The sequence below is a fragment of the Mirounga angustirostris genome, unplaced genomic scaffold (assembly GCF_029215605.1).
Source record: "Mirounga angustirostris isolate CCGP_5_RB_7025 unplaced genomic scaffold, mMirAng1.0.hap1 SCAF_17, whole genome shotgun sequence".
Taxonomy (NCBI): Eukaryota; Metazoa; Chordata; class Mammalia; order Carnivora; family Phocidae; genus Mirounga; species Mirounga angustirostris.
In genome coordinates, this window is record NW_026991725.1 from 8,839,170 (window position 1) to 8,908,993 (window position 69,824).

Below are 69,824 nucleotides of genomic sequence, written 5' to 3' on the forward strand. Positions count from 1 at the left end.
TTGGCAGGCATCCTGAAACACAGGTCCATCATGGTGGCAGGTCCAGCAGTGGGGGAAGTGGGTGCCAGTTTTAGCCTGGGTCCTTCAGAGACACCCATGCAGGGCACAGGGACCTGACACAGAGCCCCCCCCCCCCCCCCGCTTGCTGTTTGGCTGCCTGGCCAGAGAGTGGGGTTGTTCCACGCACCACCCAGGAGCTGGGGATCTAGGAAACCCCCCATCATTGTCAGTCCTCTGGCTGGAAAGATACTTGGCCCCAAACAAAATGGGAATAGCAGAAAGGAGATGCCGCCACCAGGATGAGTAAGGTTTGGGGCAGAAGAGTTCACATACGCCAGGCCCTTCCTCCAGGCTGGGCTCCCCCTGGGTTTGCTCCTCTGACCTCCTACCCGGGTTCCAGTTGGGCTCCACGAGTAGACCTCACAGGGGAGGTCAGGGCAGTCTGTGGGGCTGGTAGAAAAGGACTGCAGGTAGGTACGAGCCCCCTTTCCAGGTAAATGACACATGGGATTGGAATAGTTGGCTGTGTCTACCTCATTGTCAACCGCTTTCTCCCTGAGTCCTAGAACTGGCATTGCCAAGAGTAACAGGCCCATGGGGCATGGGGGTTGCAGTAATTTGGGCATTTTATGCCCCAGGTGGGCTGTCAGCAGCCCTCTGCTTCCCTAGGGCAAGGAGGATATATTGCCATTTGGAGCAACAGAGGGTAATCCGACCGGCTGCCCGGGCAGGAGGCTCCTGGTCCGTGAAGGGTAGATCCACCGAGGGGGTGCCAGAAAAACCTGGGACTGAAATGACATGGCAGTCCACCCCCCCTTCCTGACCCTGGGCCTCAGTCTCCACCATAAGAGCAAAAATGCATGCTACCCTATAACTTATAACAGTGGTGAGCAATCGTAAGCTTAATGTCTGTCTTCCCCTCTAGAATATAAGTTCCATGAGGACCAGCTAGGTCTACCTTGCTCTCTGTCGTGAGCAGGGCCCGTGGTCCTGTGATGTTGGAGATACTCACCAAAGTGTGGTGAAAGGGTGGGGGGGGGGGGGTGAAAGGGTGGGGGGGGGGCAAACGGAGTGGGTGAGGGGAGGCTTATCTTCCCTTCACCTAAGAGCTGGAGGGGAGGGGGTAGAGAGAAGAACCAGAACACAGGGTTCAGTTTCCAGAGAAGTCCAGGAGAATGGGCTGAAACTGCTGACCCACGTCAGCAGCAAACACCTGTGGAAGACAGCTTGGACCACCTCACTGGGGGCAGTGTGTCCTCAGCTCAGAAAAGCAACTGTGTCCCTCCCCTAGACTTTTTACAGGCCCTGTGCCCCTTCCAGCTGGGGAGGTGGGAAGGAGTGGAAGACCTTCCTGCTTCCTTCCTTCTCTTCCTGGAGCCCCCGCCCCCATCTCTGAAGGTGGCTTCTTTCCCCCTTTCTCCCGAACACGGAGCCTGATTGCTGGCTTGCCTCTCAGTGGGATGGTTAATAAGCCCTTGGGTGACATTAATTGCCATCAGGTATTAGGGGCCTAATGAGAATCATCTTCCTTGATGACTCCAGCACCTTCCATCCCAAGGGCCTCCCAGAGCCAGACCAGCCCTCCCTAGCGGCACCTCAGAGCTCCAGACAGATGTGGGCGTGGGGGAGGAGCACCAGCGGCTCTCCGCAGGCCCCAGTTCTAAGCTGAGGCACAACAGCCAGCAGCCAGGGAGCGGGGAGGCTTCCAGGATCGCTCCAAGCCTATTTTCCAAAAAGAAGATGTCACTTTCCTGGATGAAAAGGAAACTCACAGGGTCAAGAAGTCTGGGGCAGAGTCAGGTACATGGGGGGCAGAGACTGAGCACCCCAGCTGGCCTTGCTCCGACCTACCTCACCCCACACTCTCAGACTGGTTGAGAGCAGAAGTATGAGGGAGTGACTCTCAAGATCCATAGCCACCGCGCCGCCCCCCCCCCCCGCCCCCGCCCATAAGAGCTATGTCCATAGGATTGAAGACCCTGTCCATCCCGAGTTGAGTGGGATTGTGATGCGGCCCCTGGGGGTTGGGGCACGATACCCAAGGATGCTATAAAATCATTGCCATTGATCGAACGCCAGGCTGACTGTTGACGGTTGACTTGTCGGGTCTGATCTGGGTTGCGCTCTAATGGAACCGGCCTGACGGTGGGAAAGACGCCACCCCAGCCTCCCCTCCCCCTCGTCAGCAGGTGCCTGGGTGAGTGTTCAGGAGGGGCAGTTCCCTACCCCCACCCCAGGTCCCTTTAAAGGCTTGCAAAACAACCTGTAGGAAGGCACGTCCCCTCCTCTCCGCCCCCCACCCCCAGCAGCGGACGGGTTTTTCCCCAGCTGCGCCGCGGATCTATCCCAAACGGAGCTGAGCCGGCGAGCTCCCGCGCGGCGGAGGGGCTGGGCGCGGCAGCTCGGTCGGTTCCCACCCAGTGGCCCCGAGAGCCCCGCACAGACTCTGGGGGTGGGAGTAGGGTGCTCCCTCCCCGCGCCTCCGGCAGAACCGCTGTAAAGCACGGCGGGCACCTGACGAGGAGGGTGCTTCCTTTCAAAAGGGACATCGGTGGCTGCGGTGGCGTCTACCCCGGGGGAAATGCAGCCACCGCAGCCGGCGGGCCCCACTCGGGCCCCAGCGCCAGCCTACAGTGGGGAGGAAAAATAAAACATAAAAGAGAGGCGAACGGAATCGCGAGGTCTGCCGCGGCCCGAGTCTCATTAAGGAGCCGCGCGCGCCCCCAGGCTGGGAATGCGGAATGGACACGTGGACCCGGGTAGGGGGGGAGCGGTGTTGGGGGGGTCTCCGAGGCGCGCGAGTCGTGGGCCGCGCGCTCCGGGCCCACGTGACCACGGGGAATCTGGGAGGGGAGGGGAAGGGAGCGAGCGCGCCAGGCTCGGCGCCCGCTCCTGCCGGGGTGGGCGCTGAATGCCGGACGGGGGAGGAGGGCGGGCGGGCGCGAGTGTGTGTGTCTCTCTCGAGTCATTTACGGCGGAGCAGCCGGCGCGAGCGCCGAGGAGGCAGCGGCGGCGGCGGCGGCGCCGGCTTCGTGCAACTGTGGCTCCCCCCCGCCACCTCCTCTCGCTTTTTGCTCCTTGATTCTTCTCCCCCAACACACGTCCATGGGGAGCCGGCCCCCCTGCCGGCACCTCCTCTCCGCTCGGCCCCCTAGGCACCAGCTGCCGTCTCCCTGACCGCGGGCTGCGCGGGCGCCCGGTGCCCCAGCCCCTGGCGTGGCGCCCGGGTCTCGCCGCCCGCAGCCCCCGCTGGCGCGGCGCTCCGCTCGCCCAAACTGACTCCGAGAGAGAGGGAGCCGATGCCCAGCTGCACCAAGACAGTGGGCGAGCGGGCGTCCGGGGGCAGGCCGGGGGCGGCGGGGAGACGGAGACGTCGGAGACTCTGAACCCCGGAAAAGTTCAAGGTTTGTGCAGGTCCCCCCGGGGAAGGCGACGAGCGAGGCGGAGCTGCGCGCCCGTCTGCTGAGACAGCGAGACCTGGGAGGAGAGGGGGACGGCCCGGAGCCGCCGCGGGTTGGCCGAGCCCCTCTCCATCGTACTACGGCTGACGGCCAGGAGGCTGGAGTCGGCGCCCCGGGCAGGGAGGGCGCGGGTCCGGCGCCTTAGCCGGCTGTCCCGCTCCCCCGCTTCTCCAAGCCGGGTCTCCATGGGGCAGCCCGTTCCGGCCGCACCACCCTCGCCCCAGCCGCGGAGCCGCTGCCCGGGCAGGCGGCGCTGAGCCAGCCTGCGTGGAGCCGGGCCCTGGTCGAGACTGGAGAGAGCGCGCTGGAGCCGAGCAGAGAGCTCTGCGAGGGGACGAGCCGCTGGCCGCCAGCCTCGGGCATTTTGTCCTGGCGTCGCCTAGGGTGGTGGCGACCCGCGTTGCCGGTCTCAGCACTGCACGGAAACTTTTCCTGCTACAGATGGATTAAAGTTGCCTGGATTTTCTCTTTCTTTGCGAAAGAAATCATTCATTTGCACCTAACCTGGGATTTTTATGCTGGGGCTGCTGCAGGGCGCTTGGAGGAAGGAAGCCGCGCTATCTATGTGGGGTTACTACCGAAACCGAAGAAACTGGGGCTTGCGTCGGAAATCTGCACCCTCGAGCGAGTTCGGATTCGAGCTGAGCCTCGGGCCTGGGGGATCCAGCACTTGGCTCTAGGCAGTCCCCGAGACGCCGGTGGCCACTGGGCTCCGGGACCGCACGTGCGGCTCCCCCCTCGCCGCACAGATCCTGCAGGGGGCACCAGCCTGGGGAGGTGGAGGCTCCTCCCGCCCGGAGCTGCGCCCCTACCAGCTCCGAGGGTGTAGCCGGCCGCGCCTGGGACGCCCCCTCCCCTCAAAGTGTCCCCGAATTGCACTCCCTGGCCCCCAGAGCTTCAGCAGAGACATTCGGGCGCCGCGGCCACCCTGAGTTGGATGTGACCGAGCCCAGCCTGGGGCCAAGTCGTCGACGACTGTTGCCCCCTCGGCCCCTTCCCGCTCCAGCTTCGGCCATGGCCCCAAGGATGTCGGGCCGCGGCGGCGCCGCCCTGCTCTGCCTCTCGGCGCTGCTCGCCCACGGTAAGTGTCGCGGCGCGGACTCGGGAGTGAAGATGCGGCGGGCGCCGCTGGAGGGGGCACAGAGGAGACTGGAGAAAGGCGAGCCCCCACCCCCCGGACTCGCAGCCGCCGCTCCCAGCCGGGCATCTCGGGCTGCAGCTCGAGTTACCTCCAGCTCCCCCAGCCCTTTGGCGGGAGCGGAGGCTGCGAGCCCCGCCCTGGGAACCGAACCCGGCCCCAGAAAAGGGCGGGGGGGGGGCACTCCACAAGAAGGGTCCAAACCCGAGAGTCTGGGGGCGTGTCCGCCCACGGAAATCTGTGGGGATCCAAGGGATCCGCTAGATCGTGTCCGGGCCGCCCCTCCTTCCACTCGCACCCCCGCAGCCGGCGGGGCTGGGGGCCGGCTGGGTTCGCGGGGATCGTGTCTTCTCCGCCCCTGGTGCGCAGGCCGGTGCGGGGCCGCGCCGCCCGCCGCCTAGCTTCCTGCGGCGGTCCTCGGGAAGGGAAGTGGACTGACGGGGACCCGGGGAGCCGTGGCTGCTCGCCGCTCGCCGCCCACGGTCCTGTGAGCTGCATCTAAATGGCCGGCTTAGCCGAGCCCGGAGGGCGGGGGTCTGGGCCACGGGCACAGGCCGGGGCGGCGGGCGGCGCGCGGAGGGAGCGGGTTCCGCGCTCTCGCGTTCTGCAATCTGTTGCGTCTGCTCCCTAGGCTCGCCCGGGGCTCCGCGGTAAAGGGGGTAGGAGAGGGAGGGGCCGGGGCTGGCGCGCTCTGGCAGTGGGACAGCAGGGGTACGGGTAGGGGACAGAGGGTCTCTGAACAGCCCCCCAGAGTGGAAACTCCGATCCGACGGGAGTAGGCTGCAGCGGGCCTTCTGCAAGCTGGAGGCGCTCCAGGAGGCGAGGGGCGCTGACCGAGTGGGGAGGGAGAGAGCTGGGGCGGAGGAGGAGAATGGAAAAGAGAGGCCCTCTGCCCCCTCCCAACGTGAAGCCAGAAGACCTGGGACACATTTCCCCAACGGGGGTGGGGGGGGGGGCTTTGTTGCCCCCTGCTGAGGGGTGCACCCAGCCTGGACAGGCTGGAGAGGGACTTAGATGGAGAGACCAGTAGGCTCTCCGGTTGATGCAAGACCCTCGGTATGTCGTGCTCAGCTTTTGCCCACATCTGCCCAGTCCTGAAGAGCCTGCCCAAGCTCCCCTTGAGCGCGCGCACGGCCTCTAACCAGCTGCCTCTCATCCTGACCAAGGCGCGTTCTCAAGGTTGGAAGAATAAGGAAAGGAATCGGCTCCGGGAATCTAGGGTCCTGGGGTTAGGAGGGGGTGGGGAACAGGCTGACCTCCCTCGAGGGTGGATTGGTTCTTCCCGGCTGGGGGTGACCCTGGGATGGGAGCTGTTTGGAGTTCAGTTCACCAGACACAGCCAAGCTCAGTTCTTTATCAGAAGAATGGGCAGGGCAGCGGGAGGGGGTGGGGGCAGGGGGAATGCAGCTGGGAACCAGAAATCTCGGCTCCGTGTGCAAGAGTGAGGGAGGGGAAGGGGTGGGGCGGTGGGCTCTGCGGGTCTGCGCACTGGAGCTGTAGGGGCTGCGCTGGGGACTTGGCCCTGGTGAGCAGGGGACCTGGGCGCCTAGCAGGAGGAAACTGAGCTCAGGCCTGGGTCTAGGCGTGGTTCTGCCCCACTCTGCACCTTGTGTCTTGTCGCCTGAGTTCCCTTTCTAAAACCCAGCCGTGGCCCCACCTGGGGGCAGCTCAGATGCTCTTATTAGGTTCCCACTGCCCAGCTTCCCGAGCCCTCAAGCCTGGCATTAAAGACCCTTTCTCTTTCCTCACGTGCCAGAATCCTGCCTGCTTCTTAAGATCCAGCCCCAGTAGGGCCTTGTCCTCCTGGCGCTGCTTCTCTGGAGCGTTAGCAATCTACTTCATTTTCTCCTTAGATGTCCCTGTCTTCCCTGTGCCCTGTTAGTCCTGGAGTGGTGGAGGCAGACCCATGGGCTTATTCTCCACTGTCCCTCTGCACAACCAGTGCTTAGCCCGGTGCGGGTACACACAGGACCCAGGGCTGGCTGGTGAGCTGAAAGAAGCTGTTGACAGAGGTGGGGTGGGAGTCCCCCCCACTGAGCAGGCATTTTTCCCTTCCTGATTATCCCGCTCCCTTTCCGAGCTCCTTCCCTGAGTCCCCATCCCTTGCCTCAATCTCCCCTTCCTTGAGGAAGGGTGCCAGCAGATGCTCAAAGCTTAGGGAAACACCCCCCAAAAATGGATAAGGCCAGAATCACAGAAGATCCACCCCCCCCCAAAAAAACCCATCTTCCCTGGACCTTCTTCCTTTAAGGCTGCCTGATACCTACCCACCCAAACAGTTCCTCTATCAAGAAAAGGGTACATGGACTTCGTCTCACTTCAAGCTTGCTCTTGGTTGGGATCTCTGGGCTCTTCAAAGATGCCGGGGTTCGGGAGGGGGAAGTTGCAGGTTTTGGTGCCTGGCAGGCTACTGAGCCCACAGACTTCTGACCACACAGCCAGACTGGGAGCCAAATAGCCTGGGTTGCTGTCTGACTCTGGCGCCATGGGGCAGGGTGACCTTGGGCTGTCTCCCTCATGTTCCCCATCTTCCACAAGCAGTGTGGCCTCCCGTCCCTCTCCTTTCTCACTTTCTGCCAGGACCGCTGGGCAGATACCATGTGTGAATGGAGTCCCACTATCTTTCAGGGCCCAGCTCAGCCTGTGGGGTGACAGCCCAGACTCCGCTCTTGGTCTCCAGGCTTCTGCCAGAGAACATCTGAGAAGGCCACTTTCCTGCATCTGGCCTTTGGGGAGGCTTTCTGCTCCATTTTTAGTTTGAATGGGAGTTTAGGGGGGTAGGGTGCTGGTGAAGTCTGTGGTAGAGCTGATAATGTCAGCCTCCTACTCAGTAACCTTCACTGCTGCCTATAGGATCAAGGATCCCCTCTTTGGCCCCTGGAATCAAAGGCCCTATATGATCTTGTCTTGAGCCGCATCTTCACCTCAGGGGCAGGCACTGCCTGCCCGGCATTCTCCATGCATCTTAGGAGGTATCACCCTACTCACCTCCCTGTCTCTCTGCTTTTGTGCCCAGCAGCTCCTCCCTCTGGAATACCAGCCTCCAGAAGTCCTTACCCAGACATCAAAACCCAATTCCAACCTCATCTCCTCCAGGGAGGCTGCCTCTCTTCCCCCTTGGCTTCCCACCAGTGGCCCCCACCCTGTAACAGAGGCGAGTGCTCTTTCGAGTGCAGCCTCAGCTCTTCGTGCCGCCTTCCCAGCACTCCTCCGGGGCCACAGTGTATGTGCGTGCATGCGTGCGCACACGTGTGTGTGTGTGAAGGGGGGGCGTGGGCATATCTATGTGTGCACCCATCTTGGTCTCCACATCCTTGCATTTAGAGCAGGTGCTGCTCTAAAATTCTTCATTTTTGCCCCATTTTCCAGTGCTTGACACATAGTAGGTCCTCAGAAGAAATGAATGGGCTGGGAAGACAACTCTGTATGGAGAGTTGTTTCAATTGCCCAGTGACAATTGGAAAGGGAGCTCTGGAGCATGGGGCAGAAGCCGGGACAGGGAGGGGCTAGGCAGAGACACCAGGAAGAGAGCAAAGGAATGGGGCAGAGCCACACCACACCCTCTAGTGGGGGACATACAGGGTACACGTATCTGGAGTGACATGTTATAACATTGCTCCAGAGGTTATGAGTGTAGTGTCCCATGGCATTCTGACTACATGACCTCAAATACATGTGTCTTTACGTGCAACTGGCAACCGCGAGTTTCCCCGGTGGGTTCGGTCCACGCTCTCTCCACCCCACTGATGACCCAAGCTCTGAGCTCCTTTGGAGAGGCAGGAGGGACCACAGAACAGGGTCAGCACTGACCTTTGGGGTGCTCCGTCACTGCTGGGAGTGAGAAGAGATGCTCTCCCCCTCCCCCTGCAAGCACACACACCCATCTTCATCCTGGCCACATGGAGCCCTACACCACAACGCAGCCTTGTTATGTTTAAGACCAGTAGGTGGGGATGTGTTATAAACTTGGTGGCAGAAAATGAGCTTTATTAGAGTCCTGAGGATAACTCAGTGCTTGGCTGGAGGAGGTAAGGCCACGTTGGAACACGCGGGGAGGACGTGGGCATCTCCTAGACCCTTGCCGGGGGCCTGTCTGGAACTGATGGCCCCCAGACCTGAGATTGGCAGTGAGTGCTCGTGAGGCTGCAGAAATCAGAAATCGAGACCCTCAGAGGCACCAACTCCAACCACAAGGGTCTGCCTGCCCACCTGGGGCGGGGGGCGGCAGGGGGGGCTTGCATGGTGGGGGTAGGGGAAGGGTTGGCTTTGCTGCCCTACCCATGGTGATGTCCATCCACAACCTGAAACTGAAAGAACCACACAGAGCCACCACCCCAACCTTCATGCAGATGAGGACTTGGGAGCTCAGAGAGGGAAGGGGCCTGGCCAAGGTCACCCTGCCATGTGTTCTGGAATCAGAACAAACACCAGAGCCTAAAGGGGGTTCCTAGATTGGTAGGCCACTCCGCAGAGATCCTGCCACCTCTGCTATCCCATCTCCCAAGGGCTTTTTGTCCAAAGATACACTTCTGGCCTCAAGCCCACCTGGAGTCCCAACCAGTCAGGATAGCCAATCACAATGGTGGTAATAGGCCTCGGGGAGCACTACAGCGGAGCATGGAGGAGTTCTGGACTTGATCTTCAGCTCTCTTTCATGAGCTCGAAGTCCAGTTGAGGAGACTAGAAAAAGGGCCAGATTCTGAAATTCAAGGCAGTTTGAAATCAGAGTCCCCAGGAGACAGGAAACAGGGGTTCAAAACCTGACTTTGTCATCCACTTGCCATGCAACCACAGTAAAGCCATCTCCCTCTCTGAGTTTTTTCCTCCTGTGCCAAGGAGGGGACAGTGCCCAGCATGCCCACTTCCACGTCTCTTCTTGTGATGGGCAAGCCTGCTGTTTCGTCCCTTATGTTTCTCCGCCCCATGAGGGGCCTCCCTCCACTGATGGCCCCAGCAGATGCTAACTTCTTTCTCCCCATTCCCTCCTCAGGGTCCTCCTTACTTCTTCCTTGCCAGTACTCAGCACAGAATTTTAATAAGAGATTAATGAACCAGTTGTGGTGCGTTGTTTGTTTTTTTAAGAAAATGAATTTCTTTTTCTATTTTCCTTTTCTGTCTTTTGACATGAAAAGTGGGCCTCCTGACCATCAATTCGGCCAGCTCTGCCGTACTCCAGCTGTGCCCAAGGATGGGGCAGTGTATCAGGGAGCACCAGCGCTGGGCTGGCTACTGCTGGACAAACAGCCCGCCCCGGGGAGGGAAACACCAAGCCAGGTGAGGCCAGTGCAGTAACAGAGAGGGGCTAGCCCCTCTGGGGACACAGGCGGGAGAGGCCAGAAGTCATTTTCTCCTTTTTTCTGTCGTGTTTGCCCCTTTCGGCCCCTCCTTCCCCAGCCCCCCCTGCCCACACATCCACCCCTGTGGGCTGGCACACACAGGATGAAGTGGATGATGGAAGCAATTGCCTGGTACTCAAGGCTTGTTGCAGGAGGGAATGAATGCGAGAACGAATAACTCAGTGCAGAAAAAGGTAAAAAAGGTAATTGAATAAAATCCCTTTTGCCTAAATTATCTAGAGGATTATCTGCCTTTGGAAAGTTCTGCTTTTTATCAACCTTGAATCCCTCCTGCATTCCCTTCCTGCATTCTTGCCCACACCTTTTTGGCCTGAAGGATGGACAACTGGTTGCTCTCTTCTCTTGAGGGACTCTTCCTTTTCTGTCCACACTGGATGCAGGCCAGGATACACGCGTGCTGGTGGATTCTGCAGCTTGTCTCCACGTCCTAGGCCTGTACCTCGGGGCCCTCAGAGCTGGGAGAGTGATATGCCCAGGGTCACCTAGATAATCGGGATGACACTCATGATAGTCGAGGTTTTCAGAGGCATCTCCCCCCAAGAATCCAGGTCTGAATGGCGTCGGACCTTACAGGGCAGGCCCTCTGGCAGCCAGGACACCCTGAACCCTGAAGCCCTGCCCAGGGACACGGCCCCGGAGGTGGCCAACCCTCACACAGAATGAGCCACAGCTACACTGAGTGACAGCCTCTCTGTTTTTCTGAGGGAAAGACGGAGAGAAGGGAAAATGGTTTCTGCCCCCCAGGAGTGCCCAGTACGACAAGGGGGACACAGTCTCATGCCAAAGAGGCCCCAGTCTGATGGAGGAAGCACAGCCCCAGCCCTCAGAGGTAGCCTCTGTCCTCTTGCTTGGTGACGGCCTGACGGTGAGAGACAAGAGGGCCACCTCTGCCCAGAAGTGTAGGGCCCCACCTTGCAGGCCTCCTCCTCCGCTCCCCACTGCCCCCGGGGGCTGTTGGAGAGCATGGCTCTGGGCCAGGAGCAAGTATATTTTTGGTGGCTTGGTACGGATGACACAGCAGACTTGTCACGGCAGGAGAACGGTGTCGCTGGGAGCTTGAGGCACAGGCGCCCGCTTGCATGCACGCCCACTCGGTCATGGGCACACCCAGACGCGCTTGAGAGCTCAGACGGCTCCTTGAAGTTCAGATGCACCCTCTCATTGGATCTCCACAGTAGATCCCCATTTTACAGAGAGCAAAACTGAGGCTCCACAGAGTCCTCGCCACACCAGCTCTTGAGGTCACACGTTCTGACCCTGAATACGGAAGTCTTCTTGCCGTACCTCCCCATCTCACACAGGGAAGAAGCACAGACATGGACAGACAGACATATAGACCCATACACCCGAGTGGGTCCCCCTCATCTCGAGCCCCTCTTCCCCCTTGCTCTCTAGGCTTCTTTCAGTCCCTTGAATGAATGGTGCTCCTTTCCGTGTCAGAGCCTCTGTACGTGCTGTGGCCTCTGACCAAAACACCTTCCCATACCTGTCTCCTACTCGGCCTTCAGGTCAGAATGTAACCACACCTCCTCTTGGAAGCCCACCCTGATTCTCAGATGGACAAAGACCCACTGCCTTCTGCAACTCATTGCCGATTTGCCCTGTGTATAACCGTACTGCATGGCCTCCCTGCTGGCCATTGCCTGAGTGGACCTGGACGGTGTGTGGCTTCTTCCCTGCCGCTGTATTCCTGGGGTCTATTGGGATGTCTGGAATAAAATAGGCATTTAATGATTTGTCAGATGAGTCAATGAATGTACCCTTGTGCACATACTTGCACACATAGACATCTTCCCTGTCACTCAGTGAGTATTCAGTTGGTGCTTCCTGTGGGCCAGGCACTGTTCTAGGTACTTGCCACGATCAGGGAGTATAGCACAAATCTCTGTATTCATGGAACCTGTATTCTTGTGGAAGGCGGGGAGAAAGGCAGACAGCAAGTAATACATATGTTAAATAAGTGGACTGTATCATCTGTTAGAAGGCAAAAGGGGCTAAGGAAAGTAAAAAAGGTAGGGTAAGGGCATTGGGGATGCATGTATGTGTTGGGAGAGGTTGTGCGGTACAGAATGAATGCTCGTCTGATAGAGTGGCATTAAGCACACTTGTGGGAGGTGAGGAAGCACACTGAGTATGCGAATATTGCAGATGGCAGCCATCGGGCAGGAGTGGGCTTGACCATTCAGATACAGCGAGGAGGCCCGAGGGGTGGAGGCCAGAGGGTCTGGACACTGCGAGATGAGGAGGATCGGGGGAAATGGGTGGGGGCGAGGGAGGCTCTTGTAAGAACATTGACTTATAGGCTCAGTGACAGGGGGAGCCATAGCAGAGTTTAGAGCAGGGGTGACCTGAGCTGACCCACAGCTGCAGGCTTGCAGAGCTCCAGAAACTGCAGGGTCAGGGACTGCCCCCCCACACACACACACTCAGTGCCACAGGGAGGGGACCTCTGCTACTCCCTTTAGCCCATTGATCCTCACAATCCTGGCTGTGGTCGCCTTCCCTGCTGCCCCACCACCACCCCATGCTAGGGGAGCAGGAGCAGGGTATGCTGGGGGCCGGCTGCAGCAGAGATGTCCAAAGGAACTGTGTGGCTGTCCTGGCCTCTTCCGGCGGGCTTGGACCGCTTGTCTGTAAAATGGGGCTGCAGCACTGGGTGCTTCCTCAGCCTCTTCTTGCTCAAACCCCCACCATCGCCTCCATGGCGGAAGCCAGACCCCAGCGCCTTCATCTCAGCTGAGACATTTGGGATGCTGAGCTAGCCTCGGTTTGTTTCACAGATTCTGATTTTTTAACTAATTGTCTCCTTTTGCAAAAAATTCATTCCAGAGGCAAGGGGGATTATAGGCACTTGTTTGGATGGCGATCTTACACCACTCTGATTTGGGAAGGATGCCAGCCAGGATGTGTGCAGGCTCTGTGGGCAGGGAAAGCAAAACCCCATTTCCCTGGATCCCTGAGCGCCCTACAGGGACTCTGGATTACCTGTTGCTTTGACCTCTCTGCCTGTCCCTGCTTTATGTCTGCAAGTGCTCAGTTGGGGGCCCCTCCTTCCACCACCAGCCCCTGCCCCTGCAGGACCATGGCAGCCCATGCCTCTTAGGCTGGGAGGTGACCTGCCCTGGGGGTGGCGGTGGAGGGGGGGGTGAACCACACCCTCCCCGGCCCTGTCCCTCCTGGGGAGAGCGAGGTGGTATGGGGCCTTTGTCCAATAGGAAGGAACTCTTGGATTGAAAATAGGAAAAATTACCATTTTCTCAGCTGCCAACATAGCAGAGAAATGATCTCAATTTTCTGTGGCTGTTCTCGGCAGGAGAAAAACTGCCAGCCGCCTGCCCCATGCATGAGAGGTCTGAAATGCTGGAGAAGGGAGGCTGGAGCTGGGGGAGGTGGTGGGGTGAGCAGTGGGGGGGACTTGCATCGTGCAGGGGGCTGGGCTCCCCACTCAGGCCTTGCAGCCCTCCTCCAGCCCAGCCCCCACTGACCACAAGCCTGTGTCAGAACACCTATTGAATTATCTGATTACCTCAGTCGTCACTTCTGTTAACTGAGCACTTACTATGTGCCCCACCCTGTGGTGGGCACCAGGCATCTTTCCCATGGGGCCAGGAGTAGACTTTGTTCCATTTTGTTTTAGTCCTGATGCTCATAGCTCTCCTCTTCTACCCTCACTTTTTCCCTGCCCTGGACTCTAAAACCAGCCTGCCTGGCTTTGTCACTTCCTATGTGACTCTGTGCCTCGGTTTATTCATCTGCAAATGATTATGAAAATACCCAGCTTCCGGGGTTGTTACAATTACGTACATGAGTCTTTGTTTCATGTCAGACACTGAGGATAGTGCCCGGCACATACTAAGTGCCCCAAAATGATGGCTGTCAATGTTGTTGTTATTAACATGGCTAGTGCATGCTAGGCACTGTGTTAAATGTAAAAATGAAGAAAATATGATGCCTGTCCCAGGAGGGGCTTCTAAGGGGGTGCCCCGGGCAGATGAACTGTGTCTGCATAGACTGTGATACAAGGCAGTCATAGGTGTGTCGGGAGGGATAAAGAGGGTCATGGAGGGGGAAATCTCATAACTAGTCCAGAGATCACGGGAGGCTTCCCAGAGGAGGTACCACTTCAGGAGGCCTTAACAAGGTTTGAGAGTTCTGCCTCTGAAGACTAATCAGTCAGCATCTACTGTGTGTCTGATACCCTGGGGAGGACAGAAACACAGGACAAAAAATGGCTCTTGGCCTACAAATTCAGTCCAATGAGGGAGAACTACGGCTGCCTAGGAAGGAGTAGCAGGACAGGGGGCTAAATGCAGGGTATATGGTTGGTAATTCTTTACCTGGATGCTCTTTTGAGACCCCTCATAACTTTGACCCTATGTTCTGTGGAGTGCTGGGGAGCTACTGAGTGTTCTGGAGTGAGGGAGTGACGTGATCAAAGCAGGGTTCTCCGTAATGACTTGGTTGGGGACAATTTGCAGATTGGAGCAATGCTGAAGGACGCTGTTGAGTGAGGACTCTGGGGATGGGAAGTGACCACTAGCTGTCATAAGAGGTACCACCATATGGCAAAGAGCCCACCCTTAGAACCAGAGAGACAGACCTGAGTGCTGACTCAGCCACTTGCCCATGGCCTGACTTCTTTCTACTTCTTGGTTCCTGCCTCTGTTGAGATCTGATGGCAGATGTGAGGTCCAGAGCCTGCAGCCTAAGGCTCATTGTTTGGAGCTGTCCTGATTATCCCAGCAGCTAAGGCCCAGAGAGCCAAAGGGACTCGCCTAAGGCCCACAGCCATTTCTGACCCCCTGGGGGTCCACGAGTGTCAGGAGTCCTGGGGAACGTGGCCTGGTAGGAGAAGTGAGAGAGACGAGAGCACCCTCAGCATTTTCAACAAATGCCCAGCCTCTCTCCCCGTTCCCCAGCCCAACTGGCAGCCAGAGGTCAAGGGGTCAGCTCCCCAGGGGTCACAGCCAGCGCTTGGACCCCAGGAAAGCCTCAGAAGAAGCCATGTCAGCTCAGAGAATGGTGTAGGTTTTTCGAGTCACACAAATGTAGGTTTGAATCTCAGCCCCGCTGCAGTGTAGCTGGGTGACCCAGAAGCATTTGCCTGCCTGTCTCCCTGAGCCTCGGCTTCCCCATCAGCAGAATGGGAGTAATGGCGTCACCTCTCTGGGGCAAGGCTGCTGCAAGGGTGCAAGGATGGAAGTGCCCAGAACAAAAGCCGTGGGCCTGCTGGAGGGCTCAGTAAACATGGTAGGCTTGGTTTGTGTCTTTCTTTTCTTGCCTGGAGCCAGGCCTCGCTGCTGGGAAGCACAGTTAAGACGGTGCCAAAGACTTCCCGGAGATCGCTTTTCTGGTGGTTGGGTTTTTCTGTTTTGTTTTGTTTGGCGTCTTATTTTTCTTACCCTTGATGCCTCCTAGCAACATGCTGCCTGCTTTAAACACAGCAGCGGCCAGCAGCCAGACCCTCTCCCTCCCTCCATTTCTCTTCCTGTCCCCGGGCGGGAGAGGCATTCTGGGGTCCCACATCTGGCCCCACCGCAATGCCTGGGTCATACTGGGCTGGTGAGGCCATGGCTTGTGGATATTTGCATTGCTTGCACGGTAGTTCTGCGCCGTTGCCAAAAATAGGTCTGGGGTTATAGATGCAGAGTCCGGGGCGCTCCTGAAACACTTGGTCTGATGCATCCTGCAGCCCAAAGCACATGCAGATCCTGGTCGCAGGGCTGCCTCGTCTTCCTCTTGGGTCTCAGATTCTTCATCTGCAGACAGGAGGGAAAAAAGCAAACCCGTCCTGTAGGGCACTTAGGGGCAGGGTAACTGGGGTCATTCACCCTGCTGGCGAGTCAGAATTTGGTACAGGTCACTGTAACCATTTCTTATTCATCATGAGCCCCTAGGAGTCACCTCAAATGATCTGACCCACCCACAGGGCCCCTGTCTCCCCAACCTCCCACTGTGTCCTTCCTCTGCCTCTGGGCTCTCTCCACCAGCCACCTGCCTCAGATAGAGCCTTCCTCCCGCTGGAGGTGGGTCTCTGGGTCTCTGAAATCCAATGGAGATAGACCCGGAGCCACCTCTGTAAGTTACATTTTCCTAGTTATCACAGAGAAGAAGTAAAAAGAAACAGGTGAAATGAATTTTAATATATTTTAACCAATATATACAAAAGGTTATCATTTCAACATGTAGTCAGCATAAAAATTAGTAAGGAGGTATTTTACATTGTTTCTTTTTAATTCTGTATTAAATCTTCGAAGTCTCTTGTGGTTAACTCCTACAGAAGCACATGGCAATTCCAGCTAGCCCCATTTCAGTTGCTCAGTAGCAAAGCCAAGAGAGTAGCTGCCGTCCTGGACAGGGCAGGGCCAGGTGCTCCCCAAGGACGCTACCAAATTGTCCCCTGGGAGCTTCCTTCAGGGGCCCTGGGATTGGTGGGCTGGGCCACTGGCCTTTCAAATGCAGTCCTTGGATATTCCCTGCCCACGAGAGCCTACCCAGCTCCTTCCCAGCCCTGGCGTGACTCATGCTGGCCACGGTGACCTATCCATGCAGGGGCTCCCAGTCACCTCCCGGAGGCCACCTTTCTTCCGTCTCTGCCCTGAGATCCTGTAAACCATGCGTCAGATCAAGTCACTCTCCTGCTCAGAACCCTCTACCTCACTAAGAGGGAAAGCCAAGTGACAAGGCTGGCATGATCTGTCCCTTTTCCTGGCCGGATCTTCCTTCTCGGCTGCTTGGCGCCCCCAGCCCTGTCCTCCGCTGTCCTCACACACGCCAGGCACCGAGCCTTAGTGACTTGTCTCTTGTTGCCCCTCACCTGGCCTCCTCCCCCCAGTAAGCGTGACTCATGCCCCCACCCTCTTCAGGCCTCCCCTCAAATGCATGTCCCAGAGTAGCCCTCCCTGGCCATCCCCTATCCATGCTAGCCCTGCCCACACCTCACTCTGCCCCCCACTGTCTCCCTTCACCTGACATGGTGTGTAGTTATATGTTTCCTGGATCAGGGACTGACACCCCCCTTGGGATGGAAGCTCCTGAGAGCTGAGACCCCGGCTGTCTTGTTCACTGCTATATTCATTCCCAGCGCCTGGATCCATGCCTGGCACACACGAGATGCTCAGTACACACGTGTGGAATGAAAGAATAAAAACGTTGCTCCTTCCCCTCCTCTCACTTTTCTCCCCAGAGAGCCACTGGGACAAGAGATCTGGGTGTTAAATGGGTGACAGAGACCAGAGAGAACTAATTTCTTCCTTCCTTCCTTCCTTCCTCCCTTCCTTCCTTCCTTCCCACACTCATCTGCCATATCCTAACTTTGTGGTCTTGGGAAAATTATGTCACTGCTCTGTGGCTCAGTTTCCACATCTATAAAATGGGAGAACAAGAGTACCTGTCTCATAGGGTTGTTGTAATGCATCAATAAATGCACATAATGTGCTTGGAGCAGTGCCTGGCTGGTAGTTAAATGCTCAGGAAATGGTAACGATACTTTTGTTCAGCACATGGTTTTGAAAACCTACCCCGCGCCAAGTGCTGTGACAAACAGTGGTCATGCAGCAGTGACAATGCGGTCACCAGCGGATGTGGGACAAGGATGCAAACACTTGTCGTGCAGTAGGATCCGTGCCAGGGTCCAGAGGGGCAGGCGACTGGCCTCCCCTGGACTCTGGAAAGGGGCGGCTGCGGTGTCCTGTCATTTTGCAACGATCAGTGCCCAAGTCTCTGTGAACTGGTGAGCTGAGCCGCAGTGGCAGCAGGGGTGGCCATTCTGTCCCCAGCCGCGCCCAACCGGCTCCTGCCGAGTGCTGGAGAGAGTCCAGCTCGCGGCGAGGGAACCTCCTTGCAAACAGCACCTATACCTGAGGTCACGGGGGTTCCAGGAGCTGGTGCATGTGACAGCCCCGGCTCTGTCTGGATGCTGGGCAGACAAGACATACTAGATAGATTATTACCCTCGCTACTGAAGTTCTGGCCGGAGGGAAGGCGGACAGCGGGGATCCCCGTGCATAGCGCCCTCCCTGCGGCTGGCGCGCCATCCATGCTTGATGAGCGTACTGAAAGCTGGTGCCCTCTAAAATCCTTTCTGCACCGTGGCACACAGGGGCCGCTCAGTGCAGCAAGATACTTAAAGTCAGAGCGCCTTGGGTCAGGGGAGCTAGATGGGAGCTTCAGGCCCCCCTCTCATTCTTGAGCCATCCCTATTTTGAAAGATAAGAACACAAAGGTCCAGAAAGGGACAGATTACGCAGCGATGGGGCACGGCAAAGCCACACCTAAGACCCGGGGTCCTGATGCCCGGCGCAGTGAGCTTGTCATGTGTCTTCAGAGGTCTTGCATGAGGGTGTTGGAGGTGGGTGAGGGTCCAGCAAGGCCAACAGTCGCCGGAGGAAGCCAGTTGGTCACAGATCTGGGTACCCCTGCCACGTCCAGCTTCCACAGCGGCTGTATCTGGGGGATCTGTCTCAGCAGGCACGAGGTTCACACGGAGTAACCAGATTCCATCTCCGATAATCACATCACATCACAAACAGCGTGAAATGTGAACTGTGGGGAAGGCTTTGCTAAATGTGTGACCCATTTTCTCATTTTCCCCCCACCCGCCCTCCCTGCTTCTCTTACTGCCGCGTCACACACCCACACATGGATACACACGCAAGTGACCTGCATTCCCCGGGCATCGGGTCCAGGCCTTTGGTCCCAGCCCAGCGCAGGTCACTTAGGTCCCTGTTCAGCCCTCGAAGAGCAATTTCTCCTGTCTGGAGGGTGGGCAGGAGGAGGGGGTATTCAAAGGTCAGGCTCTCACCCCTGATGTTTGCCACCATTCCCCGCCAAGACCAAGGAGCATGGTGCCCTGGGCAGCTCAAAAATGGCTAGCACACACTCTATCACCTTATCACAGGTAAGCCCAGCCTGTGAAATGGGCCATCCTGATCCCCATTACACGGATGAGGAGGGGATCCGAAGGGAGAAGTGACGGGCCCAGGTCACAGATGGGGAAGTCTGCCTCTTCTCTGGACACTGTGCCTTCCACTCCTGCTGGGCCCTAGCTCCTGAGTCTGCAGCTCCAGGTCCAAGGGCCCCCTGTGATATTGCCCCAATATCATAGAGGAAGTGTCATCCCTGTTCAGCTTGGTCCCAGGGCCGTCAACTCACCCATGCAGATGCCCCAGTTACCAAAGGGGAAACCAAAGCACAAAGTGACTGGTTCATCCACTGGTGCTGGCTTCCATCCTCATGTGTCTCAGCCCTCTGCCCAACATATGCTCCACACCCATCCCTTTCCTCGGTCCCGGGCTGCTGCCTTGGGACCCCAGCGGGAGATTTGTCAGAGCAGAAACCCTGCAGGCCCCCTCCCCTTCTCCACACCCCTCAGAATCCAGATTCTCCTTGGCAGCCCTGCAAAGCTGATCTGCATAAAACCATCCCCGGGCCCTGCCTTTAAAAGTCTTCATCTTTTCTCTTCTCCCTAAATGGCCCCTAAATGATTTCTTTAAATTGCTCTAAGTAGCTCAAAAAAAAAAAAAAAGAAAAGAAAGAAAAGAAATAATAATAACTCAGCGAGTGGCTGCCTGACCAGAATGTGGATGGCTCTCCTCCTGCCTGGTCCCCGCTCCCAGCTCCTTCCTGCCCGGCACCCAGACACAGAGCCCTCTCTCTGCCCCTTAACCCAGGAAGAGGTACCACAGCCTCATAGACCAGGCTTTGCCTCCTCCCTCAGGCAGGAGGCCGCCCAAGTCAGGTGCATCCCCCATCAGACAGGGAGCTCCCCAGGACAGGGACATTCTTCCTTCCCCCATCAGGCTGGGGACTCTCCCAGGGTGAAGTTGTGCCTCCCTCATCAGTCTGGGGCTCCTCCAGAGAAGACAGTGCCTCTCTCATCAGATGAGAGGCTTTCCCAGGAGAGATTGTGCCTGCCCCATCAAGCAGGGGCTTCTCTCTGGGCAGGGCTAACTTCCTTTGTTCTGCAACCACTTCTTTGTAGAGCCTCACTTCCTTCACCCCACATTAGGAGCTTAGGCCCTGATTCCTAGACTGGGCTCCATTTCCATGACTCAGTCAAGCATTCATTCATTCATTCATTGTATAAAGCTTTCCTAAATATCTCCTGTGCACCAGACACTGGCGAGGTAGGTGTCTTTCCACATATTTGGCCCCTTTGATGTCCTCCTGTGACCAGGGCCCCCAGGCACAAGCCTGGTTCTCCTGGGGGTAGGGTATCCAGCCAGAGGGGATGAGCTAGCACCCCCTGGGGACATGAGCCCAGCCTCAGCCCCTGGTCACCATCATGACCTCCTGGCCTCTTTGCAGTGTGGACCACAGAGAGGGCCCTCTTGGGGAGCAGAGGTCAGAGGCAGGAGGGAGGTGCTTCCACGAGACCCTGGCCTGGCCATCCTTCACTCCACAACCTCTCCACAAGTCCCCCCTCCCCCCTCCCCCCTCCCCCCACTGCCCTGACCATCTCTTGGCCACAGGGAACTGAGATCAGGACCAGAAGACCTTGATCCTAACAAACTAGGCCCTAAAATGGTGGCACGGACTTGAACAAGTCTCTTCCCCCTTCTGGGCCTCAGTTTCCCTTTCTAAGATGTGACAGAATTGGACTCAATCAGTAATTTTCTTTTCTGGCCAGGGAAATACATAATATATAATATATATTACATAAATTACATATAATACAGTTAATAGATGATGTAGGTCAAAGAGCTATGGGTTAAATGGAGAGTAGAGGTGTCTCCCTGAGGGCTCATCTGCCCCACCTTCCCCTGTCACCCTGGGGTGGCCCTGGAGACACCCTAGTGAGCCCAGCTGGCAAGCCCAGGGTCTCCTTAATCCATCTCTGAGGCCCCATCCACTCTGCCTGGATAGTGCTGCTCAACTGGGGGCAGTCGCTCCACCTCCCTGCCCCTGATCCCCTGGGTCCACATTCAGCCCCCCTGGTGAGGGTGAAGCCCATGAGAAGACTTGGCTCCTGCCTGGGCACCCAGCCCCCCCAGGACTCTTGAATGAGTCCAGCTTCTGATGAGAAATGCAGGCATGAGAGCTGCTCAGGAGGCGGCAGGTGGGGCCCCAGGACAGCCCTGGCTGCCCCTGACAGGATGCGGATTGTTCCAGATGGAATAAAGCCCGTTTGTCACCCTCCCTGCACTTTCTTTGATGTACAGAAGGAGAAAGGAGGAGAATAAACACAGACACAGCCCCGCGCTTCCTCTCCAATTTAATTGGAACCCAATTAAGTGAGTAATTGTTACAAATGTGAAATCACCTTCCACCAATTTGGGTTTGTGAGCCTGCACTCGTCATGAGCTTATGGGACCCAGGCTGGGGACCCCGGCCCTGGCCCAGCAGTGCAGGGTTTCCGGGGCTGAGGAAGTGGTAACCCACAGGACCCTGGACCCCCCAGCTGGGAGAGATGCAGGGCAATCCTGTCCAGGCCTAAACACGGCCTTTGGCCTCCAGCCTCCGGGATCCCATTCAGCCAAACTTGATTGCCCCAAGATGTGGACTCCTCATCCCAGGTCCCGCAGACACTTGCTTGGTCTGACTCCGGGTGTATGGAATTAAGTGTCACCATCAAGGCAGGGACGTGGGTCCCCAGAAGACACGGGAGTGAGAAGGGGGAGGGGGCAGGTGTGAGTTATGGTGTCTGGGGGTTCAGGTGTAGGGAAAGGGGAGACAAAGAGAAATAGAACAACTCCGACAGCACTTCTGAATCTTGGCCACACATTCAGGAGTTTTTTAAAAAACTGCTTGTGCCTTGGGTCCCAGCCCTAGTGATTCTGAAGCCACTGGTCTGGGGTATGGCATGGGCTCCCAGGTGATCCTTGAGACGCACTACTAGAACAAGACAGGAGGGCTGGTAGTAGGCAGGTGTCCCCTTCTAGGACCCGCCCAGACCTGCTGACCTGTGTGGCTGGGGAGGGGCCTGGGAACCTGCATCTTATAAAGCTTCTAGAACCGGGATGAGCCCAGGGGGGCTGCCGCCATGCTGGGGTCCTGTGCAGAGGGGACTTGGAGGCCCTGGGGTCCAGAGGCTGGAGGCCCTCGGAAGGAGGAAGGGGATAGAGAAGGTGATAGGAAGGACAGGCCTGTCCTATTTTTAAGTGATTTTTAAGAGAGACTTGGTTTTGTTTTTTGTCTTCTCATTCTCTCACATAGTCCTCTGTTTCAGGGCACAGAACTCAAGGGGACACTGTTAGAACCGCTGTTCAGTTTCATGAGACACCTAGTAGGTGCCCAATAAATATCTTTTGGACACATTATAGGCAACCTCCGTTTGGTGGGCTAGCCTGGGAACAGAACTGCTGTTGGTAACACTGGCTCTGTGGAGGAAGGCGTTGGAATGCACTTCCAGGTCCTAATACCCAATTTCCGGGGAACTTTGATAAGCAGCCCGTCTATCAGTTGGAGTGTGTGTGTGTGTGTGTGTGTGTGTGTGAGAGAGAGAGAGAGAGAGAGAGAGAGAGAGAGAGGGAGGGAGGGAGAGGGAGAGAATGTTCCACTCCCAGTGAGCAAAACATGGGCCCCACCCTTGGGGCCTGTGCTGAGTTGGGACCTGAATACCCAGATTGAACTCCGTGGGGCATCTGTGGAGATGGCAGAGAGGAGTCAGAGGGAGGGGGGCTGAGTGGCAGTTGAGGAGAGAAGCCAGAGAAGGGCTGAGGTGTCCGGGGCAGGCAGAGGGCCAGGGGTTAGAGTGGCCAGCAGAGCTGGGGCCCGGGACGCAGCTGTGAAGGACACAGACGTCAGGGTCCTTTGCACACACGGCCTCCACAGGGCATGCAAGGACAGCTCTGGCAGATCAGAGATTCCAAGCAGAAAAAAAGGTGCAGCTGGAGATGGGGAGCTGGGAGAGGGAGGCCATGAGGTCACGGGACCCCCCCTGACCTGGAGGTCCAGCCCAGGCCCAGCTCACAGTGGGTGTCTAACAGTGTTTGCTGTGGGAAGAGAGAGGGGACGGTCCCCACCAGGGAGCAGGCAGAAACCTGACGGGGGCTGGGGTGGGGAGGAGTGTCCTTACTGCCTTCTCAGGACACAGGATTTGGGCAGTAACAGCTGACCAGAGTCCTGGGAAGGGTGTCACCAGACACCAAGGAGGGCTCTGGCTCAACCTTCTGGAGGTTTGCAGGAGACCCCGACTTGACCATCATCCCAGAGTCATTAAGGAATGCGGGGGACAACTGACAGAGAAGAGGCTGGTTCAGAGGTCTGGCCAGCGCCCTCCCTCCGCTGAGCCTCTAGAGTGCAGGAGTGGGGCAGCATCTCAGGGGAGGGATGATGGTCCGTCTGTGGGCCAGTCAGCCGCAAAGGGCAGCCACAGAACTCAGACTGAGGGCCTTGAGAGGGCCCCCCAGCTCCTGAGGCGGCCCAATCCCAGACCAGGGTGTCTCTCCTGAGTGCCGGGCTCAGCTCTGCAGGGTGTTCCGACCTCTGGCCGAAAGCTGTCTTTGTCCCCAAAGTCCCAGCCCTACTTCCTGCTGCCAGAGGACTTCAGAGAGGCGGCCATTCAGAGAGGAGGTGACCCTGATGGCCTTGGGGGAGGGGGCCCATCCCTGACCACACAGGGTGACAGTGATTAAATGTACCAGCAGCTGGGCCATCAAGGCCCTCCCTGCTGCTAATTTGGGTCAATTAAGCCAATTTGTCTTTGTCGACTTGAAGTCCCTTCTCTGTAATGGCTGTGGTCCCTCTGGGGCTTCCAAGGAAGGAAGCAGTGCGGAGGGAAGGAGGACGCAGTGCCCTGGCCTCTTTCTCCCACCCCCATCCCAAAGCCCCAGGCTCAGGGACAGTCCTGAACCTTGTGACCCCTCCCAGTGCGCTTCCTGAGGGCCTCCACAGCTGTCACCCCTGCAGTTGCCCCGTAAGGTAGGTCAGGCAGGGTTAATCCCTGCTCCAGAGATGAGCAATTAGGGGTCCTCCAGGGAGGAGATGGCTCCAAGTTAGCGGAATAGAAGGATCTGCGCCTGGCATTCGGAGCCTGGGTCCCGCGCCCCTCTCCCCACACCATTTGGACCCTACAGCTTCCCAAAGGCGCTCAGTCTGTGCCGCCAAGAGGTGCCAAGGAACACGGTTTGGAAACCACTTCCCCACTCTATCAGGCTCCACCGTCCACCAGAAAAGGGAGGTGGGGACAAAAATCCATGTCTCCAGAGAAAAGCCAGCTGCGTCTGCTTGGCCGCCCAGCCACGGAGAGAACAGCCATCTTCTGGAAGGGACAACAGTGCTGCTCGGAAGCTGGGCCCTGTGAGTACCTGGGCCTGGCCTCACCCACAAGAGGAGTGGGGGTAGCAGCACTTGAGGCGAGGGTCCCCAGACCAACACGTAGCTCCATCTACCCTGAGTTGTGGGAGCTGAGACAGGCCCCTTCACTCCTCTGGGCCTCAGTTTACCCAACTCCGGACCTGGAGAGGAAGTTGGGCTAGGGCCCTACAGCTCTCACATTTGACAAGTCATCCTAGAAGGGGTGGGGGGTGGAGGGGAAGGAGCCCTTCTCTCTTCCATGCCTTCACACGTCTCCTGAAAGCCACTATGGCTCAGATTTCCTCCCCATGGACTCAATCTGGGCTTAACACTCAGGGCAGGGAGGGCATCGCCCAGGGCACTGGTTTCTGGGGGAGGTGGGCAGGAGAAGAGAATCTGGAAGCAGGCCACACACAGGGTCAGCGTCCACCATGGAATGAGTTGAGCTTCCCTTGGAGACCCTACCACATGGCTTTCTTCACCCGCCTCGTGAACAGACTCACTTACGCCAAGGGCAGAAGATGGGGAAGCAGGTCCAAGTGGGCTGAAGAAAGTGAACCGTCTGCAGAGAGAAGAGAGTCACCTCTCAGGAGACGCCCCAGAAGTGCTGGTGCAGAACACCAGAGGCAGCTGTGCAGGGCCACGTGGGGACATGGCCTCCCGAGGAGCTCTTCCTGTGAGACCTGTCCCCTAGCCTAGGCCTGGCTTACCAGGGATGGAGGTAGACCAGCTGGCCTGTGTGGGGCCCAGAGGTAGTTTCTTGGTGCTAAGCTCTTCTGGGAAGTGCTCTTTGGGGCTGCATCTTGGCTGACAGGAAGTAGGGTGGGTGAGGGTCAGGGTGCAGGACAGTGACGAATGCAGGAGACCCTCACCTCCCAGGTGTCCTCTCCTGGGACACTCCCTTCGAGGATAAGCCAGGGTGGCCTCTCGGATGTGAGGGACCTCAGATTGCCCAGTCTGTGGGTGTCGGGGGCCCCCAGGGCAGGAGGCTGGAGTGACAGACCCACAGACCACCTGTGGCCTTGGGGCAGAGGTTGTCAGGGCTGGAAGGGGCCCGGGGAGGGGCCACTTAGCTCCTTGCTATCGTTCCTGGGAGAGAGACCGAGGCCCAGAGAGGTCACAAGGGAGGATACAGCTCAGCGGCCAGCACACGTGCAGATGTGCTCCACGGAAGCCAGCTGAGGACTCCCAGGCTTAGCCAAGTGGTGCCTTCCTGGTCATATTAACTAAACCGCCACACCGTGGGAGGTGCCGTGGACAGGGAGGGTGTGTGCCGTGCCTGCTCCTACATAGGCATCCGTTGGACGGGGGACACAGGGCGACGTGGGTGGTGATGCTGAGTGGACTTTGGCCCCGACCTTGGAGGGAGCCCGCAGGGGCCATTCCTTCCCTGGGTGTGATCTGTGGTGCTGTCCTCTTCTGGCCAGCTCTCTCCCCTGGGCGTCCCCATGCACCGCCCCCCCACCCCAACCCCGCCTTCTCAGCCTCCTTGCAGCTCCTCTCCTTCCCCGCCCCCCCTCCCCCCCCTCTCAGCCATGTGCCCTGGGGGCAGTCCTCCCCCTCGGCCGTCTCAGCCACGCTCAGAGCCCTGGGCGCCAGACCCAGCCACCCAGCCACGTCTGCTCGGGATATGGCACGGCTTCCTCACTTCTGTCACCCACCGGGCCCGGTCACCCCGCTGAGCCTTGCCTCCCTCAGTGGAGCTGCCCTCCTTCCACCCGGAGGCCAAAGTGGGCAAAGTGCCCACCATCTAGACCTCTCCCTCTCCCACCTCCTTCCTCCCTCACCTGGCCTGGGTCTGGTTGGCAATGCTGCTATAAAGTGACAGAGAGAGACAGAGCACCTGCTGGTGCTTACTCATGACCTGGCATTTTTTCTAAGGGGTTTGCACATATTAACTCATTGAATCCTCCCAACAACCCTGGTGGGTACCAGTACTGTCTCCACTTTGCAGACAAGGAAGCAGGTCCAGAGAGGGTGGTAATTTGCCCGAGGCCGCACAGCAGCTGGGCTGTGGAGCTGGGACCAGGCTCAGACAGATGGGCCCTTGAGTCTGGGCTTCACAGTGGCTTCTCAGGAAGGGTCCTCTGCTTCCTCACCGTCACCACCCCACTTGGGCCCCGCGTCTCTCCCCCGGACCACCGCAACTGCGTCCTGTGTCCAGGGGGTCTGTTTTCAACATGAAAATCTGACCATGTCACCACTGCGCTCCTGCCTTTACTAGCCTCCCTCTCCCACTGCCCAGGTATAGGATGGAATCCTCCAAGCTCCTCACGGTGGCATCCAGAGCCCTGATCTGGCCTTGCCCATTCTCCTGTGCCTTCACCCACCTCTCTGCCCTCTCCCGCTAAACACATGCTCTCGGGGTGCTCCCCCCACCCAGATGGCCATTGGTGCCTGAACTCACCACATCCCAAATGTCCCATGTCACCGTGCTCACCCACCCAGCCCTGGCTCTTCCTGGCAAAATCCTACTCACGTGCCCCAGTGGAGGGGCCTGCTGAGCCTCCCAGGCGGACCCCATGATTCCCTGCCCTATACACCCTTAGCAGCCAAGTTAGCTACCTGTGGGTCTGTCCCCCTCAGAGTCCAATGGTGACCTCTCTCTCCCCTACCTGGCACGCAGAAAGCCTTTGAAGGACTGAATAAAGGAACAAATGCATTTTCAGGAAGATAAAGTCCTAAGTCTAATGAGAGTGATTTATTATTAATAGCAATTGCTAGCATTTATTACTGAGCACGTATCTGCCAGGCGCCATGTGCAGAGCCTGCATCATACCCTCCTATCTTCACGGCAGGCCCGTGAAGCATCCATTACTGTTGTCAGCCCTTTAACGGACAGGTGGCTGAGGCTCAGCAAGGTTGAGCAGCTTGCTCAAGGTCACACAGCTGAAGAAAAGCGGGGCTGGGATTCAAAGCCAGGTTTCTTCCAAACTTGAGCTGCAGACCCCCACTGCTGGCAACCCCGTTGCCCAGAACTGCCCAGAAAAGTGGGGCAAGCCTGGAGGGGTCATGCGTGTGTGGGCAGCGCTGAGAGGGATGTGCCTGTCCTCGCTGCCTGACGAGCTGCTTGCACTTCCGTATGTAATCGGCCATGAAGTCCTAAGTGAGCAGACTCAGGTCCCTTGTTCCTGACTGTCACACGGGCAATTGGGGCCCTCTGAGCATGAACCATATGATGAGTGAGGTTCAGCCCAGTGCCGGAACTATGTGGCTCTTCACCACTGGGCCCTGCGAAGGTATTTCTTTTTAGAATAAGGGGGTCAGGTGAGCTCGGCACCCCCATCTTAATGGCTACCTGGGACAGGAAGGGTTGCCCCTTCCAGGCAAGCTCCTATGGAGGCCCTTCCCTTGTCATCCAGAGCCAGCCTGGATGAGGCGCCAGCCTCCCCCAAATACACCCCTAGCCTCAGGGCAGCCTGACCCTGTCCTGCTGTCCCACCTAGGCTGCAGACAGACGGGAGACTGCCCTGTGCCTCCAGTAAGCTGTGGGCTTGTCAACTGGCAGAAGAAGGGCTGAGACAACCTTTCAAAGCCCCTTGTCAGCATCAGGATTCCATACAGCTAGGAACAATTAGCAGTCAGCTCCTGCCACGATCAGGCCACATAACAGACTACTCCCCTCTATATCGAGGGGTGCCTCTTTCTCGTGAGTTTGGTATCTGGGGTTTGGCTATTCTGCACTGGGCTTGGCCGGTGGGACTCCCAAGCTGCTGTTCGGGCGCTGGTCCCTCCATGTTTCTCGCATCCTCTTTGGACCAGGTGCTACTTAAGGCATATTCTTCTCATGGTGAAAAGACCCAATGGTGCAAGCATGTTTCAAGTCTCTGTGTGTGTTTCATTTGCTGGAATCTCATTAGCTAAAGCAAGTGCCATGGCCAAACTCCAAATCAGGAGGTGGGGAAGTCGACCCCACCTACACAAGGCTATGGCTGGGTACAGGGCAGTGAAGAACCGAGACCAACCATTCCGTCTGCCACCCAGGGAGAAAGTGAGCCAGGCTCAGAGCTGGAAAGGGCCCCAGAGATCACAGGCATAGAAACTGAGGCCCAGGGATGAGACAGGATGTGCCCAGGGAGACATGGGACCCAGGCTCATACCCTGCATTTGTGCTTGTGTTCCCTGGAGAGAGGGAGGGACTGGACTACCTGGGGTTGGGGGCAGTGTGCCATCCCAATCCCATGACCTCCCCTAAAGAGCAGAGACATGACTGCTTGAATTTCTCCAGCTGCCCTCCCTGGCTACACCTGCCCTGCCCAAAGGACCCCTCCCCATTCTGCCTCTCCCATTCAGCCCTTCCCTCTCTCCTCCTTTCCCTTACTCCTTCCTCTCTTCCTCCAGCTTTACACAGTAGACGCAGTTCCTAAGAACGGTAGCCTCACAAAATCTCATGGTTGGGAGGTCCTCCAGGCCAACCCTCTGCCTGCGCAGAGGCCCCTGTGGGAGATCGTCAGCCTCAGGTGGCTGGGTTCCTTCCAGGGATGGGGAGCTCACTACCCCCACAAGGCCGTCCCTTCTGTTGCTAGGCAGCTCGGACCCCAAGAAATTACCAACTCATTTTTAGTTCTAAGTCTGCCTGCCCCAAAATTCCACTCATTAATCTTAGTCCAATATTTAGGAAAACGTACATGTCTGCTGGGGCCTGGGGATACAGAGATGAGATGAGAGTCTGTCCTCATGCCCAAGGGACCGCAGACCACAGGGGAGGCAGACAAGGGTACGAGGTGACAGGTTTTCGGGTCAGGGAATCATGGTTGTCCTTGGGAGGTGTCCTAACCTTCCCGCCTCCTGGGGTAACAGACAGATCTCTTCCCCAGGACATCTTGAGATGCTCTGGTGCTAGTCAGACCTGGGTTTGAATTCCGGACTCATCATCTATTAGCCATGACCTTGGGCATGGCTAGGCCTAGTGTCCTCCTGTATAACCCTGGGATAATGGACACGTGCCCCCGTGGGAGGATGGAAGGAAGGGTGCCTAAAGCTCTTGGCACACAGAAGGGCTCCGCGAATGGCACTGTTGCCATCATCGTTGTTTATCCCGCGCCCCGAGATGGAGTCAGCGGTTAGCACATCTGCACTCAGCAAGTTCAAACTTTGACCTTCAGAGCGGGACTTCACAGTCGCCCCCAAGTTGGAGTGAGCAAAGGACTTTTGAGAATGGGAGTCTGTTGTCTGCCTTCTTGTCGCTTCCTCTCAGAAAGGAGGACCAGAGTCACTGCGCCCGGAGAACCACTGGCGGCATTAGGACCCCAGACGCCTTAGGGCGCATCTCTTCCACAGACATCGGGGAGCAGGTGGTCTTCGCATGGAAAAGATATCATCTGCTCTTGTGTGGCCTCTTCTGGAATCTGAAGGCTGTAAGGAAGCTCAAAATGTCTCGTTGAATACCCCATCTCAGTGCTTGGAGTCAGGAGGGTCAGGACACTAAAGACAGATGCAGGGGCCACTGTGTCCCCATCCAGCCCTCACAGCAGACATAGTTCAGCATTTACGGCTCTCTTCTTCCACTGAGTGTGGACTCAGTCTCAGTCACCCTCAACTCGGGCTCCTCCACATGAGCAATTGGAGTTCCTCAACCAGTCTTGCTTTACAGCAGCCCACGCAGGCTTCCTGAAGGAGTTGAGGGGAGAGCACATTCCAGGTGTGGATGGGGAAGGCCCTGTGCTCAGTCCTCCTGCCCTCCCATCAGGGGCACAAGAGACAGAGCAGGCGGGGCTGGTGTCGAGTAGACTGGGGACAGGGACCGGGCGGGAGAGGAGGAAGAAAAAGGCCGTTAGGAGCAGAGGGGGCTGTTGGGTGAGCTGGGGGCCAGGGCAGGTGCCTGCCAGGGGTCTGGCCCCTTCGCCTGAGGATGCCTGGAGCTCAGGCTCACTTGACATGTTGTTGCAGTAACATAAGCTCGGGAAATTCTTTACATTGTAGCGCTTGCTTCTCATGCCATGTATCAGCCCCTCAGAGCCGCAGCTTCATCCAGGTCCCCTGCTTTTGCCCTGCTGTCCTGAGCCTATGTTGGGGGCAGGGTGTATGGGAGGGGGCTGGGAAATAAGGCCAGGCACCACCTCATGGCATTACTGCCCTGCTCCAGAACCCTAGTGGCTCCCCATTACCCTCGGCATGATGGGTGAACTTTTAAAAGCTATTACGCATGTGAAAGCCTCTGTGAAAATCCCTGACTACAAAAGCTGCTGAGGACCCCTATAGCACCCCCCTCCTTGGGCCACCCTGGGCCTTGTAGGGCCTCAGACCATCTGCAGTGCCCCAGGGCTCCAGGGAATACAGCTAGAAAACCCCTGGGATAAAATCCCCAGATTCCTCCATCTGGCGCCCAAGGCCCTTCCCCCCACCCACCCACCCCCACCCCCCGCCACTGTCACCGTGCCATCCTCCCCAGCTCCCTGTTTCATGCCACCCAGCCCAGAGCTACCTTGATCCCTGGCCCCATTTGCCACCCTGCTCGCTCTGCCTGGAAGCCCCCCGACCCCGCTGGATCCCATCACACTCCTTAGTTGATCCATTTCTCCCATTCTTCTAGGAAGCCCTGCCACTCTGTCCCTCCTCATCCCCCCAGGGCATCTGGCTCCCCCTGAGCCTCGCAGCACTTCCTACCTTTTAGCATGGTTATTTATATACCTGTCTGGCCTCCCTGTTAGCTGGTAAATTCCTTACAGGCAGAAACTGTCTTCTTTATCTCTGTCTCCCTGGCAGTTCCCAGCAGGGTCTTGAGCAGAATAGGGGCTGAGTAAATATTTACTTGTTGAATATCTTTATTGAGTGCTTTATTGAGTATTGGGCAGTCAGGCTTCAAGGTGAAAGGCACTGCCCTCAGCAAGGCTTCGGTCTGAGAGAAAGCAAAACCTGGAAAAGTCGCCATACAGAGAAAAACGCAGAATGTGGGAGGCAAGCAGCTCAGAAGTGCCTAACCCAGCCTTGGGGGTGGTCAAGGAGGGCATCATAGAGGAGGTGACACTCGGGAGAAGTCAAAGGACAAGCGACACCTACCAAGCAGAGTGCATGGGGAACAGCATCGCAGGCAGGGGGAACAGAATTGCAAAGGCACAGAGGCAGAGAGCACGGCTCTCATGCCCAGACTGGCTTGGAATGTGCTCTGCCGCTCGGTGGCCCAGACCCAAGTGTATGAGGTGGGGAGTGGGAGATGACTCAAGAGCAGGTAGGGATGCACAATGCAGGGCACTGTAGGAATGAAACACTCCTGAGGATGTTGGCCCGGGGAGCAGGATAGAAAGCATCCCATAAGGAGGAGGAATGGGCTGCTATGAGGCTGCGTGGTCCATGGGGGAGGCGGGAGCTCTGAGACCTGGGCAGGGTTTTTGTCTTCTCTGAACCTCAGTCTTCTCACCTGTAAAGTGAGTGGTTCCAATCAGAGAATCTTGAAGACCCCTGACCTGCTCTGGATTAGAAATGCCCATGGAGCCTCAACTAGACGACTGCCCATCAGTCAGTGTAGCACCAAGAGAAACCAGGTACAAGAGGGCCTAGGCTTTGAGGGGCAGTTAGGGTGGGGCAGAGCTGATCAGGAGGGTTCCATGGGGGTGATGGGGGGCACCCCAGAGCTGGGGTCCGTGAGAACATTCAGTATGGATTCCCATGTCTACTCTTCACCACACCCATATATAGGTGGGTTTTGTTGGCCCCATTTTGTGGGTGAGGGATTTGAGGCCCAAAGATTAAGTGGCTTGATCTCCCCCCAACTGGCAGGCAGATACCATCACCCAAGGCTCCCACCCTCCACCCCACCCACCCGTGGGAAACTGGCCCAGGCCCTGCAGTCGCCCTGCACACTTTGTCGTTCTTCTGTCTCGGCCCTGTCACTACCCTATGGGGCAGAGCAGGAAGGGATGGTTAGATGTTTAGAAGGTTAGAGGGTTAGAAGGAGTTCTTAAGGTGACCAGCTCTGTCAGTTTGCCCAGGACTGAGGGGCTGTTGGTATGAAACCCATGACACCAAGCAAACCAAGACAGATGGGTCAGACTACTCATCTGCAAGTGGTAAACTGAGGCCCAAGTCACTCCTTGCAGGGAGTGCAAGGTGTGCAGGTGGCAAATGCCCTGGTCCCCAAATTTGCCCCACCTCCAGTACACACATATATTCCAGCCCAGGGGCTAGCTCAAGAAGGGGCCTCCCTCCCCAACCTCCCAGTTCCCAAGGCCCCAAGCTGGGGGCCACCAAAGACTCCCTAGGGAAGGCCCTAGATAGTTTGTAACTGAGTCAGGGAAACCCAGCCAAGGCTCAGCCTTAGGACCATCTTGGGCTCCTCCTCCAGGTCCGGATGCCCAGACTGGCTTGGAATGTGCTCTGCCCCTCGGTGGGTGGCTCTCTCCTCCCCAACTAGAAACTCTGGACTTTGGCTCCCTGGGCCCAGCCATGCTGCCCCAGCAGACGCCCCACCCTGGAGTCTGACTTCCGAACCCTGTTCTGCCATGAAATCTCTGGGACTGTGAACAGATTACCTTCCTGTCACTAGGCCTCCCTGAAAACGGGATCGGAGGAAAATCCACTTCTCGGGACTGTTGTCAGAACATCAGAGATGGTTCGCGTACACATGCACTGCGGATGAGCCTCAAGTCCTGAGTTCATAATAGTACCCTCCACCGGAGCGGCTCTGGAAACACAGCTCAGTCAGTCCATACACCGGGTCCTCAACTTCCAGGTCCCAGTACTCCCAGGAAGTGAGGCCGGGGCCAGGGAAATCAGGAGGCCTGATGGGGGCCTGGGGCAAGCCTCTTAGCCTCTCTGAGCTGTGGTTCCTTCATTGGCAGAAAGAGAGATGTTATTTCCTGGATTTATTGTGGGGACAGGAGTGACACACTTAGCCCAGTGCTTGCACTCCATAAGCAGCCTCTAAGGATGAGCCGGGCCCCCCAGGAGCTTGCCCTGCCCTTCGTGGCCCTTCTGTGCTCTGCAGCCCTGACCCCCAGACTGGGATGGAGTGGGCTGCAGGGGTGATGGAGTTCCCTGCTGTCCCCAAGCCTGCCCCCTCCCAAGGCCCAGCTCCAAACCCACCCCCACCCAGGGCAGGGAGACACATCCTGGAGACACACACACACGCACACGCACACATACACACGCACATGCGCATACACTCTTTCTTTTTCTGTTGTTTGCGGCTAATTGTTTATTAGGAGATGCAGGCGGCTGCGCCAGTGGGAAGGCTCAGCTTGCTCCGCTATAATTAGGATAATGCACATTAGTCATTTAGTGTAACTCGGAGAGCAGCCCCTCCCCCGCAGCTCCTGCTGCAGCTCCCAGGCTGGGTGGCCCGTGTACCCCACCGCTGCCCTCTGCCCACCTCCCTGCCCCATCCTTCCATTCCCCCCCACCTGGCACCTGCCAGGCTGAGGTGTTCCTCCCTCCCCCCCTTCTCCCTCTCCTGGTTTCTTTCTCTACCTCCCCTCTTCTCTCCTGACTCTAGCTCTCTCTCTCCTTTTCCCAACCATCGCCTCCCGCCGCCCCCCCCCCCCCGCCGGGCTTCCTCACCCTTGCCTCATTTCCACTGTGCCCCCTCCCCAGCCCTCCTGGGAGCCAGAAGCAGAGGTCTGGGCAGATCGGCCAGCCGAGGAGGTCAAGCCTGGGTTTCCAGGCCCTGGGCAGGGGCAGTTCTAGTGTAGGGTGTGACCTCGTGGGGGCCCGCCTCCCTCAGGCCTGCTTCCGTGGAGGGCGCCCTGCTTCTAGCTGCCCTCCCCTCCCTCCTCCCTGCTCAAGGCCTGAGGACCCGACTGGCAGAGCAGGGGTCTGTCTGCAAAAGCCCCCTACCATGAGCACAGCAGTGGGACTCCTTTGCCCTATTCCCCCATGCACCTGTGGTCTTCCTGAAATCCCAGAAACAGTGGTGTTTGGAGCGAGTTGGGGTTCTGGGGGGTGTAGGTGGGGAGTTCCTCCATCTCACACGGCCGGAGGTGGACAGGGCAGCCGAGTACCAGGGGCTACTCCAGTAGTTTCCTTTTGTTCTGAGCCCCACGGCCGCTAGGAGTCTCCAGACCTGACCACATATGATCCCCCCACCCCTCTTCCTCCACCCCGGAGCCCCCCTCCCAGCCCTTTCTACCACAAAGGGGACCTCTCATCAGGCCCATTACAGCTGGTCAGACTGAGGTTTGCCCTCGCCCTGAGAGTTGTGGCAGGGGGCAGAGGTGAGGATGGGGTCCCCTCTGGATTTTCAGAAATCAGTAAAAGAGCTGTTCCCCAGGGGTGAGGGATGCTTGCCTGGAAATACAAAGCCTCCTTGTCTTTACCAGCCTGTTTGAGCCTCTGGTCCCCATCCTGAGTTCACAGATGCAGACAGACTGACAGACACACACTCACAGCTCCGAAGGGCAGGCCCCCAGAGCAGGCACTCGGACGGGGGCCAGGGCCACTGCGCATTCTGGAAGGGACAGAGCTTCTGTCCCTGAAGCTGATAACCCCTCCTCTCCTGGACTTGCGCAGCCCAGGAACCCTGCCTCTGTGCTCAGGTTCCTCCAGCCCAGGGTCACCATCCTGACTCCCCCAGGAGGTCTGTCTCACCCCCTCCTGGGCTTTCCTTTCTCCCCCTCCCTCTCTTCATGGGCCCACAGACTCTGTACCCTCTGGCCTCACTGGTGTAGCTTACAGCATCCCACAGAGAGAGAGCAGAGGCTGAAGGGGGAGGGAGGGAGTGGGCCCAGCCAGGCTCTCAGGACCAGGAAACCATTCCTGGAGTCGCTTCCCTCTGGCTCCGAGGCTCCGGGGCTGGCAGGAAGGTGGCCCTGGGGCCAGCAGGGAGCCAGGACACAAGAGCCCTGGCTCCAGTGGGTCTCCGATCTGCTGTGCTGCGTACTGAGCAGCTCTTTCCTTCCTGGTTTCAGGTGCCCTGGAGAAGGACCAGGTGGTCAGGGCCAGCAAGCAGGGCCCTCCCAGTGGCAGCACCTTGGGGGTTGTGGCTGCCTGAACCCCTGGGGCCCTGGCCCTCCTTTGGGCCCTTGGGAAGCCTCCGACTTAGCTCCTAGCCCCTGACTTAGCTGAGCTTGGTTCTTTCTCTCCTTCACCAGTGGGTCCTCCTCCCCTCCATTCTTCCACCTGCGTCTCTCTGATTTCCTTCCTGATTCTTGAAGATGATGGGTCACAGCTGGTGGAGGGAAGGATTTGAGGCTGAGGGAGCAAAAGGAGTGGCCCAGTTGGGTTAGCTGTCCCAGGACAGGGGTAGGGCAGGGTGCCTGCAAGGGGAAGATGCGTACAGATCCTGTGTATGTGTGCGTGTGTGTGTGTGCGCGCACGCACACGTGCATCAGCAGACACGACCTCCCAGGGCCCCCTGGTACAGACCCAGTGTGTGTGCATGTGTGCATGCGTGTGCAGCAGCAGGCACGACCTCTCAGGACCCCCGGTCATTCATTTGTTCATGGCTCTGTGCTGGGGGCCAGGGATAAAGGAAGCAACCTCGCAGCAGGCTGGTCACCCCCAGTCAAAGCAGCAGAAGGCTCAGGCACAGCGAGGAGGGGAGCCGGTCGCTGGGTTTCGGGGATCCCTGGGCCATGACTCAGGAGGCTGTATGGGTTCCGTTCCGTGACGAGGACAGTAACTCCCAAACAAAAGCTGACATTTAAAAAGGCTGACTGTGTGCCAGGCCTGGCTGAAGGGCTTATGGGTCATCTTACAACACGTGCATTTCCTTTTCACCCCCTGGGACAGTTTAGGAAACTGAGGAAGAGGCATGCTCAGTTGCTGCTCGCCCAAGCTCACACAGCTGATGAGTGGCAGAGCCCATCTGAGGGGAGCCTTCCTGACCCTCCGTTTTGGGGTAGGGACCCTGCCGTCCCTGCAGCTAAGAGGGAGTTCCCCGGTAGACGCAGAAGGTGACCTGGTGGCCCATCACTGGTGCTCCTGCGGTGAGCAGGCCTCAGGGAATTGAGGCAGAGTGGGGGACGGGTGCCCCTCCCACTGGCCCCTCCCCAAGCTTGTTCCAGCCAGGTGTCGCAGGGGGTGTGACAGTACAGGGAAGCCACCTCCCCAGGATTTACAGCCTCCAAGGAGGAGAGCAAGAGCCACCTGGGGGCTATGGGCTTCTGGAAGCTTCGATTGCTTCCAGCCCGCCCTCCACGACCCACGACGGGAGTGATTAGTTCTCATCCACACTGGCTGCTCCCAGACCAGCCAAGGCTCCAGGCACACGGGGCCTCAGTGTGAGGGTTGAGAGGGGGACAGCCCCACCCTGACAGAGCTGCCTTGGGAAGGGGTATAGCAAAGTGGGGGAGGGAGGGACAGTGGGGCTCAGGGGGAGGGTGGACAGCCCAGACCCCAGACCTCAGGGAGGCCCCCATTCCTATGCTGGGCTCCTCCTCAAAGAGGTGGTTTAGGGCAGCCCCAGCCTTGGGTGGGGACATACCTCTATGGACCAGCCTATATGGCATCTTTGTCAACTCAGAGAAAGACAAGCATTTCTGCACTAGGCGCTGGGCTTGATGAACAGAGCCTGGGGCTGGGTTTAATCCCCTGCTGGCTCCCTGGGCCCAGCATCTTTGTGCAAGACCCAAACTATTTCCCAGGATGTGGAAGCCCTGTCCTAGCAGATAGGGGAGGGCAGTGTTCGGGGCCCACTGGGCCCAGCTGTCACCTCCCCTTTATCCCGCTGACCCCGGCTTGGTCCAGAACCCACCAGACTCCTGCACACATGGCATCTGTCCACGCCTAGGTCACCCATGCAGCAGGCAGGGCAGGGACTATCCGCTTCTCCTCGATGAGGCCCAGAGAAGGGAGGACACTGCCTGACGTCACACAGCAGATTTGCCGGAGGTATATTTCAGGGCCCCCCCAAAACTAGTACTCCTTCCAGCCTTGTGCCACTTTTGAGCTCCCTGGGACGCTCTGCTCCACACACCTATCATCTCTGTACTTGTCCTTTTTAACTTAAGAGACACTGACAGATGACCTGCTGTGAGCTAAACAATGCATCAAGTGCTAGAGAAAAGCAGGTCAGCACTTCTCTCCTCAGAATGAAATAACCAATAAGTATTGAATGAATAAACAAATGAACACTGAGCACTGACTCTGTACCAGCAATTTGCTTATTTAATCATGACAACGTTATGAAATACGTTCTAGGATCCTCATTTTACAGGTGTGGAAATTGAGGCCCAGAGAGGTTAAGTAACTTACCTAAGTTCACACAGCGAGGAAGTGTCAAAGCTGGGATCTGAGCGGGGGTTTGTGTGGCCCCCCAACCACACAGGTTCTTTCTTTCTTTTCTTTCTTTTTTTCCCCAATTTCCTTTAAAAAAAATCTTGGAATAGCTTCAAACACTTTCCTTCATTTTTAATGACATTTATTGTTTCCTTTCTAATTTTACAAGCAATACATGTTCATTGCAGACAACTGGAAAATACATCAAAGCCTAAAGTAAAAAATAACAATCACCCATAATCCCCACCCCCCAGATATAACCACCATTAGCATTTTGATGTCTTTCCTCCCAATGTCTACATCTTTTTATGTAAAATTGGTATCACACCGTATAGCCAGTTTTACACCCTTCTTTGTTTAGTTCAAACTATTTTGTGAGTATGTTCCCATTGGAGTCAGTATTTTTTTTGAAAACTAGATCTGTAATGGCTGCGCACATCCATTCTTAAGCATTTGCTTTTATTTAACCATACCCTGCTTTTGGCCATTTAGGTGTTTCTAATTTTTTACTAATAAATGTAACATCACAGTGAATATCTTTTTACATAAATCTTTGAGCTGATGTCTACGTACGGGATTCCCAAAGGGGAGTCCCTGGGACAAGGAGCATGAACAGTGTCAAGGCCTTTAAAGCATATTTTGAAAGTGCTGTCTAGAAAATTGTCTAGTGTACCCTCTGACAGTAAGTAGGGTGTGCAGATGTCCCATTCCTTAAAACCCTTGCTAATACTGATATCACTAATTTAAAACACAAAAACAAAAAACTTCACTCAACCTCACTTTGGCACCCGGCTCCATGGTACCTGGTATATTGGTTGATGATTCCCCGTTTTGCTGATGGGGAAATGGGGCCTCAGAAATGGCATGCTTCCCTGGTGAGATCTAACCCATTAGCCAAGGAAGAAGAGCAGGACTGGAACCCAGGCACCCCTCCTCCCGGCCAGAGCCCTCTTCCAGGCACCCTCAGAGGGAAGCTTCCTTCCCCGAAGCTCTCCTGGGCCAGAGATGTTTTCCCCGAAGTCCCACCCCTGCTGTGGGCCTAGAGGTTTGAGCTGGGGGGTGGGGGGGCTGTCACTGCACAAAGGCCATCCCTGTCAAGAGTGACAGTGGACACATGGACCCTAGGATCCTTGCCACCTGCAGCAACCGTATCTCTTGCGGCCTCTCATTCATTCCTTCATCCGTTCATAGATTTGGCACTTGTATATGCCAGACACTGTTCTAGACTCTGGGTCCTTCATCATCCACTGTCAGCAACACCAAATTATGTCATACAAGTCACAACCTTCAGTGTCTCCCAACCCTTCCTGCTTAGCACTGTTGTTTTCCAAAGCCTGTGATAACAAGGCCTGGGATGCTTGATAAAGATGCAGACGGTCAGGTCTCTCCCCTGGCGATTCGGATTGTGTTAAGCCTGGGTCCAGCCCTAGAGTCGGTTTGCTCTTGTTTTGTTTGCTCCTGCTGAATCTTACATTCAGGCAAGTTCAGCCGAAGGATCCCCCGACACTGACATCTGGTGTGGCCCTTGCAGGCGCACACGCGCGCGCGCACACACACACACACGTGAGTAACCAAGCCCCCTCCCAGCACAGCCCAGCGCCCTCAGGCCCTACTAGCACACCCTGCCGTGTCCCTCAGCCTCAAACTCACCAAAGCTAATGACAATCTTTTTTTTTCTGATTTGCCAGCGATTAGTTTTAATTTTGGGACAATTAGAGGTAGAAGCAGGAGGTATCTGATCTTGATTAGAAGCAGGGAGATGGCCAGAGGCACCCCCATTCCCAGGCTGCCTGGCTCTAGCCTCCATGTAGATTATATTTTCAATCGGTTTGGGGGGCGGGGACGGGGGCTAGCCTGTGTGCCTGGAGAGAAATTGGGAAGGTTTTGTGGGGGTGGCCAGAGGCCCCTGCTGTGCTCCTAGACACCAACAGCCAGCCTGAGATGAGAAAGGAGGGCCTCTGGCCTGCGCAGGTGCCCCAGGCCTTATAAGAGGGTAGAAGGGAGATTCGTGAACCCAGTGTCTGCCCATATCCCAGTCCAGCTGGAGAAGCAAAAGCATAAATAAGTAGGTGCCTTCTGGTGTTGGGGTTGGCCTGAGAGGTCTCTGCACAGGTGAAGGAGCACGTGGGCCGGCATCCTGCCTGCAGGGGGCATTCACAGAAGTGACGGAGGAAACAGTTCGATGGTCATTTGCAGCTCACACTCACACCAGGGCCACGCTCCAGGTCAGTCGGGGCTGAACAGAGCCAAGGAGTAGCAAAGTACCATCCAGGTGGCTGTGGGGAGAGGCAGTGCCAGGACCAGGCATGGAAGGATGAGGGGACCCCACACCCCATCTCCTGTCTTCTTCTCTTGGGTGCTAGTGGGTCCAGTCCAATGCCCTTGTACACAGGGCCAGTGAAGCCTCTATTCACACCATCATCTCTTTCTGGAACAAGAAAGAATGAAGGCTGCTGCCTCTCAGCTGAGCATAACCCCGAAGCAGCCCTGGGTTGGTGCTCCCCAAGGGGCTGGGCAGATTCAGGCCCAGGGAGGTTGTGGGGGAGGATTCCAGGAGGATGGGAGTGCGGGCTGTGGCATCCACAGGCACCCCATTCTTAGTTACCACGCTGTAAAGAGCTGGGTGTGCCTTCCGGGGTTGTGGGAAGGAACTTGCTCGGATCAGCTGGGAAGGGTCACATGCGAGGTATGGTGTCAGGAAGGGGCTGGGAGTGCCTCGGCCACCATCATTATCCCTGTGTGCAAGGCCCGTGCGACCCCAGCCCATCTTTTTCCCCTGATACGGTGTCTCCTCTCATTGGGGAAACTGAGGCTATGAGGGGAACACATAGCCAACTCCCTGTGTGAGTCTGCTTGGGCGGCCCTCCCAAAGCGCCACAGGCTGGAGGGCTAAAACAACAGACACTTGCTTCTCAGTGCTGGAGGCTAGAAGTCCGAGGTGAGAGGGTCAGCGGGGCGGGTTGCTCTGGGGCCTCTCTCCTTGCCCTGCAGATGGCCACCTTCTCCCTGCGTCTTCCCGTGGCCTTCCCTCTGCGCGTCTGTGTCTTGATCCCCTCTGCTTGTAAGGATACCAGTCATATTGGGCCCCACCCTAGGGACCTCGTTTTACTCTAATCCCCTCTTTGCAGGCCCTGTCTCCAAACACAGCCGCACTCTGAGGTCCTGCGGGTCAGGCCTTGCATGAATGAGTCGGCGTGGGGGTCACAATTCAACTCATAACACCCCTCATGCGCCCGAGAGGATGCGGAGAAGCCATTTCTAGAAGGAGAGGATCCCAGGGCTGGGCTCAAACGCCTCAGGAGGCCCAAGGCTGTGTACACAGAGGGGAGCCCGGCTGCTCCTCTGTGGGGAGCCGCTCCAGGGGGGGAGCCGAGGCCCGGCAAGCCTGGCGTGCAGGGCGAGCGGGGCCCAGGACACGAGAGTGGGAGGTGGGGGCCTGGAGGGCAAGTGCGCTGGGGAACAAGTGGAGCGGGGTGAGGGGCCAAGCGTGGCCGGGGTTTAGAGCCAAGCCTGAAGACCCGCTGTGTGTGGGCTGCCTGGTGTGGGGCCTGAGGGGCAAGTGTGCAGCCCGGGTTAGCAGCTCTCCCTCTGTTGGGGATCCGGGCCGCCAAGTCCCCCCGTCACACCCCTACAGCACCTCAGAGCCGTGTAGATCTTCCCCTCCCCCATCTGTGGCCCTTCCTTCCCCGGCCGGGCCCTGCTCCGTGCTGAGATGCAGGCCAGCGTGCACACACCTTCCCACAGAGCGTCCCTGAAAACCTGACCTGTCTGCCGACAGCTCCGCAGGTCTCACCTTCCTCCCTTCTAGCCCCTGCCACCCTAGAACTCTTCCAGGGCCTCTCCCACGTCCCTGGGGAAACCGAGGCCCAGAGAGGTCCAGCAACTCCTTACTCAGGCTCCAGAGTAAGTGAACACAGGAGAACAGGGGTTAGTGCTGCAATCTCAGAAACACTCGCCTCCCCCACAGCGGAGGCCTCAGGGCCCGGGAGGAGAGAATGACTCATGGTGGTGACTGGAGGGGGTGTCGTGTGTCACGACAACGTAAATACAAAAGCCATAGCACCCTAAGACTGTCTCTTCCGGCTCCCCTTTCTGAAAGCAAGCTGTTTTCTTAACACAAGTCACTCCCCCTTTCAGAAACTCAGATTCCTTATCTGCGAGGCTACCGGCCCTGCGCCAGGACCCCTCCCCCTGAGCGGCCACCCAGTCGCCTCTGCTGCAGGAGGAGGCACTCTTACCCCACACGGCACCCCCGTCAGTGGTGGGCAGCTCATTCCGAGAGCCCCACTCATTCCACAAAACTCTACCGAGGGCAGAGGGGTGGTGTCCAGTCCCTTCCTCCATGCCCCCATCTGCTGCCCACCTGGTGGTTCCTGCCCCCACTAGGCCTCCCAGGGGTCCAGATGGCCCACCGTGGGGTTGGGACAGTGAGAGAGTCCGAGGGAACTAAGCGCCACTCAGCAGCCTCTGGGATGTCCTGGGGACGGTAGGCAAGGCAGGGCCGGTGGTTATGATTTCGGCAGCCCCATCCTATGCACCCCGGCTTGGGGGCAGTGAGTGCTTCCAGCTGCAGCAGCTGCCCTTCTCCAAGCCCAGTGGGACAAGCACGGTGGCCCTCCCCGTCTCAGCCCTGGCCATCCTGCCACACAGAGCAGTGCCCCCCCTCCTCCCCCTTGGCCTCTTAGGCAACATCCCTGTGAAGGAGCCAATGTCACTCAGTTTCTGATGTGGGAACCAAGGCCCAACGTGGGAAGTAACTTGCCAGCGAGTGTCACAGGGAAAACCTTGAACTTGAGTCTTGAAATCTTTGCCTGCTTCCTGCTGCTTCCAAAGCAGTTGGCTGGTTCCTTGTGCCCTGGCTCAGATTGTTACCCTGGACCCCAACATGTGTGACTTGGGCCAGCCTCCCCCCGACCCCGATGGCAGGGGTACCTCGGAGACTCCTGGGGTAACTGTGGGGTGGGGATTCCAGCCAGGAAGGCTCTCCCCATCTCTCCAGACATCTTCCTGTCCTCCTCTTGAACTTGGCTGCCCTCCTGTACCCCACCACTGGCAGCCGGTGTACCTTGCAGGGTGCAGAGCATCCAGGGGGGAAAGTGGCCCAGGAACAGAGTTCTCCTGGGAATGGAAGAAGCAGTCTGGTGGTCAGAGCGTGGGCTGCACCCCCATGGGTGGTCTCCCCAGCTGGTCCTAAGGGCCACTCAGAGAGAGCCCTAAGTAGGTACATGAGAGCAGGTGCCACTCCTCTTAGATCACCTGACCCAAAGGGCCAATGCCCTGCACCAAGCCAAATACCTTTTTTTTTGAATGAGGAAATTAAACCACAGATTTAAAAAAATAAATAAAAAGGACATAGACCCAGAGCCACAAGAGTCTCCAGAGCTGGGAATTTTTAGTTCATTGCCTTTATGAGGAATTGGCTATGAAGGTTTGTAGAACTGTCAAGGTTTCATTGATGGTGATAAAATGATAAATGTTCATCAACTGCAAGTAACCACTATAGCGTTGATTAGGAGTCTCCTCCTTGGGACACAGGTCCACACAAATCACTCAGCATAAATCAGCCATGATTTGCTGAAGGCTTCCTCAGTGAACGGCCTCACAGATAACTAGCTTCCATACAAGACAGAATGAGAGGTTCCCTCTGAGAAGGAAAATCCCAGGAATTGAGGTCATATCCTGGAGGGCTTCATGGAGGAGGTGGCATTGGAGCTGGCCCGCGGAGGAAGATTCCTACCTGGACGTGTACAGTTAGGAAAGAAGAGGATTTGAGTCAGAGGGCACAGCATGAGCAAAGGAGGGGAGATAAGGTGGCATCAGCGAGTGCTAACGCCAGAAGTTGTCCAGTTATGCTGGCAGCGGGGACTTGGAGGGAGCAGTCCTGGGGAAAGGGGAGCCTGAAACCCCATTGTAGAGGACCCTGAGGGCCACACTCAGGCTCAAGGTGAATTTGGATTTTGTTTTGTAAGCAGAAGGGAGAGATTCTTTCATAATACTTACAGATGTGGGCATTGTGTTGCACAATTGAGAGTTTTCTTACTTGATTCTCGAAAACAGAACAATGACAGCACCACATCCTTCAAGATCAGCATTATTATTATTACCCTGATTTTTAAAGGTGAGGAAAGTGACTCGGGGGTCCATGGAAAGATCCAGAACTGCTTCTCAAACCTCAAACCCCCACATCTTGTTCCTTCCTATTCCTTGACAGTGTCCAACAGGAGTTGAGCCGGCAGCGAGGGGCCAGCCAGGTCCCATTTGTGTCCAGGGCAAACACATCACTCTGCTGCTGTGGAGGGGAGGATATGCCAGGGAGGCGGTTAGGGGGAGAAGGGAGACCCAGTCATGCCATGTTACGTTGTCATAGCAACAGGATCCAGGCCAGAACTGGGGCAGGGTTCTGGGGATGGAGGACAGGGGTAGCTCGGGACACACTACAGAGTCAACAGGTGGAATTGCTAGAATTTGGCAGGGTCCTGCATGGATGTGGGGAGGGGACCAGAGACATCAGATCCAAGGCCCATGTTGGGTTTGGGAGACTGGGGTCAAATTCCCTGCATGTATAGTGACATGGGGGCAGGGAGTAGGGGGAAATAAGGGATATCTGAGGGCCCTGCCCCATCTGAGGCAGCTGGAACAGGAACGGGCTTGGCTTTGAGAGTCAGGTGGCCCTGGGTTCGAATCTTCGTTCTGGCCCCTGTCCCTCACGTGACTTGGGTAAGTTACTTAAGCACTCTTCACCTTGACTTGTAAGATATAAGAATAGGCTCTCAAAAAAGAGAAATTATTGATAGAAAATGGATTGAATCCAGGGAGATGGTAGAATACCTAGCTGGGAGGATCCATCTGAGGATCAAGCAAACTAATGCCTGCAGAGCGCTGAGCAGGTTGTAACGGCAAGAGTCCGAACTTTCCCGACGCCACACTCGGCCCTCAGCCCTTTCTACACACTACTTGGTAAATCTTCACGAGGCAGAAACCCATTTTATCCTCATTTTTCAGATGAGGATGCCCAGGAATAAAACCTCTCTAAAGCCTCACAGTGCTTTGCGGTGGTATTAGGTCCACCCCCACACTGGGGCAAAAGAGGCAATGGCGAGGGGACAGTTGTCATGCCAGCACAGGGCGGGCTCAGAGCTGATGCCCCCTGTGGGGTGGGAGGCTGGGGTGCCCTGCGGTCCCAGCACAGCCTCTGCTGACCCCTCCGGGCTCTTGCCTCTGTCTGTCCCCAGCCTCCGGCCGCTCCCACCCGGCCAGCCCCAGCCCCCCAGGGCCGCAGGCCAGCCCAGTGCTGCCGGTCAGCTACCACCTGTCGCGGACGCGACTGGCCTTCTTCCTGCGGGACGCGCGGCCCCCGCCGCCTGCGGTCGCCAACGGCTCCCTGCAGCGCTCCGAGCCCTTCGTCGTGTTCCAGACCAAGGAGCTGCCCGTCCTCAACGTCTCCCTAGGGCCCTTCAGCACCAGCCAGGTGGTGGCCCGGGAGCTGCTGCAGCCGTCCAGCACCCTGGACATCCCCGAGCGCCTGACCGTCAACTGGAAGGTGCGGGCCTTCATCGTCCGCGCCCACGTGCCCGCCTCGCAGCCCGTGGCCCAGGTGCTGTTCTACGTGGCCGGCCGCGACTGGGACGACTTCGGCGTCACCGAGCGGCTGCCCTGTGTCCGCCTGCACGCCTTCCGGGACGCCCGGGAGGTCAAGAGCTCCTGCCGCCTCAGCGGGGGCCTGGCCACCTGCCTAGTGCGGGCCGAGCTGCCCTTGGCCTGGTTCGGGCCCCCCGCCCCCGCCGCGCCGCCCGCCGCCCGCCGCAAGTCTCCGGACGGGCTGGACCCCGAGGCCGCGGGGGAGAGTCAGCAGGCCGAGCTCTATTACACCCTCCACCCCCCGGACGCGTCGGGGGGCTGCGGGGGCGCCCGTCGGGGGGCGGGGCCGAGGCCGGTTGCCCGCGCCGAGAGCCCCACCCAGCACCCCCTGCTGCGCATCGGGAGCATCAGCCTGTTCCGCCCGCCCCCCAGGAGGACCCTGCAGGAGCACCGGCTGGACAGCAACCTGATGATCCGCCTGCCGGATCGGCCCCTCAAGCCTGGGGAGGTGCTCAGCATCCTCCTCTACCTGGCCCCCAACTCCTCCTCTCCCTCCAGCGCCAGTGTGGAGCATTTCACACTCAGGTAGGGGGCTTGTGGGTAGAGGGGTCTGCCTTCCCTTCCGAGGTCAAATGCATAGCTCGCTCCCTTTAGGGGTGTGCCCACACCTGCCTGGCCAGCACCCTCATCCTACCTCTTCCGTTTATCGCTTGAGAAACCTCAGGAAGACATCTTATTTACTTAAGCCTGTGTTCTCATCGGCTTGATGGCAACAAAAATTTCTGCCCGACCTCTGTAGCTCACAGAAATGTCAGTTCCCACAAGCATAGGTGTCAAAATGATAGAACGGAGTTGGAAGGGCCCGGAGATGTTAGCTGGCGCAACTCTCCCATTTTACAGATGAGGAGACGAAGGCCAAAGAGAAGAAATGGAGATCAGAGAGCAGCCCATTGGCTGGGAGCCAAAGATGAGCAGGAGTCTCGTCCATGTGTCAGGACATTTGCCCAATCCTGGAGATGGGAGAAAACATTTCAGGAGTCCCAGCCTTTTCTACACCCTGAACGGGATACAGTTTACAAATTCAGAAATACCTTAAGTCGTATCAAGGCCCCACCAAAATATTCCCCCCACCCCAGACATTATGCATAGGACTCAAAACATCACCATTAACCTCCGACTTCTTTGAGTTAAGTATTGCCCTCTTTCCTGAGTGTACCACCTTAAAGTTCAGATATTCCTGGAAGGGATAGACCTGATCCAATGATTAATACCTGAATGTGAATATGACTTAAATCACTCATCACAGATTTGGGGCTGCATTAATAGGAGTAGAACATGTAGAATTAAGGAGGTCACAGTTCTGCTTTAGTCAGTATTAATCAGTATTTAGTAGAGGCCACAACGCCTGTGTGTTCAGTGTCCAGAGGAGGATTGCAAGGGTTGAACCCTAGTTGCAAAGATTGACTTGAAACTATGGCAGAAAGTAATAATTAGAGGAACTAGAGATTTTAGGCCTGGAGAAAAGAAGACTCAGGGAACACGTGCTTCCCTCCTGCTGTCCAAGGAACTGATACAATTGAGGCGAAGGAGAGTTGTTCTCTCTTGCCCCAGCAGAACCCATGACTGTTAGACTTCAGCTAAATATAGGAAAGGCATTTCTAGTCTTTAGGGGCTTTCTGAGAATGGAATTGGATGTGTGCGGTAGTGAGTCCCCTGTCACTGAGGTATGCAAGTAGAGATTTGATAAGAACTTGGCAGAGAGATATGGTAGAAGCAATTGTAGCCTCCACGGAGGGTCGGAGGTTTCAGCTACATGATACCAGATTCCCCAGGTTCATCTCCAGCGTTGAGTCCAAGATAATTTACTGAGGTCATTTACTCACCTACTCCCCCTACTCCCAGCCCCAGCCTAGGGGGGAGTGGCCAGCTGGGCAGCCACTGGGACCTAGGCTGACCGTCTCCCTCTCTTTCTTCCCACTTTGTCCCAGGGTGAAGGCCAAGAAGGGTGTGACCCTTCTGGGCACCAAGTCACGGAGTGGTCAGTGGCACGTGACCTCGGAGCTGCTGACGGGGGCAAAGCACTCAACAGCCACCGTGGATGTGGCCTGGGCCCAGGGCACCCCGCTGCCCCCCTGGTAAGCACCTCTGTCCTCTCTGAGGACAGCACCTGAAGGGGTGGGGGCATTCTTGATGGAGGAAGCCAGGCTGGCAGAAGGACAGGCGCTCAGGTGGTGGGGACTCTGAGGTCCAGGCTGGGGCACCTCAGGTGGCTCAGAAGGCCCCAGCAGGCAGGCTGGGGGTCCCACCAGGGATTTCAGAGCTCCTGGCTGCTCCCAGCCCTTCCTCCTGGGCTCTGCTTCCTGCCCCAACCCTGCAGGGAAGGCCAGGGGCCCCTGGAGATCCTGCAGCTGGACTTTGAGATGGAGAACTTCACCAGCCAGTCGGTCAAGCGGAGGATCATGTGGCACATCGACTACCGCAGCCCCAGCGCCCAGCCTGACCTGGAGCGGGCGGTCACTGAGTTGACAGTCATCCAGCGGGATGTCCAAGCAATCCTGCCCCTAGCCATGGTGAGCGGGGCGGTGACTGGCCAGTGGATGCGTGCGTCTGTCGCGGGTGTGTGCGCATGACCGGCATGTGCCCCGCTGAGCGTGCATATGGATTGATGTGTGTGTACATGTGGGCCCGCGCCCGAGAGTGTGAGTGCCTCCTGCACCCAGGTGTGCCTGTGAGTGTAGGGGTGTGTGTGTGTGTGTATGTGCACGCGCACTCACTGGAGGTGGGTGGTGCTCTGTGCCTCGTGCTGGAGTAGGACAGCAGATGCTCAGGGGGACAGAGGTGGAAGAAGTCACCGATGGAGAAGCCACTCAGGGGAGGCTTCCTGGAGGAGGTGGCTGTGCAGTTGAGCTTTGAAGGACATGTGGAAGGAAGGGCTCATACAACCAGAGACGGTGAGGAGGGTGCTCTAGACAGGGGATCACACGGACAAAGGTGTGGTGATGGGAATGTGAGTAGTTTGTTCTAAGGCGCGGTGGATGGGGGAAGGGTGCCATGGGTGGTAAGGCTGGAGGGATCGTCGGCAAACAGCCCAAGGGTGCCTGGAATGGCCGGGCAGATGTGTTGGATGCAACTCCGTGAGTGCGGAGGAGCATGTAAGGTGTCAAAAGAAGATGATGGGGCACTGGGGACTGTTTCCTGGCGGTGGGCTGAGGTAGACCAGAAGGCTACTGCAGGAGGCCAAGTGAGCAGAGTGTCTGAGAAGACTCTTGAGACTGAGCGGCTGCACCTCTCCGCACATGTGTGCAGATGTCCCCAGGGGAAGGCTGAGCATCTGAGGAGTAGGGCAGCCAGGTGCCTGGGCCTTGGCTGGCGTGTCCTGGGAGAGCAGAGGACCACAAGTGTCCCCACTCAGCAGAGCCCCACCCTTCCTGCAGGACACTGAGATCATCAACACGGCTATTCTGACTGGCAGGACAGTGGCCATCCCGGTCAAGGTCATCGCCATCGAGGTGACTGGCCTCGTCCTAGATGTCTCTGCCTTGGTGGAATGCGAATCTGACAATGAGGACATCATCAAGGTGGGCTTCCTGGAGGTGGGAACCCTGGGAAGAAGGCCTCAGACCTTCAGGGGGAGTGGAACTCCAAGCCAGAGGGGAATTGGCATCCCAGGCAGCTTCCTGTTGCAGGCAAAAGGAGGAGAAACGTGGTGGGTGGGGAGGTACCAGTGGGAATAGCTTCAGGCATCCGTGGCTGGTGGGGGTGAGGAAAAGCCCCGGGTACTACTGGTCCTGGAGGGCTTCCTGCAGGAATATGAAAGACACCATTTGGCAGGCAGAGGGGAGAAGGCAGTGTTGATAGCCTGAGCTCAATCCAGTGCAGCAAGTGATGATTGAGCCCCTGCCTGGACAGACACTGGGCAAGGCAACTGGGTGGGGGGGGGGGACTCAAGGACACACCCTGACGCCCTGAACCCAGGTGCTGGTGCCCAAATGGAGGAGATTCAGCTCAGAGCGGAAGCCCCAGAAGCATGGAGTGAAGGTTGTGTAAGAAGTTAGGCCAGGAGTGAAGGTTGTGTAAGGAAGGACCCACTCAAGGCACACACACCCCAAATCCTCCAACTCCTGTGGGCCCCTCCCACAGCTCCCTCGCCAGAGACCCACTCTGGGCCCCAGGTCCTCACAGCCCAACAAACAGGACAGCCATCTGACTCAAATGACCCAGTTTGCCACCTCCCCAGGAGGGCCTTCAGATTTGCCCCTTCGGACAGCCGTCTCAGGCAGTGGGACAGACAGTGACGCAGGGGAGTGGCAATCCTGGTGTCAGTGTGGTGGGTGAGCTGTTCATCAGGCCAGCTTCTAGCCGGTGCCCAAATCAGATGATCAGACAAGGGAGTCTGTTCCCTGAGCCTGTAAATAGCTCAGCCTGAAGGAGAGCAGGAGGAGTGGGCCGTGGGTGTCCTTCTCCCTCAGGCTAACTGGGGCTAGCCTGGGGTGTGTGCACTCTCTCTCTCCACACTCTGCCCCAGATCCCTCAGGTCTGGGGAGCTGGAGCCTCACCTCATCCCCCCCCCCAGGAAGAATGCCCCCCAGGTGAGCCAGAGCAGATGGCTTGGTGCCACACCCCCATCCCCTGCAGAGTAGAAGCCTTGCCCAGGCCTGTGGGGCTTTCCAGGGCTGGCAGGCTGGGACAGGAAAAAAAAATGGACCTGCTTTCAAAGGCCCTCATCCAGCATCTGCCTCTGCCCCCCAGACTCCCCCACTCCCCGCCTCCAGCCTCAAAGTGGACCAGAACAAAGTCTTGACTGCTTAGATACCAAAGGGAATTCACAAAGATTCTAAATGGAATTTGTTTCCACTCTCAATGAAATACGCTCAGGTTCTTTATGGAGTTTGCAAACACTCCGAATGGAATTTACCAGCCTTCAGATGGAATTCTCTGCCTTCTGAAGTGGGAAATGAGCATTTCTGGCGGGGCTGCTCTCCCACGTCCTACCACCCCCATCCGAGATGGTTAAGGGAGCTAGCAGGAGTTTAGGAATAGCCAGGGGCTCATCAGAAATGAGCCACCGTGCTGGCACCCTCCCTGCCCCCCACCAGAGCCTTCGGAATGTCGAGCCCACCAGCCGCATGATTAGACCCTCCCCAAATGCGAGGGTGTGCACCCATGGGGGTGTACTAGCAGGAACACCTCAATGCATTGCACATGAGATTCACTCCAGAGTGTGCCAGGTACATACTGGTCACACTTGACGTATGCACACCCACCTACATCTGTCCTGAGTACTGCCACAGGTGTTCCCCGAGATGTGTTCGGCAGGTGCGTGGTCATCCAAGGAACCTCTAGGAATATGAGTTGGGGTCCTGGTGGGCATGCATTTGTAAAAGCTGCACCCACTGGTAGCAGCCATCCACCTGTCTGTCCTAATTTTTCCTCTCCCCATCCCCACCTCCACCCCTGGCTAGAACCATCCCCGCACCTGAAATGAGCCAGCTGTTTATTTTCCTGCGGCCGCAGGGCCAGATGGGCCGTGGAGGAATCATGGGTTCAGACATGCCCCTCTGTACTGTGGAGGCTGCCACCAAAGACACCTTTGCCAGAGCACCAGCCCAGGGGCCCCTCAGCCTGAAGGCTCCTCTGAGGTGTGGTCTGCCTCATCAGAAACAGTCTCCTGTAGTCAGGTGCATGGTGGCTCCTTGCCAGGGAGCAAACACCTCCCATAGAAGCGCTGAGAGATGATCTGTGAAGAAATAATGGGAACAGGGACACCCAAAGCTGACACCTCCCAAGGGAAATAAATCTGGTGCCTCCCGCCCACCCCCGCTCCTCTCTTTCAGCCCACAGGAGGCCCTGTAGGGCAAGCCATGCCAACCAACCTCCTTCCCCCTCCCCAGGTATCCAGCAGCTGCGACTACGTGTTTGTGAGCGGAAAGGAGTCGCGCGGGTCCATGAATGCCAGGGTCACCTTCCGCTATGACATCCTCAGTGCCCCCCTGGAAATGACAGTCTGGGTCCCCAAGCTGCCCCTGCACATCGAACTCTCGGACGCACGCCTCAGCCAAGTGAAGGGCTGGAGGGTACCCATCCTCCCTGACCGGAGGTACAGCCTTCCACACACAGTGGATACTCGGCATACTCACAGGTGGACACAGCCCTGGCCCATGGTCTGATCCACATATGTGTGTAAGACCCTAGGTGTACACAGGCTGCAGGTCGGTTGGGCAATCAACAAACTTTTATTGAGCAGCTACTGTGTGCCAGACACTGATGGGTGCTTGAGACATGGGGTGAGTGTGGCCAGTGCCTGACCCAGCCAAGCTCTGGGTCTATCAGGGAGACCGTCCTGTACGTGCCACAGGACACAGTAGACACAGGAAGCCCTCTGTGCGGGGAATCAGGTGACGCAAAGGAGAGAACCGCCTCTTCCTTTAGGACAAGTCAAGGCAGGCTTCCTGGAATAGGTGACTCTTGGCTAAGTCTTAAAGAATGAGTAGAAAGGAGTTGGCTGGGAAGACAGGATGAGAGAGTAGCCAGGCCACAGACAAAATGGAGCAGACACACAACACAGAAGCACATACACCTATATACGTGTACCTCAGCCTGTGCACACCAGGGGCACACTCGTGAGTGCATCAGCCCAGGCATACAGTGACTCACACCAGGCTCCCTTGCTGAGGGGGACCTCACGCACCTGAGTGTGCATCTCTGGGGCATGCACTCCACTCGCCCCTCACTCTGCTGCTGGAGAGGGGAGCCGGCAGGGCAGAGGGAGGAAGAGGGGCGGGCAACTAACAGGGGAGGGGCTGGGCTGGGGGAGAAGCCGGTGGCCAAGGGATAGCTGGGCTCGGTTCAATTCTACAGAGATGAGGAAAAGCCAGACCGTGTGGATCAGAGCCTCTCAAATTTGAAGGTGCACATGAGCTCCCGAGGAGCCTATTAAAGTGCACATTCTGATCCCGTGGGTCTGGGAGGGGGCCTGTGATTCTGCCCTGGGCCCAGCTCCTGGGCCAGCTTTGAGTCACAAGGGTGTAGTGAACTCTGAAGGGAGACAGGCTGGGTTTAAATCCTGACTGCTGTTTACTAGCTGGGCAACCTTGGACTACTTACACAATGTCTCTGTGCGCCCCGTTTCTTCATCTGCAAATGGGCACGTTGACACCTCAGCGTGGTTGTGAGGATGGGTTAACCCAGGTAAAAGAGCCCCCTGTAAATGGATATTGTAGTTGTTTGATCCATCCACAGCAGTAGCAAAGCACGAGCTGTGTCCTTGGCTCGCTCTTTCCAGAGCATGCTCTCCTGACCGCGGATCTCCTGGTTTTAGCATCTTCGGCAACCTGGATAGGCTGAATTTCCCGAATCATCCAGTCCTGGCTCCCTTTTGCTTATTGGTGCTTCCCTCAGTTTACCTCTCTCCTCTTGGGTTTTCCTATAAGCAGCAAGAGGAACCAGGCCACACATTCCACGCGGTGCCTGGAAATCTCCTCAGCCAAATATCCAAGTGCATCACTTCCAAGTTCTGCTCGCCCCCAGCTGCAAGGGCACCCCCCAGCCAAGCGGTCTGGCCCTCTGAACAAGGAATGCCTTCACTCCAGTTTAGAGTGGAGAACAGGGCCAGGCGCCGGCTTAGCGCTGAAAAAGAGACCGCGCTTGTCAGGATCGGACCCCAGCTATTGTCAGGCATCGGTGAAGCCCCACAGAGGCCGAGAGGGCCAAGGGGTGCGGGTGGGGGGGCAAGAAGGCCCCTTTCTAGGAGCGAAAAGGCTGGGGACTCCTGGCTCTAAGCTGGTCGGAGACAGAAGGAATGGGGCTGGGGGGGAGGCTGCCGTGTGCCCAGTGCCCACCCATAGGAGGCGGGGAGGAGCCTGCAGCCCACACGGGTGAGGGAGGTGACTTGTGCAGGTCAGGGGCAAGCGGGGAGCCCTGAGCCCCGGCCTCCCCACCCCAGGTCGGCCCGGGAGAGCGAGGACGAGGACGAGGACGAGGAGGAGCGGCGGCAGAGCGCCAGTCGAGGCTGCACCCTGCAGTACCAGCACGCCACCCTGCAGGTCTTCACCCAGTTCCACACGACGTCGTCCGAGGGCGCTGACCAGGTGGTCCCCATGCTGGGCCCGGACTGGCTGGTGGAGGTCACCGACCTGGTCAGCGACTTCATGCGGGTGGGGGACCCCCGAGTGGCACGCATGGTGGACAGCAGCACGCTGGCGGGCCTGGAGCCGGGCACTACCCCCTTCAAGGTAGGCACAGGGGCACTGCGTGGGCAGAGAACACAGACGTCCCTGGGACAGGGTTTCTAGGGCCTCGGCCTCTGGGATCAACCCCAGCAGTCCCCCAAAACACACTTTCTGCCCCTCAGCCCGCCCCCACCCCCCCGCCTGAAACCCCACCATCAGAGGTAAGCTCCTTTCACTTCCGCTTGGCAAAGGATCTCCCTGCAAGCCCGGTCGACTTTTACCAACCCTGTATGGCTCGGTGTGGTCCCAGAGAGCAGGTGTGGGTGAGAGGAGGGGGCTCAGGAAAGGGAATTCAGGGACCTAGGAACTCAAAGCTGACCCTCCTCCTCTACATCTGGGTGCCTGGGTAGAAATCATCCCTCTAAGAGATGGTGAATAGTGTGACCCATTGGCTAGAATCTGTCTGCAGATGTATTTATCTGTAAAGCAACTGATCCAACATTGAAACAATTGGCAGCTCTCTCATTTTTAAAAATCTAGACTTCTGGTTTTACAAAATATGAATCTGGCAACCCTGGGCCTACATTCCTACCTGGCAGTAACTGGCTAGAGTCAATACTGGTGCCCCGCCCCCCCCATGAGCACAAGTTCTCCTATTTGTCACAGTCCCCACCACTCCCTTTTGTCTCTCATTGAGGCCAAACATCAATTGCTATTCATCACTGTGTGGGGCTATTGTTTACCTTAAATTCTGCCCACCTCTTCTCATCTGTGTTCCTGCTTGGCTCCTGTGAGCCCCTGGACCCTGATTTCCAGCTGCAGCCCTAAGGCAGAGCCTAAGAGTCCAGCCTCCCAGCCTGCCACCCCCCACCCCCACCCCTCCACCCGGCCCTGCACTCCGGGCCTCTCTTCCAGCAGCACTGGGACTCCTCCGTGGCTGGGAATCCTGGGGGGTGCTGCTTTCCTGGCCTTCGCTCACCCCTGCCCCACTCTGCCTCAGGTGGTGTCCCCACTGACGGAGTCTGTGCTTGGGGAGACGCTGCTAACAGTGACGGAGGAGAAGGTCAGCATCACACAACTACAGGCCCAGGTGGTGGCCAGCCTTGCCCTCTCCCTGCGGCCCAGCCCAGGGAGCAGCCACACCATCCTGGCCACCACAGCCGCCCAGCAGACCCTCAGCTTCCTCAAGCAGGTAACCGGATGCCCAGCCTACCAAACTGGGGGCTTGGGGGTGTGGAAGGAAGAAGGAAACTCCAGTCTGTCCTTGTGCCATCAGTCCCCCAAATTCAGGCTTTAATGGAAGCTCTGCCTACCCTTGGTGCCCAATACACCTGGCTCACCCCATTCTCCTGCCATCTGCACAGGGAGTCTGGCCGCCTCCACCCCTAGGAATTACCCCCCCATCTCTGGAGCCCCAGCTGCAGCCCCACACGCCGGGGCACAAGACAGAGGTGGAAAGGTGACAGGCAGGAGCACAGGGAGCAAGAAGGCAGGTGTTGAGCACTGAGCCAGGAGTCCCCCTGCCCCTAACTTGCTCCATGACCACAGGCCAATCCCTTCTCTTAGGGCCCTGCTTCCTCATCTGTAGGGAAGGCAATTCTCAGAATGTTTTAACAGAGGAGAAGGCTGGGGTGGGGTATGTGTTCTCAATCTCCACATGTCTAATGGGGATGATCCCAAGTCAGGCATGGAGATACGGGGTTCCTCCTGCAGCAAAAGGGACTCGAGGTAGACCCAAGGCAGAACATACGTTCAGCTCATCAAGGGGAGAAGGATGAGTGGACAAGGAAATTCTTAGGGCAATATGAGGCCATAACATACCCCTTACCTGCCCACAACCTCCAGAGGAGGACTTCCTGCTCCCACAATTGTTCCTAAGCACCTGCCACTTGCCAGGCATGGTTGCAGTGCCGGGAATACATCCGGGAGCCAGAGTACCGCAGTCCCTGTCCTCATAGAGCTTGGCATCTGCTCAGCACCTAGCGGTGAAGCCAGCCAGGACTAGCTCTCTGACTCCTGTCCCCTTCTCCTCCTCCTCCTCCTCTTCCTCCAGGAAGCCCTTCTGAGCCTCTGGCTCTCCTACAGTGATGGCACCACCGCCCCCCTCTCCCTCTACAGCACCCGGGACTACGGGCTGCTGGTGAGCAGCCTGGACGAGCGGGTGGCCACAGTGACCCAGGACCGGGCCTTCCCGCTGGTGGTGGCGGAGGCTGAGGGGGCAGGGGAACTGCTGCGTGCCGAGCTCACCATCGCCGAGAGCTGCCAGAAAACCAAGCGCAAGAGTGTGCTGGCCACGACCCCTGTGGGTCTGCGGGTACACTTTGGGCGGGATGAGGAGGACCCCACTTATGACTACCCAGGGCCCAGCCAGCCGGGCCCCGGTGGGGGCGAGGACGAGGCCCGGGGAGCCGGCCCACCGGGCACGGCAGTGCCGGCAGCCGAGGCCCCGGGCCCGGGCACCGCCAGCCCCACCGTGCCGCCCACGGAAGACTTCCTGCCGCTGCCCACCGGCTTCCTGCAGATGCCGCGTGGGCTGACGGACCTGGAGATCGGCATGTATGCGCTGCTGGGCGTCTTCTGCCTCGCCATCCTCGTCTTCCTCATCAACTGCATCGTCTTCGTGCTGCGCTACCAACACAAGCGCATCCCGCCCGAGGGCCAGACCAGCATGGACCACTCTCACCACTGGGTGTTCCTGGGCAACGGGCAGCCGCTGCGGGTGCAGGGGGAGCTGTCCCCGCCCGCAGGCAACCCGCTGGAGACCGTGCCCGCCTGCTGCCACGGTGACCACCCCAGCAGCGGCAGCTCGCAGACCAGCGTGCAGAGCCAGGTGCACGGGCGGGGCGACGGCTCCTCGGGGGGCTCGGCCCGGGACCAGGCTGAGGACGCTGCCAGCTCGCCCACCTCCAAGCGCAAGCGGGTCAAGTTTACCACCTTCACCACGCTGCCCACGGAGGAGCTTGGCTATGACTCGGTGCCCGCTGGCGAGGAGGAGGAGGACGAAGAAGACCTGGGTTGGGGCTGCCCGGACGTGGCGGGCACCACGCGGCCCACTGCGCCCCCAGACCTGCACAATTACATGCGCAGAATCAAAGAGATGGCATAGAGGCGCAGTCCGCCCAGGGGTTGGGCTCTGTGTGGGCCACGGCTGGGAGCCATGCTCACACCGATGCAGGGCGGCTGAAGTGGATTTTGTACTCCCTGCCCCTGCAGCTTTGCTCTGTGCTGGGCAGCCGCCTACCCCACATGGTCCTTCCCGCCACTTCACCCCGTACCCGATTCTGCCACCGAAGGTGGAGGGCTCCTTCCTCAGGAGCTTGCTAGGAGGAAAGCAATCCCAGCCCTTGTTCTACACTTTCCAGACCTCCTCCCATCTTAGACAACCCCCTGCCCCAAAAGTGAGGCATGGAGGCCAAGCTTGGGGTGAGGCGGGCCCACACTGTGCCCCTGCCCCCCATGTCCCCTGTCTTCCCCCTGTGTGGGGGGGCTTTGGGGGGTCTTGTGTCACAAGCTGCACAAAGACTTTTCTCAAACCACTATTCAGGGATTTCTGTCCTGCTGGGGGGGAGGCGGCGGCTGCCTGCCCTGCCAAGGATCTTGCTGTGGACAAAATATCGGGAGGATGGGGGGACACTTGTAGCATCTGCTGGCTTCCAGGTGCTCCCCAGCCCCTTCCCAGGACCTGGGAGCTGACCCTACAGAGGAGTCTTGGGCCAAGCCGGGCACCTTCCTGAGATCTCAGGACTCCCTCCTCTGTCCCCACCAGCTATGGGCAGGGGCCTAAATGGGGAGGAGCCCTGGGCCCGCCCCTAGTAAGCCACACCCCAGCACTGTGGTCTGGGCGGCCCAGGGAGGCCGGGTCTCCCTGCTGAGCCCAGAGCGAGGTCAACACTGCGCCTTAGCCCTGCCCCTCCTGCTCTGCTGACCACTCCTTCCTCTTTGCAGGGGCAGCCACCCATCCCCCCAGGAAGTGGAATCTGGTGGGAGGGGGAGAGGGTACGAGGGGATGCTGTGGAGGACCTTGGGACGGGCAAAGGCAGCAGGGAGCCGGGCGTCTCCCCTACCCCTCTCAGCCCACCGCCACTTCTCTCTTGGGTTCTACCCACCACTGTGTCGGATTTTCTTAAATAAATGGGGGTGACCAGACTGGACCGGAGCAACGGCTCCTGGAGAACAGAAAGTGCATAGTGCCCGGCTCTGTGTCTCGTCCTTGTGCATGCGTGCACACGCACATGCACCCGCACACGGTGGACACGCTAAATGACATGAGATTCAAAACGCGGCTGAACCGGGCCACAGTCCTTCTGCTCCTCCAACATCCACATCCCTTCAGACCCTCTAGGGCTGAGGGGCTGCCCTCCTCAGGAGATGAAGGATTCGCTGACCCAGAAAGTGCCCTTACAAAGAGGCATCTCCTCTAGGAGTTGCCCTGATTGACTTGGGAGGGTGGGGCAAACCTCAGGGACTCCAGAGAAAAGGCTGGGGGGGGCGGTGGGGCGGGGCACAGAAGAGTAAGGAGATGGGTGGGAAAGGATTGGTGTGCACACCTGAGCTCACTCTGGACTCTTTCTCCACCTTCAGCCCATCCCCCAGAGCAGGTCCCTCCCGCTCACTGTCACTGTCACCGCTCAGGGAGGCTGCCCGTCTCCATGGAGGAAAGCCTGGGGGTCTCTATGGTAGAGAGCCAGGCAGGAGAAAGCAAAGGCTGTTGGGTAGGCCTCTCCCTCTCAGCAGGCCAAGGGCTAGCCCACAGCCTGTCAGGGTACATCTGGCCTGTGTGTATGCACAGGGCCTCCCATGGCCCTGGGTCACCACTCCCCAGAACGGGCAGTAGCCCGAGGAACGGAGGTGAGACGGGGGGGCCTGGCCAGAGGCAAGAGCCCAGCCAAGGCTGCCTGGCCAGCCTCCAGGGCCCCAGCCAGGGAGCTACAGCCATCAACATCTGTCCCACAAGGGACCAGGGACAGGCCTAGGGCTGCACTGGCACCCACCCCAACATGCTGTTGCCCACCACGGAAGGAAGCCTGCCTTCCATAGTCATCTGCTCAACGGATCATGGCAGCCCTCGGGGTGCTGTGAGGACCAAAGCTCCTAGCACAGACCCTGCTCAGAGAGGCTCTCAGCAAATGAAGTTTCTCAGGCCTTAACGTTCAGGATCCATTGGTTTACTCAGCACACTAAGCTCCTACTGTGCATCGGGCCCTCCCGGGGAGCATGGAGGCAAACCCAGGGGCCTGTCCCCTAGGAGCCCCAGCCCTGCGGGGAAGATGGACGTGTCAGCTGGCCACGGTTATCTGGAATGATTGATGCCATGTGTCAAAGCTTCACCATGGGTTGGTGGGACACAAAGGAGGAGGGAGGAGACATTATCAAACTGGGTTTGCTGAGGACGGAGCCAAGGGCATTCCAGGAGGGAAAGCCAGTGGGCATAAAGGCCCGGAGGCCGCATACCCCATACCCCGTGCTTTTTTTTGCTGCCATATCTCTGCGCATGTTTTCTTTGTTTCTCTATGCACGTATTTCTGGAATATGAGTCCCCAGTGGTGGGAGAAACACGAAACACACATGCAAAGTTGCAGAGGCCAGAGGCAGTGTGGTGGGTTCAGCATGGACTGGGGGGTCAGGCTCAGACTTGCAGTTCAGACTGTTTCCCTCTGACCTGGTGTTGGAAGGAAGATTTGGGGGGGCAGGGGAACCAGTTCAGAGGATGCTGCAGCAGAAGGGACAAGAACCAGGGCAGCGGGAACAGAGCTGGGTGGACACCATGGCATTCGGCTATGGAATTGCCAACCGCCTTGTCCTGCGTGGGGATGAGGGGGAGGGGACATGAGCCACTGCTGGACACCGAGACTTCCTGCCCAAATGAACCTCGGAGACCAGGCCACTCCAGGAGACAAAGTGGATGCTACCATAATGGTGTCTTGTCAGCACCCACGTTTTCACACACAGGGAACCCCGCAGAAGGGGATTGTTGGCCCAGAGTCACCTGGCAAACTTCATAATGGAGCCAGAGCCCTGCCTGCCGCCCTGTCCTGTAATCCGTACCCCTTCCTCTCCATTCCTCACCCCTTGTCCAAATGCGAGAACTCAGAAGCAATTGCTAGAAATGGCAAGTCTTGACCCTCGTGTAGTTCAAAAGAGAGCAGGCATGGAGGGAACAAGGCAGGACATTAAGTTAACAGCCCCTCTGGAATGACCTTGGCACTGAACTTCCCTTTAAAAATTTGTCTTCAACCCCGAAAACGAATCGAGGGACCTTGTAAAGAATAGCTACTGACGGAGAGCTGCTCAGGGAACACCAGGACCCCAGGCCCATGAATCAGCTTGCTAGCAAAATGAAATTTCTCAAACAGCCAGGCCTGGCAAAGGCAGAGCCGGAGGGACGGCGAAATGGCCTCAAGCCTGTGCCCACCCTGGTGCTCAGCTCCCTGCCCACCCCCCACCCCCCACCCCCCTGCCAGCTCCCTGCCCACCCCAGCCTTGCATGTGCCTCCATGCCTGTCTTCAACAAATCTTCACAGGCACCTACTAAGTGCCAGGCACGATGCTCCCCTTAAGAGAAGACTTCAGGAGGAGAGGGAGAGGTCTTGGAGCCAAACTGAGAACGCTGAAAATGCAATAAATGGGCCAGAGAAAGGAAACCCTCACTTGAAGGGAGGATACTTCCTACGACAAGTCGGTAAGGACTCCCGGAATCTGACAGCACATTTGCTGTGTGACCTTCAGCCTGTCTATCACCAGCTCTGAGCCCTCGTTTCCCCAATTGGACAAACATGGAAATCACCACTGCTAGGCAGTGTCCACTGCCCTCCCTCACGAGGCCCCACTGTTTCAACACCTATATCGCCAACAAGAGTCTAGATAGATAGGAATTATAACTGCCATGTTAAAGAGATAGGAACACAGAGGGGGCGAGTGACTTTCCGATGGCCTCCAGCTCGGAAGTGACCTGGCGGGCACCCACAAATCTACCCTCTTTCTGCTACATCTTTAGGCCACATTGGCAGTTGGAGGGGAATGAGGTTGCAGAGACTTGGAGCTTGAGAGGAGGATGAAGGAGGGGTCTCTAAAGATTTGATGAGCTCAGGGATGGGGGCAGCCCGTGGGGCCACCACTGAAGGCATAGATCATGGGTGGTGTGGGGGGACAGATGGAACACTGTGAGCACCATGGCCTCGCTGCAGCTGTTAGCGGGACAATACCCCCTCCCTTACTGAGAGCATCATACGACGTGTCTCATGGCACCGAACAAATAAATAGCAGACAGCGTCAGGCAGGATTCAAACCCAGATCACATGGCTCCAAGTTCCAGATCTTCCCACTGCCCCACACTGCCCACCTCTCAGGGACCTGGAGTTCGGAGGATCGTTCTGATGCAGAGGTAAGAACACCGGGCTGGAAGCCCAGCAGTTTGGGGCGGGTTCTCACTCAGCCACAGACTGAGCCCCATGTGTGGAATAAGCCAGGACCCTCAGCTAGAATCCAGGGCCCAGATGGTCCCTCGAGTGCCTTCAATCTTGATGGTTTGTGTGTCTTTAGGTGTGAAGTCCTGGGCACCACCCAGCCCTGCCATGTCACACCTCCCCCACCATAGAGATATAGCTACTGTGGGGGAGGAGGGAGGGTCACAGGCTCCTGTGGTCTTTGGCTATCCTCAAAGCTTTGTCAGCTCTGCCATCCTCTACCTGATGCCACCATGGGTTTGCATTTGCCATGTTGGGGTGGGAAGAGCATAGTGGAGGAGCAAAGGGGGGTGGGAATGGTGACTATCCTGTGCGTGCCAGAGGGGCAGTGAGTCTCGGGGCTAAGACAGAGCTTGAAAGGTCCCCTGCCCTCAGGGAGCTCCCAGTCTGAGGGGAGAGATCAGATTTTGTTCCATGGGAGCTCCCAGTCTTAGAGAAGAGGAACAGGCCCTGTCCTACAGCAGCTCCCAATCTGAGGGGGAAAACAAGCCACCTGCCCTTGACAAACACCCCGTCCGATGAGGGAGACTGGTCACACCCTGAAGAAAGGACAGCGTGTATTCAGACAGACATACAAACTGGTGCAAGTAAGCCCAAGGTACTTGATACACACACTTAGCCCACAGAGCAGAGGGGATGAAGTAAACGTGGAAGGCAGGCATGAATCCAGAAAGGCAGCCTGGAGCAGGGTTGTCTGCGGTGCTGAGGGGAGGCATGAGGTAGTTTCTACCAGACGGCTGGGAAGTCGGGACCCGGCACTCAGGGGCTTGGGAGGTGGGATGGATTTCTCCTGGCTGAACAGAGGGAGCTCTACGGGAACCCAACCAAGAGGAGTGGGTGTGAGGAGGGGAGGAAGTGACCCTCCCTCGGGTGACCCTGGAGAAGCCCCAGGCTGTCCAGGCATGGGAGAGGCCGGGGAGAGGCCCCAACCCTTTCTGCCCCTCAGGGAGGAAAAGGAGGCTGGTGCACAGCGGGGACGCCTGGATCGGGGCCATGAGGCTTGGCTTCCAGTCCCCTGGGCAACCCCCCTCAGTGTGACCTGGCAGGAGTCTCTGGCCCTCCTCTGAGAGACAAGGGGTGTGGATTGGATGTCGTCAGAGGGCCCTCCCGGAACTGTGCCTTTGTGCCCTCCCATCAGAAGCCCAGAGGTGACCCATATGCAGACCTATATACATAAATTCAAGCACAGACATCAGGGTGCCTGGCAACCCCGCCCTGGGTGCTAAGCATGGACCTCAAGCAGGGGCACTGGGGGGCTCCCTGTAGCTCCTCCCTCCAGGAGGGGTCCTGCCAGCTAGGAGAACTGACAGCAAGCCGAGGGAAGGAGGGAAAGTGAGCAGGGCCCTGGCGTGGATCTCTGGGCCCCATGGTTAACACCTAGCCCTGCAGCCCAGCACTGGCCCTGAAAGTGGACTCCACCTACAGCCCTGCACCCCGGACCTATCAGGGAGGGGGCGGGAGAAAGCTACAGAGTGAGGGGTCCCCCCAGCCTCCCCCCTCCCTGCCTCTCCTTAATTATTTACGCCCCCCCCCCCACCTCCACACATACTCCGCCCTCCCCTGGAGCTAGGACACTGGTCCCGGGCCTCCTCCCTCACACACACTTGCCCACCCTACGGGGTCCTCCTGCCTCTGCCCCCCTCCTCCTCGTTGCTCTGGTCCAGATTCCAGTCCCCCGGATGAGATGGCTTTCTAACCAGGTATCCAAGGAAGGGGTGGGCCCAGGGGAGGGGAGCTAGTGGTTAGCCCTCTGGGCAGGGACTACCTCTCCCAGGGAGGGGATAAGGGAGGAGAAGCATCCATCAGCAGTTGGGCTCCTCCAGGATATCTGCAGAGATGCCAGAGCCACGAGGTGACCCTCCACCCCAGCAAGCCCTGCTCCATAAACAGACACCACAAAGCACCAGAAACATCAGATGATTAAATTGCTGCCTTTGTCAAAAGATGAGGAACCAGGCTCTGGTGAGTGGCTGGGCGCGCGGGCAGAGCACTCAGAAATGCACGTTCTCTGAGCGCCACTGCACACTCACATGCCCGCCAAGCTCGCTGCCCCCAACACGCATGCGTGCACACACAATGCGCACACACACACACGCGTGCGCACACACACGAGAACACACAGGCCTGCAAATGCACGCGCGCACACGGCACATGCTCATTACAGCCCCAGCGCGGGAATGAGCAGGGGTGGCTAATGCTTGAGCGCATCATGGGGCAGAGCCCTCCCAGCCCCACCGCGCCAGTGGACAGGAAGGCCCAGAGTTGCAGAGGGAAGGACGGTGGGCCTAATGAAGAGGGGCTGGAATGAAGACAGGCAGCACTCTGGGCTCTCGTGTACCCAGGGGGTCTCTGCAAAGAGGCGTTGCTGCCCATCCACAGAAATAAACTTGGCGGGGCCGGTGGGGGGGTTGGCTGACTGCATAGGACCTTGTTGGAGGGAGGGCTGGTCAGGAGCATATTTTGCCCTGCCATATTTACCCCATACTTAAAACAATAAGTAAATAGTCTCCTGGCACTCAGAAGCATTCCCATTTACATGCAAGCCATCACTGAGTTAATTACAAAGATTCTTATCTGTTCATTAAAGCAGACTGGAGGACCCTCTATTTGGAAACACTTTGCAGTTAAAGGGACTATGTTATTAACTCTAATGAAATGATTTATTTTGGACTGGTGCCTAGTGAGGTAGAACCTAGGACCAGAAGCCTTATGGGGGGTGGGGTGCGCCCTGGTTCTCTGGGTTGATATTCTTTGCGCAGAAGTCATGAAGACTCCTGCGGGAAAAGGGGACAGAGATCTGGAGAGATTAACACCCCTCCTGTGGATGGAAGGAGCCCCGCTGAGGCTGGCTGGACAGGAAGGGCACCCCAAGTGACTTGGGGGTCACCCCAGCCAATATGGCTTTGCCATGGAAAGCAGCAAAATCGATTCCTCCCTGAGCTCAGTTCCCTGTCTGTGAAATGGGGACAAGATAGCACTCACCTCACAGGGTTCTGGAGAAGATGAAATGAGTTCTTGCATGTGAAGAACAGAAAATGTCCAGCCCACGACTCACCTTAGTAAATGCTAGCTATTATTTTATCATTTTCCAGGGAAAGATGAATTTTCTAAAATGATATGACATATGATCTGATTCTCCATATGATACTCCCATTTTTTTTTCAGCTTAGTGTTTAGATGTGGGACTTCCCTCTTAGACTGAGCCACCTCTCTGGGGTATTTCAACAATTTGGAGGAGAGGCTTGGAGTCCCTAAAAGAGAGATATTGATGTTTTGCTAATCTGGGGGGCAGGAGGGGTTCAATCAATCGGTCTGACAACCGAAAAGATATCTGAATCCAGGCTGGTGTCATAATACTTACATTTAAAATCATCTTCAGGACAGACCCTTTACTCATATTCCTTGGAGCTATTCTAAAACTAGGAGGTCTGAACTGACTCTTTGTGTGTGCAGGGAGGAGAGGGGTGGAGTGACTTAATCTTGGTCCAGGTGACGTCATAAGGGATAGGAATGCTTGGAGAGAGCGGGCCCCTGGAACCGAGGCCAGGACACTCAGCTTGGAGAAGCAGGCCCTCAGCTAAGGCGGGCCAGGGAGCAGCCTGCCCGGCCACACAGACCCTGCTCCCACTCCTCAACCTGGTACAGGGCTCAGAGGACCACTGTGGGCCATAAGCATGCAGCTGGGCAGAGATAGATATCTGCAGGTTGGAGATAAGCTCCCAGCCTAACGGCAGGGAGCTTATCTCACACTGGCCTTTCTCTGGGCTGTGCTCACAGGCTGGGGGGCCTGCCACCAGGGCTCCCCACTCCATTCCCCATTCTTCTCCCCTTCCGAGGCCTGAAACTCAGTCCCCCCATAGACTGTGCACCGGGATAGGGTGTGTGATTCTATTTGGGCTACTCTGTCCTCCAGGCCCCTCTGCTGGAAGGGAATGAATGTGCATCGACCTTGTTTCTCACCCACCGGGGCCCACAGGCAGAGAGGCTGTCCCAGCTGGTCCCCAGTGACGCGGTGGGCGGTGCCTGCCTTCCCTGGCCCACCCACAACCCATAGGCCCCAGGCAGGCATGGCAGGAGCTGCACTCAAAGACCAGACTGGAAGAAGTCCTACCCTGGAGTGCTCAGGCTCACCCCTGCCTGTGCCTCAGTCTCTTGTAAAAATAGGCTCTACCTTTTTGCCTGGAGGGTTTCCCGAGGGCTAGGGAAGGAGGTCAAACAAAGTCCAATGGCCAAATAGAAAAGGCCCAAGGAAGGTCAAAACTTTCTTCTAGAAACAGCATAAGGAGAACTCACGCTGGAAGGAAACCCAGACTCCAGAGAGACAGAGAAGTAAGAGAAGGGCCCGGGGACTGGGGAGACGCACAAGGCTTCTCCCCACCCCAGAACTCAGCAGGCAAACTGGGGAGGCAGGCGGGGCTGAACTAGGAGGGTGGACTGTCTCCTGGGGCCAGTGTGCACCCATGGGGACTGAGAGAGTGGCCCCAGAAGATCAGCTCTTGGAAAGATGGCAGCGGGGGCCGGGGGCCCACTGAGAGAGAGAGCTACACGTGCTACCTGAGTCCCAGAATGGAAATGCTTTCCCCAAGGTCTCTCTCAAGACTCTCAAATCCCTCCTTTCAATTATTTATTTCTCTGTGAGATTCCCCAAGTTCCAGGCCCCCAAGAGTCCCTGCGCCCTGGATGGGCACATCATCGAGTAAGAAGAAAAGACTGTGGAGATGACAGGGCTGGGTTTGAGTCTTGGGGCTGTGGTTTCCTTCTCAAAAGTCACCTCGAATCAGCATCTCAGTTACCCGAAGTGTAAAATGGGGCTGAAGTTGGCCTCGACCCAAGGTTCCTGTGAAGATCAGCCCTTTTTTTCCATACAGTCTAAAGCACACAGTAAGTGCTCAATAAATGGTGGGACAATTCGTATCATATCTTTCAATCCCCAGTGCGTCATCACTCACAAACACTGGGAGGAATCCATTCCAATTTGGGAAGAAAACAAGACCCAGAGCAGTAGAGTGATTTGCCCCAAGTCCTAGAGCTTCATGGAAGGGGCCAGGATTCAGATCGGGGTCTGCAGACCACTGTCCCATCTGGCCAGCTGCCTCATCCCTGGGAGGCCTGACGCTTTGGGGTTTCAGTGAAGTGACAGCCCTGCGTCACGCTTTAAGACTGTGTAAGGCTATCAGGCCTGAATGCAAAGCCTTCCATCTCGTCTCCCCCAACCACAGCCTCATCTTCCCTCTGTCTTGGCGCCGCATCTGCTTCCAAGTGACAAGCAGGTCGGAGGCCCAGTGTGGGGAGAGAAGGAGCCGCAGGGAGGAATGTTCCTCTGTCTTACTCTCTCTCCTGGGTCCCAGAGCACGGCGGAGGGACAGGCCGGTGCTCTGTCAGCAGCCCCGGTCCGAGATGGATGTGGAACCTGGTAGGATGGTGTCGGCAGCACTTGGTGAGATTCATTTTCCCCGCTGCTCGGGGAGAAAAATGTGGCCTCCGCATCATCCATCTGCTCTGCAGCGAGGTGGTAAACAGGCGAGCTTCTCGGAGAACAACCTGGAGCGGAGCCCAGCTCAGCGGGCTTCCTGCAGGGGCTGGGAGGCTGACAGAAAGCACTGGGACGCGTTTCCCAGTCGTGGGCACCCACGGGCTGGGACCCTCGGTGGAGTCACACACACCCTCAAGAAGCAAAAATTGGGAAGTCAGCTGGACCGTGAGCCCACTTCGTGACCTCTCTTGCCTCTGAGATGGATCCAGGAAAAAAAACGGCTGGGCTCCCCTTGTTCCTGATGCCCTGCTTTTGCCTGTGTGGTCCCCCGCATTGGGCTGTGCCTCTCCTCTTGTGCCTCTCCTCTTGTCCCTCTCGGGATCCTACCTAGAGCCCGCACACAAGCCACCTCCCCTGGGGAGCCTTCCCAGATCCTCCCAGCTTTATTTCTTTATTTCCCACTGCTCTGAGTGTGGATCTCACGAGCAATTTGGCTTTCAACATTTGAATAATTCTTATCCCGCTTCTGCTTCCCGCAGCCGTATTATTTCTGGACTTCGTTCCTCCCATCTTCCCCTGTAGTGAGTTATCTGTATTCCAGGGCAGTCGGGGACTGGGCTAGAACATGTGGAAAATCATAGTTCACCATTTCCCTCCCCAGTCGAAGGCCGCCTCTTGTCAGGCTCTGTCAGATGCTCTTGTCAAGTAGCTTGTGCTTTGGGGAAGGCAAGTAGACACCTTGAGCGGAGTTTGATGCTTCCTTCTCTGGCCCTCCCTGCCCCGTCCTCTCCTCCCCACCCCTATCGCTTCTTCCCACGCAACCTTTCTGGAAGGCTTGTCAACAATCCCACATCTGTTCTCCGTAGGCATCAAAGTGCTTTCATGCCCCGCCCCCTCCTGCCTTCTGGCCTTGCTTACTAAGAAGGGATGCTACTATGATTATTTCCCATTTAACAGACGAGAAAACTGAGGCCAACCCATAGACCAGTCTTGCCTAGAGTGACACGAAGCCAAAGCAGGGACTAGGGCTAGATATAGTCTGAACCCTCAGAAGCAATCCCTTTCCACATTTTCAAATTTCCCAGCACCAGCATGAAGTCCGCCCTACCCCCCTTTGTCACCACCAGGGACGGGGACCACTCCATTACTCTTTCTCTCTGTCCTCCCTCCTCCTACTTCTCACCAGGACCTCTACAACACCCTCCTACCTGGCCTCCACTGCAACCTGTGGTCGCCTCACCCCTCAGTGAGGCTGCCCTATGCCCCCCCCCCCCGCCCCACACAGGTGTCTTTTGCGGGAGTACAGAGAAAGTCTGCCTCAGCTGAGGGGTCCTTGCAGGTGCTTTCAGTCTGCCTCATGGAGCACCAAAGCCCCCTCGCCACCCCTCGTAACCTCTGGGGAAGCAGGTGGGGCAGCTCATGCACACACCACACGTAACAGGCTTTGCTGGAACCCCCTGGTCTCACCCCTACCTCTCACCCCTCCAGCCCTTCCACCACATGGTTCACAAGGAGAAAGCCCATGCAGGGAAGATGGGGAGACTGGGATTCTCTCATTCGGTACCTCCCTTTAGCAGAGATCATGGGGAGATGAAGCTGAATACAGCGCAGCCCCCAGGACCCACACATCTGCCATGGGACATGGAACAGGCTGCTCTCCTTCCCCATCTGCTAAGCAAGAGGGCAGACTCTTAACTTGGGGTGAGAAGTACGAACACTTCGGAGAAACCAATGAAAACCATGAATGTACCCCCACCACTTTTCTAAAACAAATTCCTACACATACAAAATTTCACCTGCTTCTCAGTGGGGGTGGTGGACCCCTGAAGACCCTCCCATGGACTCCTCCTTAAAACTTCATGGAGGCCACTTCAGAAGCTCTTGGAAAATGGTTCCTAAGGACCTTTCCAGCTTCAGCTCTCTGAGATGGTCGGCCTCTGCTTGCCCAGGTGGAGGCCAGGAGAACAGAAGTCCCTCCCTGTGCCCTGGTGGCAAGCCCCGGGAAAGGCGAGGGGAGGGGGCCGCTCTCTCTCCTCATCCCTCAGCAGGGGTGTTAGTGGAGATGGCATGGCCATTACTCACGCAGCCAATCTCTCACTCTGACACTGGCTTCACCCCACCCCTTCCTCCAAAGAACAAAATTAAAAGAGATTTGTCCTCCAGCCGCTGCGACAGCTCATCTCTCTCCCCCGCCCGCAGTGACAACCTTCCTGGGCTGGTGGCTCTGTGGGGATTGCCCCAGTGAGTCTAGGCAGGAGGCCCAGGAGCCCATCCCCTTGGCCTTGGTCCTCCTGCTCCCGGCAGCCCCTCCCAGTTCAGTCCCTCCCTCCAGGCCTCGCCTCCTTTCCCTCTTTCAGCCCAGGAACATTTTAAACGGATTCAATTTAAAACTTCAGAAGCAATCCCTTCCCACATTTTTGAAGTTCACAGACCCAGCATTAGACCCTCATCTCTCATTTGTTCACATGTTCATTCAATAAGTCGTCTAATTTGTCACCCTTTGCCCAAGCCTTCCCATCCCTGCAAGCTGAACTATGGTGTCCTACCTGGAGCTCTCAGAGGGAGTTCTTCCTTGAGGCTTCTGCCCTCAAACAGAGGACCCAAGCTGCTAGTCTCTCTGTCTCCCCCACTGGACAGTGAGCTACTTGAGGGCACAAACCCATTGGATTCATCTTTGTAACCCATACCTATATGCCTGGCACTGAACAACATGCCAAGATGGCTGACCACGGGCACTGACTGGGGAGCCGCCATGTGCTGGGTGCTGCGTGGGCAACGGGGCTGACGAAGAACGATGCATCTACTAGAGGAGACGGGTATGGAATCAAACAAAATGCTACTGTGACCAGTACTGCAATAGGGGTGAGCAGCCCCCACTCCAACACTTTGCCCTTTATCTACTCACCCCGCATCTCTGGCCACATTGGCACATCCTCTGGAGCCGAATCGGGCTTCCCCAGGCAGGCAAGGGCCCAGCTCACCAGCATCCCTTGTCCAGGACACTGGGGCCAGGAGACAGAGCTTAGTATCAGCTCTGCTCGTTCAGAGGAGAGTGGAGAATTATGGGAAATTCCATCACGGCTCTTCTAATAAGGGATGGAGAGTGGAGGGATGGAGAGTGGCTGACAGAAGCGGGGAAGGAAAAGAACCATTATCTTGGTCAGCCCCAACCCCTTGCTTACTTTGGCCTCACTAAGGAAAGAATATGATCCCAAATGCCATGCATAGAGCAAATTCACTGTAGAAAACACCCGAGGCCCTCAGAATTGAATTTGGAGGACCTGCTTTGGGTGACCTCCCTGGTCCCCTAGATTGCCTCCTTTAAGAGGCTCACAACCACAGCAGAAGTCTGGTATGAATCTGGACTGCATGTGAGGTCTCAGCTCAAGGAGCCCCAAGGAGAAGATCCACTCAGACCCAGGCAAGACCGTGCCCTGGGTCAACAAATTATCTTAAAGCCCCAGATAGCAACTATTTTGGGCCTGTAAGCCACACACTGTGGTCTCTCCCCTGTAGCTCGAAAGCAGCCCCAGACAATTCCTGAGCAAATCGGGGTGACTGTGGTACAACTTTATTTATAAAACCAGGCAGCTAGCTGCTGGAACTCACTACATACACACCCCCATAAAGAACACAAGGGCACCTTTTGTCACTCAGGAACATTATGCTCAGTGCCGGCATCAGATGGCCCATAATCCTAAATACCCACCCTCGTGATTGCCCAGTGAAGGCCCCAGGAACATGCATCTCCTCATCCACATCATTTGCTCCAGGTTTGCAAAATAAACAACAGTCA

General features: G+C 57.3%; 1 protein-coding gene across 1 annotated transcript; it reads left to right on the forward strand.

Moving 5' to 3' along the window:
- The first annotated feature begins 3,032 nt into the window (after nucleotides 1–3,032).
- On the forward strand, nucleotides 3,033–57,224 carry TMEM132E (transmembrane protein 132E). Its single transcript, XM_064582120.1, has 9 exons — nucleotides 3,033–4,542; nucleotides 44,579–45,509; nucleotides 46,913–47,059; nucleotides 47,302–47,494; nucleotides 48,359–48,502; nucleotides 50,816–51,021; nucleotides 52,867–53,155; nucleotides 54,093–54,284; nucleotides 55,146–57,224. The coding sequence occupies exons 1-9, from the start codon at nucleotides 4,476–4,478 to the stop codon at nucleotides 56,196–56,198; spliced, it is 3,222 nt and encodes a 1,073-aa protein (XP_064438190.1). The 5' UTR covers nucleotides 3,033–4,475; the 3' UTR covers nucleotides 56,199–57,224.
- Nucleotides 57,225–69,824: the final 12,600 nt, after the last annotated feature.

Excerpts from the sequence above, each read along its gene's own strand:
- TMEM132E (XM_064582120.1), top strand. The coding sequence starts at position 4,476 with ATGGCCCCAAGGATGTCGGGCCGCGGCGGCGCCGCCCTGCTCTGCCTC. Across the intron at positions 47,060-47,301 it reads GGCACCCCGCTGCCCCCCTG|GGAAGGCCAGGGGCCCCTGG; the intron begins GTAAGCACCTCT and ends CCAACCCTGCAG. Across the intron at positions 54,285-55,145 it reads CCCTCAGCTTCCTCAAGCAG|GAAGCCCTTCTGAGCCTCTG; the intron begins GTAACCGGATGC and ends CTCTTCCTCCAG.